The sequence below is a fragment of the Amborella trichopoda genome, chromosome 12, assembly GCF_054954075.1.
Source record: "Amborella trichopoda isolate Santa Cruz 75 chromosome 12, AtrichopodaSantaCruz75HAP2 v2.0, whole genome shotgun sequence".
Classification (NCBI taxonomy): Eukaryota; Viridiplantae; Streptophyta; class Magnoliopsida; order Amborellales; family Amborellaceae; genus Amborella; species Amborella trichopoda.
Window position 1 is genome coordinate 20,792,310 of NC_142347.1, and position 72,089 is coordinate 20,864,398.

The 72,089-nt window shown below is 37.4% G+C and overlaps 2 protein-coding genes across 5 annotated transcripts; both read right to left on the reverse strand.

Annotated features, from left to right (window-relative positions):
* Positions 1 to 2,973: 2,973 nt before the first annotated feature.
* On the reverse strand, positions 2,974 to 51,534 carry LOC18436980 (Pseudouridine synthase family protein). Of its 4 annotated transcripts, none has more exons than XR_002281413.2 (11): positions 50,987 to 51,533; positions 47,626 to 47,700; positions 47,348 to 47,485; positions 47,220 to 47,267; positions 47,050 to 47,130; positions 34,937 to 35,053; positions 34,713 to 34,814; positions 34,059 to 34,170; positions 12,294 to 12,404; positions 3,631 to 3,677; positions 2,974 to 3,527 (listed from the first exon to the last, which is right to left on the reverse strand). XR_002281413.2 is itself a non-coding variant. In XM_020668954.2 (10 exons), exons 1-10 carry the CDS (start codon positions 51,287 to 51,289, stop codon positions 3,177 to 3,179), a joined length of 1,374 nt encoding a protein of 457 aa, XP_020524613.1. In that variant the 5' UTR covers positions 51,290 to 51,534; the 3' UTR covers positions 2,974 to 3,176. The 4 variants fall into 4 exon arrangements, 2 of the variants coding, with proteins under 2 accessions (XP_020524613.1, XP_011624446.2); XR_016046445.1 differs by having other exon boundaries at positions 34,940 to 35,053; positions 50,987 to 51,489; XM_020668954.2 differs by lacking the exon at positions 12,294 to 12,404 and having other exon boundaries at positions 50,987 to 51,534.
* Positions 17,706 to 21,163, reverse strand: LOC148779484 (uncharacterized). Its single transcript, XM_088854451.1, has 3 exons — positions 18,534 to 21,163; positions 18,320 to 18,441; positions 17,706 to 18,229 (listed from the first exon to the last, which is right to left on the reverse strand). The coding sequence occupies exons 1-3, from the start codon at positions 19,060 to 19,062 to the stop codon at positions 18,074 to 18,076; spliced, it is 807 nt and encodes a 268-aa protein (XP_088710577.1). The 5' UTR covers positions 19,063 to 21,163; the 3' UTR covers positions 17,706 to 18,073.
* Positions 51,535 to 72,089: the final 20,555 nt, after the last annotated feature.

Sequence of the window (72,089 nt, forward strand, 5' to 3'; positions counted from 1 at the left end):
TGAAATTACCCTCAAACAATTTAAAAACTACATTTTTTACTTTGAAAATTTTCAAAAAATTCCCAAAAAATTTTCGAGTGATTCTTTACCATAAATACACAATTTCTCTTCATAATAAAATATGAGAATTGGTAAATTTGATCTCTAAGCTTAGATCTAGATATCACCGTACTCCACTAGGCTAGTCCAAAGTAATGGTCCATTTATCTGAAAATGACTCAACGAACTTATGTTCCGCAATCTATGGAAGAGACTCATAATCCGGCTTCATCAAAGTCACCCCAATCAAACTTCTCATCACCCGCTTCATAGTGGATTATAGGTGCACCCATGTAGGACATAAAAGTGCTCACATACTTGGGTCCTCTCAAGTTACATGTGTACTAGCTCGTCTTAGTAGGATCATACATTAAAAGAGTGTCTTTCCATGCAATTGCGAGTGCACTTTCCATAGGATAGTCTTGTGTTAGGGTACGGGACACAATTTCATAAGATAATTTCGTGTTAGGGTACGGACTCGTGTCCCATGAGTCATGACCATCCTATACAGGGTTGTTACTCATAAATTAGTCGAGTTCTATTGTACTCTTTTGGTTCTCCTAGCCCTAGCAATTCACACTAACAATGAGGCACACTCATAAATATAGACCTAACTCATATGTGACCCTTACACCTCCACAAGAGATTTGTCCCTTAAATCGAAAAATATACTCAAGGTATATGATTCTAAGCCCTAATGCACCAAGCATCCGAATCATCTTCTCTCAATCCCTCCCACTAAATGAGAGAATCTTAGTTTGAAACCTTGAAAGGCTATAATTCCAACATTCTCTCACTAGGCCTTTTGAGACCTTATATTCATGATGGGTTTCATACACACATACATACTCAATTCCCTCGTATTATCAAGCATACTCACATTTTCGATATAAATATCACACAAGCATCCTCATAATGATGACAATGATACTCAAGATAAACTATCACGTAAACTATATGTGGTCCACATTATGCACATGCACAATACTTGTAAATCAAACCACATGTAAACCACATGCCAACTTTCCATATCACACTCATGCCAATAATGCATATGATAGTCTTATAGATGCTAATGTAAAAGTAATCCCCATTTTAATGATCATGTTTCTCTAAGAGAGCAAGGGATACACTCAGAAGGAAAAAATATGGGAACTTATAGCTTCGCTGATAGTATAGCCGTTGAAAGGGCCGAATAGTGGACTACGATTTGAGCAGTTACCCTTAAATGGTTCGGAAAAAAGTTATGATGGGTATGATTTTCTCAAATTCAAGTTACACCTATACCCTTCAGACTTTCCATTCTCAATCTCATGCATATTCTCATATCTATATGAATATTCATGCTCATCTTCACGAACACACAAATTCTCATGTATAAGTATATATGCTTACTCAACACTTATGCATGCATTTGAATGCTCGCAACACTATGTTTATGCAAAATGTCAACCATCACATGTTTGTACTCATAAATGCTCATACAAATGTTCATTAAATTCTCATCAAACTCTTTTATTTGTGCATTGTTCTGAAACCTCCCTAAAGTCATGGACAGATACCTTGTCCATTTAAAACCAGTGTGTGGGAGTTGTGCTTGGGTTTCTATTTCGAACCATGCATTTTATTCATAATCCGATTCATTTAATTTCTCATGAATACCATACTCGGATTCGATGAGACGCAGATGCCATCATGGACCGATTGTATTTGTCATAACAGCATCATTAAAGACGTTCACCCGATGTAAACCTATAGAAAACCTAGTATCCAAGCCGATATTAGGTTTGGAACATTTAAGACAAGACCTCAAGAACACAATGAGGTTTAGGGGCTGGTTGGGTAAGAGAAGGGTTAGGCTTACAAAACTGTAGAGATGGATGGACATCCAAAAAGGCATGTCCATCTTCTTAAATGTCCGTTTTTTGTTTTATAACAATCCCCACTTTAGAAGAAATTACGTCAGAAGAAGAAATACGAGTTACAAAATTTAAGAATTGCTTTTGAATGCTGATAAATCGCCAAAATTAGGAAATTTATACTTGGCTTACCACCAATAACTTGAATAAATAAACAGCGTTAGAAATTTAAGGAGCTATAAAAATAACAAGAACGACTTAAATAAAATTAAAATAAAAAATCCTTTTTTAATTTCGTCTAATATCTCAAGAGGAGCACCTTATGTATTTATAGGAAAAAGATTGCATTAGCCTGTAAGGGTACAAATTTGCCTATCCTTCACTTTTTGTTTTAGATGTGTTTTCGTAGGGTCGTTATTTGACACCCACCTTATTCAACCTAGCATGTCCCCATGAAAGAGTATTAAAAAATCTTAAAATTAATGTTTTGAAGAGAGCAAATATGGTGCGTTACAAAATGTTTGTTTTAGTACATGGCAAAGTTCTCATTTTTGTTTACAAAATGCTTGATAAATTTCTGTTTGCGAGATGTTTGTTTTTGTCTGAGTTTTAGTTTACACATACACATATATTTCTTTTTACGTTTTTGTTGTCTGAAGTTCTAAATCATCGTTCATTTACTTGATGAACTATTCCTTAAAAAAATGATCTCTCAAGGTCTTAAAATCCCATTTCCCCTCAAATATACGGTTCCAGGTCAGTCTTTGGAAGATTTGAAGCATTTTTAAACTCTAAAATCAAATTTATTTCGGAATAAAGTGTTCTTTATATGGAATTGATATTGGGGGTATCTGAAAATTTTCAGGACACAAAATCCCCTACTTTAAGAAGGTTCTATGAGATGGAGGTGGTCCCGCTAACAACCTAATATAGGCCCTATAGAACGTTAAGTAGCATAATTGCCAGCACTATTTCATTGTTATTTGGGCATTACTATATTAGAAAGCTATCATGAAAATCTGAATTTATGCATTTTATTTTTTAAAAAAAAACGCAATACACGTGCAAAAAGATGGGCAACATGAGGAAGATGCTTTACCATTGGGGACTGTAGTTACAAATGGGAAGGATACCCGAGAAAGGATGACACGCACAAATCGAGAAATGATCCCTACTGATTTCCCAAAACAAAAGAGTTACAAATGGGAAGGCATAATATCCAAAATTACAAAATTATTGAAACACCATGACATATGGAACTCTAGGCAACTTTCACCCCTAGAACAATTCAGAATTTAATATATCCCAACTTCTCCGCATGTGCAGAGGTAGAGGAGCAACTAAGTCAAGTTTCTCCAACTTTGAGAGATCATCTACAGATTGTTCATGCAAGTGCTGAAATGCCAATGACATATTGGGAAGAGTCATCTGCCTGCAATGGAGATGCAACCGTGGCTTTTTGTCGGAGACGCTGCCTCCCTCCAAGTCAAGGCCAAATGGTGCCTTCCTGTTCAATCGCTCCTCAAACTTTAGTGTAGGGAAAGGCTTCCATTTCCTATGAGCATTCCAACCATACTTGTAGTCTCCTAAGATGGGTGTTCCCAAGACTTCGGCACAATGGACACGTAGCTGTGTTGAACAAATATACAAGAGAGCATAAATTAGAAATAAAAATAATCAAGGCCAGCTTATTTTTTACTCTTCCTTCTAACCCGTCGTCTACGTGTCTTACTTGATGCTTTCTACCGGTGCGTGGGTAGAGTTCCAGCCATGTAAAACCTATAGAAGCAACTCAAAAACAGCAATCAATACAAGTACACAAACAAATTATAATATTAGCTTAATATTTGAAAATAAGATTGTCTATATCAGATACATTTGCTAGGAAGTGACATTATAGATTAAAAACTGGAAGTACATGAATAGTAAACAGAAATAAATCACTCCAATCAGAGCACAAAGAAGAAATGGTGAATTCCTTTGGCAGCTCTGATACCTGTTTCCTGTCTAATAATAAAACACATCGTTCAATATATCTGTGGATGTGAAATCACACTAACAAAATATAGGAAAGGCTAAAGTAACAATTAATCATCTTCATGCAATTGAGTATCTTGCGATCTATGAGATTTGTTTGGATGTCTGATGAAGAGAATGAAAGAGATATGCTTACGTGATAGAAACAAACAAAAAATATATGAGATGTCAAAGCAACCTGCTTCTAAGCCAAGAAAGTGTTCATGTGAGCGATATCCTCCAAAGCTGTAACAAGAAGAAATATCGTTTCTAAAATACACCTATAGGATAGATGCACAAGAACTTTCAAGCCAAACAAGTGGACACGTTTAAAATGTTTGTGATTTAGTATACATTACTCTTTTATTAGGCTAGGCAAAAGTTTTTGAGCTAGTACAGGGTTCTGAAGCAGCCGTGAATAAAACATGCAACCTTTAGATGGCTCCAATAAGTGGTAGCATGACAAATAATGGAGTAATGCTGACAAAGGATGCAAATGACTCCTACAAGTCAGTAGTATACTCCAAAGGGATCTAAGAAGGGTGAAGACCTTAAACGTTCCCTTAACCCGTCCCAATCCTGGGTAGAGGAGTTGGGTTGTGCTAGCTAGGCAGCCAACGTAAAGCTTTACCAAAACTTTCTATGAATCCTAAATCTAAGCTATCTGCTTATGCTAAGGGGTTCCCTGCAAGCGACGCATTGTACTGGAACCCAGGAACCCAGGTTCAGTGAGCAATAAGTAAGGGTTAGATAGGGTGCTCCCCAAAAGCGCGCCTCAGCGCCGCCTAATTGCGATGAACAATATGCAAGACATTCTGAACGAGCGCGGGTAAAGAAGCTAGTCCAAGAGAAGTGGATTTCTCAAGCCATATGAAATATAGGAATGCTTATAGGTAAGAATATGGAACTAATAAATACAATGAGATGAAGACGAGTAACCATTGTCTGTCTACAGGAAACTAAGTGGAAAGGGAAAAAAGCTAAGTAAATAGATGGGTATAAACTTTAGCATATAAAAAAGGATAATAATAGAATGGCGTAGGTATAATTGCAGGAAAAGATTTAAAGGATAAAGTAATTAATGTCAAAAGAGTAGGTGATAGGCTCTTATTAATTAAACTCGTATTAGGGGATGAGATAATTAACGTAATTACTACTTACGCACCACAAGCATGACTAGCAGATAGAACTAAGAGACAATTGTGGGAGAACATGGATGGCCTGGTCTAAGACATACCAAATGGAGAGAGGACATTTTCAGGAGATCATATAGGGAAGGATAGTTGAGGATAAGAAGGGGTACATGGTGGATATGGGTTCGATGAAAGAAATAAGATGGGTGAGGCTATTCTAGATTTTGCTATGGCCTACGACCTAGCAATAGCAAACAATTACTTTAAAAAGTGAGATGAACATTCAATAACCTATAAAAGTGGATCATATAAAAGTCAGATAGCTGCATCTTAGTTAAGAAGGTAGATCGACCATCATGTAAAGATTGTAAGTTAGCACCAGAAAGAGTTTGACTGCACAGAATAAGCTCGTGGTTATGGACGTCTGCATAAAGAGTCTGAAGAAAGAGGTGGAATTTAGAAAAAATAAATAACCTTATTTAGGGAAAAATTAGTTAAAGGAAAATTGCTCACTGGGCGAAGTAGAGATGTGCAACCGAAGTGTTATGTAATCGCTTATAAAATCTATAGAACAAATATGAGACCAGCTTTGCTTTATGGGGCAGAATGTTGGGCGATCAAAGAAACAAAATACCATAGGATGAGTGTAGCTGAGATGAAGATGTTGAGATAGATGAGTGGCAGGACAAAGGATAGCATTCGAAATTAATACATTAGGGAGAACATAGATATGGCTCCAATAAGCAATAAGATCAGATAAAGTAGACCTAAGTTTGCTAGCCATGTGCAGCACAAACTCAGTGTAACACCTGTTAGGAGGTGCGAGTTGGTGCAAGTGGAAGGCCCAAAAAGGGCAAAAGGTAAACCCAAAAAGACATGGTTGGAAGTAGTGAGAAAAATATGGGGACTTATGGCCTCACTGAGAGTATGGTCCTTGATAGAGTAAAATGGCAAACTAGGATTCGTATAGCAGGCCCCAAATATTTGGGAAAAAACTATGATGACGATGATGACAATGAATGTTAAAGATACTCTTGGATTACAGTCCAATCTCTAAACAAAAATGATTCACTATCACTGTATATATTGTAGATCCTTGATCTCTCGTGATAATTGCTTACACTATGACACATACCCAATGGACATATATTGTGTGGAACCCGCTTCCACATTTGTATGCATATAGTAACACAAGTTTGTACAACAAATGTGCCCATGTATGCAAAATAAAATATTTGCGATGTTATCGTGATACACAAGTATACAAGTGAGACATGTACATGTTGAGAAACTCTCGTGTAACATGCAACCATGGCACGCGTACAACATAGAACAACACGTGTTCAACATGCAAGTGTCATGTATTGTGCTCACCAATAGGCTTACTCTATGGTTTTCTTGAATTCCATAAGTTGACGCATTTCTTTTTTTAGAAGGTTAACCATTGTACTGTTATAAGATCTACACTTACTAGGATTGCTTACTTTGGCAGGCGATCCGTTCTGGATGATCAATCCTAAGATCCCAAAAGGGATTTTCTAGGTATTCGATTTCTAGAATTTCGAATCTCAATCCCTAGAACACAGGGATTGAGTTCCTTGGATTTAATATTGTATGGACATCAAATCCAGCCCCCTAAATCAGTTTTTTCAGTTGATGAATCATCTGTAGATAGAAATTGTATTAGCATGCAACACCATGAGTGCAAGTGCTAGAGAACCATAGAAAGTGGAAGATATCATTAAGAACCTGTTAGGAACTCGTAGTCACTAGGCTGTGGTGCTATTTTTATCTAATTGGGGAACTCTATTGTATCTAATTGGGGAGCTCAATTCCTAAAACACGTGGATCGAGTTCCTTAGATTTAAATTTGTATGGACATCGATCCCTATCATGAGGAGCTTCAGGTAGACTCGATTCATTGATCCAGCCCCTGATCTCGAAACCATTCCCAATTCCATTCCCAACAACTATGATAAGGTCATATACATGTTTCTGTAAAAAAATAGCAACGAACAATTTGGGCACTCTATCATGTCAATTTGAGAGGGGGAGGTCCATCAAATGAAGGGTGAGAAACCGCATCTATACATAAAAGCATGAATAAAAAAATAATACAGCCATAAAGCAAACTCTCAAAAATGTGACAATCGCTTCATTGGCCCCTTCAGTACTCCCTCATGCAGCGCCTTCTTAAGCAAGTGGTAGCCATGGTGTTGGCCACCCGCTATGTTTGCTAAAATGAATATGAATAAGCCAATAAAGGTCCAAAATCTGGTCAAACAGGTGCTCAAGTTGCCAGGGGTAAAGGGAGGATTTAGTGACCCATGAGATGACATTACTGGAATTTTCGGAGACCACTAGAGAGGTGACATTGGGTTGAATCTCTTGATGTCCTCAAGGAGTGTTGTAGTGTCTGCAAGAGTGGAGTCAGCAAACCCAATAAAGCCAAAAAATGAGATGGGCATCTTTCATTGGCAGTATCTTAATAAGCCACCGAAATGAGCTGGACTATGACTCCTTGTTTGGTGCCCTCATATTAGAGGAGTGCGAGATGGTCAGTTGTCTATAGGATAAAAATGGTCTTCCAATTGTTAAGGAAATCAGCAATTGAATGGTTGTTGAAAGTTTTAGCATTTTCGCTCCAGAATATGACCAAGGCTTCCTTTCAAAAATTTGAGTGTTCTTCTCAGTCCAAACCACCCACAATGTTGCCATCACTTGGGCATGCCAAAGGAAGTCGACTGCTTTAGACCAAGGAGGGGAGCTAAACGCCTGAAATAGTTGGGGAATGGATTGCAGTAGGACAAATGACCACTCAAAAGTTTGTACCATGTGAGCCCATAGTTATGCCCTCAGGCCACCTTAAAGCTAAGAAAGAGGTGTTCATTGGTTTCTTCAGAAGATTTGCACATCTTCCACCAGTTCGATAATTTGAATGCCCCTACCTTGGAGTTGGTCTCCAAAGAAAGCCTGGATTTTAGGGGATTGGCTTGAGCCAAGTTTTGCTGGTTATAAAGGGGGTTAGGGGTGTTTTAGGGCATGGGAGCGACATGCAGCCCCACAAACTCAGGCATGGCATTCCCACAAAAGCTTGAAGGACATAAGAATTCCACTCAGATAATCAAATTTTCAAAAAACAACTCAAATTCAATTGGAGAACTATAAAGTGAACCTCATCGTACGTCTGTATCTGATAATCCAAGATCAGTGAAGCTCTTCATAGGAGAAAATAGACATCTGGATATACTAATGAATTCTTTCCAGGAATTGAAACCAATGCAAACTATGGAGAGTAGAACCCAAAAAAACTCTATTGTAGATGCTGAATTCTATTCTCAAGTCCTATATTTATAACTATTGACAAGGACTTACAGAGTCAAACCTCATGATGACCTCTAAGGAAGATGTCTTACTATCAGGCCATGTTTCATGTTTTTGTTGTGCACTCAATGCCCTTACATGTAATCTATTGCAGAAGATGAAACTGCCGATGAAGCATGTGGGATCCAGTTGCAGGTCCCAAGGATGATCATTATCAAAACCTTTTCCACACTAATTGGGGTCAGTGACACAAGTCTTAGCCTTCCATTATGCTCTATCAAGGGCCATACCCTCTTGGAGGCCATAAGTCCCCAAATCTTTTCTCACTACTTCCAATCATGTCCTTTTCGGCCTACCCCTTGCCCTTTTTGAGCCTTCCATTTGAACTAACTTGCACCTTCTAAAAGGTGTTGTACTGGGTCTGCACCACACACGGCCAGCCCACCTAAGTCTACTTTTTATCATCTTATCGTTTATTGGTGCCACACCTAAATTCTCTTGAATGCATTCATTTTGAATTTTATACATGCTTGACTTGCCACTTATCCATCTCAACTACTCATTCTATGGGTATACCGTTTCTTGAGCGCCCAACATTCTGCCCCATAAAGTAAAGCTCATCTCACAACTGTCCTATAGAACTTGCCCTTCAGCTTTGTTGGTATGTGGCAATCAAATAAAACTCCGGTTGCACATCTCCACTTCGTCCACCCAGCTCTAAATCTATGTGCTACATCTTCCTCAATCTCTCCATTTTCCTAAATTATAGACCGAAGATATCAAAAGTGCGCTCTTTTTGGTATTTCTTAGTCGTCAGTCTTAACTATTACTTCGTCTCTACTCCTATTATTTTTAAACTTGCATTCCATATGCTCTTAGTCCAACTAATTTTAAAGTCTTTAGATTTTAGAGTATCCCACCAAAGTTCTTTGTGTTGACGTCATTTCGGGTCTCATCGATCAATGTTATCTGCAAACAACATGCACTATAGTACCTCATCTTGTAGGTGCCTAGTTAAGTCCTCCATAACTAAGACAAACAGGTAAGGGCTCAATGCTAACCCTTGATGACCTATTGTTACTAAAAACTTACTCATCTCTCCAATAGTTGTTTGTACACTAGTTAGTGCTCCCTCATACATATCTTTCACTAAGTCGATATAGTGTCTAGAGACTCCTTTCTTTTCCAACACCCACAAAATCAAATCTCTAGGTAGTCTATCATAAAGCTTTCTCTAGATCAATAAAGACCATATGGAGGTCTTCTCCCTACGCCCTAAACTTCTCAGTTGTCTAAGTAGGAATAGCCTCGATTGTTGACCTCCCTAGTATAAAACTAAATTGATTTTCTAATTCACTCGTTTCATGTCTTAGTCATTACTCAATCACTCTCTCCTACATCTTCATAGTGTGGCTTATAAGTTTGATCCCTCGATAGTTCACAAGTCGCATATTTCGCAACGAACGTACTACTACTCTTCCTCAGTGATGAAATCAAGCCAAAAGCCATGATTGTCAGCCAATGTTTACCATCTACAGTGAATCAACCCCCTCTTATTGCTAGGAATGTTGATTGGTGAGGCTTTACCACCATTCAACACAACTAGAGAGAAGGGTAAAAGCAATTGATAATTCAACACCCAAGTTAAACGTATTGGGCAAGGATCATGGAAGTCCATATGCTCTTTAACAACAATTTTAGAGGTCCAAATCATACTGTGGTTAACATATCCTAACATGAAGACATGACCTCTCACATCAACAAGAATCCACACTAAAAGAAAATTGCTCTTCACACATTGGATACTATGTAACGACTTGTTGAATTCAAGAGGTCAATAGCGCTCTGAATCATGCCAACACTGGAACTAGCGGATTTTATTTAGTCAAACTAAGAGATATCTAGTAGCTCAGATGGCCAGTTCAATTGTAACTCTATCACTAGGTAAATTTGTTAGTTCTACAAAAATATCAAACCTAGAGTGCGATAGAGGCTAGAATAGAAATAAGTTTATCTACTTTGTTATGGAGTAAGTGCATGGGTCATGTCCTATTTGTTCAAGGACACACCTCATACTAAAACAAGGCAAAGCATGCTTGGTCTCTAGCAAACAATGCATTAAAAGTCGGCCTAGCTCGACACCTGAGAGCCAAGGCCTCACCTAGAGTTAGGCAAGTGGCTACGGTGTGCGACCTCTGGGTGCACACCTATGTGGCGAAGTTGTCGCTTAGGATGGCGCCTAGCTCGTTGGCCAAGACACTGGCTCAAGTCTCATATTGTGTTTTTCATTGTTGTTGTTGTCATTGTTATTGTAACATTTCATCTAGTATTTAGTGGTGGTCGTGGTGTTATTCATATATTTCATCAAGCATTTGGCCCTTTTCTCTTCATCAAATACCTGGAGTGCAACGCTCTCACACACATATTTTATATATATATATATATATATATATATACCCGAATCATGTATCGAGGTCGCAATTCCAGTTCAAAATCATGATTTCGTTGTTGCCCCCAGGAAACACGATTCTAGAAGATAGGAAGCATGTTTCCAAGTTTCTCGAAACGCATTTCAGATTATTATTTGAATCTCGATTCCTAGAAGCTAGGAATCTAGATTCCATATCGCAGAATTTGTGATTCATAGTTGCACAACAATGCGATTCAATGTGCACGAGACGTTGACTCTAATTTTTTAGGAATCGTGGATCCATTTTGTCTGGAAGCAAGATCCATAACATCAAAAGGCACGCTTTGTAGATGCATTGAGCAATGTTTTGATCAATGTCGAATCAAGTTCTAATGACACAGAATCAACATTCATATGCAAACGTTGAATGAACTACGTTCATAAATTGCATGTTGTCAAAAAAGCTCTAGGAACCCATTCTATGTTACCAAAGGAGTTCCAAGAACCCTTTTGTATCATATTACATTCGTACAAGATTAAATACCCATGATTTGGGTTTCGGGACTGTGATGTTCTGAGCCAAAAAGCCTTAATAAACTTTTGAGATGAATCCATGTAAAATAATCCTTATCAAGTTACCCAACAATACATATTATCAATCTATAAATCACATAGTGCGTGGCAGCCCCACCTCAAGGTAAGACATTTGGGTGGAGACCCAAACATATGGAATTGCTGACAGAGATGTCGCTCCGCATAATATGGTTGCCCTTAGTAATTGTACTAAAAATATGGACTCCAGATTCTAAGCTTGTAAAAAATGTACAAATTCAAATATTTTCTCGCAAAATACTTCTATTATATAGCAAAGGGGATTGGTGTGCGATTCTTGAATTGTGGGAATTTTGAATCCAAATATATGGGCACAACAATTCCAATAATGTAGGAATCAAGATTCCTATTTCATCGAATCACAATTCCAGAAGCCATTGAACGGTGTGGGGTCATGTGCGATACCTAAAAGGTAGGAATATTGATTCTAACATGATGGGATACCGATTCCTACAAATAGGAACCATGGTTCATATTTTATTGGATCACGATTCTGATTATTGGGAATCATGCCTCCAATGATTTTTATTGTACAAATGATGATTCCCAGATTAGGAATCATCTAGCACACGCAATTCCGCAATTCTGATTCCTAAAGCGAATCAGAATCACAGGCGTTTACAACTACAGTTTCAACCACCCACACACCCTTTTTAATGTTATCTAAAAGATGCCTCAACACAAGGCGCCACCTAGGCAGCCGGTTACACATTTTAAACAACTGATACATAAACATGCAAAATAAATGTCATTGAGAATTCTCCTGTACACCTTTTTTTTATAGTCCTGCACTATCAAGAAATGGGAAGAAATGAGATAACAACACCATGGTGATGGTCAGAGATGCATTATGAAGCAAATTAAAAAGCATCAAATGACAGCTAGGTGGTGAGAAGGGACCTGTGCAGCAGCCTGTAGTTCAACGATGTCACCAATAGGAAAGTTCAACCAATTAAGCACACATATCATACATTTGTGCTAGCTTTGATATTTTGGAGTTCAAGGTTGCCTCTGCATAGACCAAACCCCCATTTTAAGCTTGGGTCATTTCATATATTATTGAAAGCAAAAATTTTGGTTTTGGTTCTGCATTTCCAATATATGTTTTCAGAATTGTGCAAATTTAAGACCAGAACTTCAGGGTGTTTTGCCCAAAACACAGACATGAGACTAAAATAGCCTTAATCCATAAACATTTCTGCGATCAGGCAGGCCCTTGGCATCACATGCCTGCCTCTGCGGACTTATATGGACTGTTCTTGGTGGGCCACCTAGGCATGGGTGGTGAAACTTTCACTGCTACGTGTGGCATCCAGGCTCCCGCCCCTAGTGCTTTTTAATGCACTAACATTAAGGGGACATGGAAGAACAGGGATGAACAAAAGAAAAGATGGAAGTCAAAAGAGGAAGAGAAGGGAGAAAGAAAAATGAAACCACTGATTGATATTCATACTTATCTAAAAACATAAAAAATACCTTCAACATTAAGCATTCAATTTTGACTGCTATGATTTAGCTTGCCACTAAGCCACGCACATGTCAATTTAAAAGATTTCTATAAATGATATTATTGTACCTTGTTTTCCACAACAGTTTCATTTGAAGTTCATGATCCAAATGGATTTTGTCATACTTAGGAATCAAAATCCAGACTCAAATAATGGAACCATTGTTTCCTCAAGGCTTTAATGCCCAACCTTGTCTAAAGACTTGGCAAGGTTCCATGTGGAGCTGACTAAGGCTCAGGACTCAGGACTCAGGGCTCAAACTTAGTGAGTCCACACCCACGACCCGTCATACAAACTACACCCACTCTTCCCCACCTCCATGAAATCAACCCTCTCTTTCTCAAGCAAATAGTATTGAGCATTCTATCTCAGTGATCTTTGCTGGCTTCCCAACAAGAAACCCCCACTTAAAGCCATGATTCAAGACCAAAAGCCTAGAGTTGAGAGTAAAAGAAGGTATTTGGTGATTAGGCACACATCAATCACCGCAAAGTCATGACAAAAATAATTTTATCTAATGAGAATCAAAAGCGTTACTATCAAAAAATATTATCAAAGAGAAGACACTTTCTAATGAAAAATATCTTTTGAGCTTCTGGAATCATCTACAAATTTAAAAATATGAACAGAAAATTCAAGAAAATATAAAAAAATAGAAAAGGAAAAGTGATGGGGTTTAGAGAGAGAGAGATTTTCATGTAGAGATGGTTTAGAGAGATTTTTTCATGTAGAGATGGGGTTTGGAGAGAGATATTTTTGTGTAGAGATGGGGTTTGGAGAGAGATATTTTGTGTAGAGATGGTGTTTAGAGAGAGACAAGAAGAGATTTACCCAAAAAGAAGTGAATGGGAAGAAAGGGTGTCAATTTCCTTTTCAATAGAAAGAGGGGTAAAACAGTCCATCACCCCTCATATTATTCTTACGGAGTAAGGGCTAATTTCAAATTTTCAAATTTAAAAAGGCCTAAGTCTTAAAAATCACATTTTGAAGGTTTTTTTGCTTAAAAAGCCATAAGACCTAATAACAGTAATGCCAAATCAAAGCCAAAACTAAATTATTTATTAGAGGAAAATTGGCATAGGATTGTGTGCCGATTTTCATGTGTGTGAGAATGTTTGTGTGACAACATATATAAATGACTCCAAAAATTAAAGCAAGAACACGATAGAAAATAGGGAACACAAACTTTTCAATAAAGAAAATAAATGCTCACAAATTAGATTCAAGAATCTCCAAGACTCAGGTAAGCAAGCCCTCTTAGACCATCCGGCTCACATCATGCCAGAAGATGCCCCAATAGTTCGGCTCTCTCTCTCTCTCTCTCTCTCTCTCTCTCTCTCTCTCTCTCTCTCTCTCTCTCTCTCTCTCTCTTGAGTCAATTTAAGGCATGGTTTGCTAGGGTTTAGATGGGGTTGGAGTTTTCCCCTCTAGATTATAGAAACCTAGAGGTAAAGCTAGGATTTCTCTCCAGCTTGCTTTCTCTCTAAGGGAGCTTCTCTCAGACTTCTAGGTTAGAGCTTTTCTCTCTTGGGTTAATACATGGGTGGAAAATCAACATTTTATCCCATCATTTCTTGAAACTTGAAAGGGCATTTTTGTTAGGGTCAAAATGACAAAAATATCAACATATGCCCTTGAAAATCTTACTAACATTCATACCCATCAACTTAGGCCTTTATTATTTTATTTCAGGCCCGCAAACGGATGATTCAACACCACCAAATTGTAGAGAATTCCTTCACAATAGTTTTGCAACAAACTTCACTAAAAAACTCTAAGAGTTTGAGGCAGTTATGTGTCTTTTTTGAAAGAAGTGGTTACGTATAATTCAAGTCTATAAAATCAAAAACACTTCATTTATTAATTATTGAATCTGAATTCTACTTACAAATGCCTAATATAGGCTGAAAATAAAAATTAAAACCCTAAATACAAACTAGAACCTTTCCTTTTACTGCCAAGTTAAGTAGATACAATCCATGTAACCATTCTGGTTTGTATGGGTTTCTACCTCGGCTTTGTATTCTTTGAAATGGTCTAGGGCCTCTGATTTTTCCCACAACAGGTATTACATGGCCAAAATGGGGGTAGTCATCAATGACAGTGATAAAGTGTCTCTTGCAGCCCTTAGTAGCCACATTAATAGGTCCACAAATGTTATGGACAACTTGTAAAATCCCAGTAACTCTCTAAGCTTTCACAAAGGATTTCTCAACTAGCTTCCTTTAACACATGAGTCACAGACTCTGGTTAAGTCTCGAGTGAAATTTTTCAACATCCTTCTCTCTTTAATCTCTCCATTCTTTTATGATTTACATCCTCAATCTCATATGCCACATGTATGCATCATAATCATCATTATAACATGAGACATAACAAATGGCAACTGTGAAGAAACCATCTACAAGAAGACCAATCATGACCAATTCAACCCAAATTTCACCTCCTCCGTATTGCTTGTAAAAATGGTGGAATATCCAACCTTCAGCCAATCTAGCAACTAAAAATAAACCCTTCCTCATATGAAGAGCACGAAGAGTTTGCTTTGGAACCATGCTCTTGCCATTTTCTAACTAAATGACATAATCTCCAACACCTAAATTTTCAATTTTCTGGTTGCCACCCATAAACATAGGTTGATCCCTAAGGAGCAATAGGCATGAAAGTTCTGACGCTGTCCTTGGTGTTAGACAAATGGCAATGGATGCCGAGTCAAAACATCATAACCCTTCCTTAGGGTTCGCTAGCATAGTCTCAAAGACTACACAAGCATACTTCCTTTCGCCCTTCGGATTCACATTCTCCAGAGCTTTGCAGTATTTCGCAGTGTGCCTGAATTTCTTGCAATTATAGCACTGCATATTCTTTAAATCCTTCTGTTTCTTAGGCCCATTATCCCCCTTTTGATTCTCATTAGTCTTACTCTTATTCTTGCCCTTACCCTTCTTTTTCTTGAATGAACCAGAGTTGGGTTCAATTCACTAAGTTTATGGATTCATTCATAGCTGAAGTATCACGAGTCATCCTCCATTCTTTTTCGACTTTAAGCTTGGTGATGATTCCGTCCAGGTTCAGCATACTCTCTTTTTCAGCGAGGGCTGAAATGAAGGCTTCCCATGAGCTTGGCATAGCCATCCTTAAATCCGAGTATTGCTTCATAGCAAATGTCTTTCTTGTGAGGGAAGGAGTGGCATAATGGGCCTCAAGTTTCTCATGAATTTCTTTTGTAGTCTTCAAGGGCTTATGCTCGAAGGCACATCCATAAGGAGGTGCTTAGCTAGGGTGTTTTTGCACTCCTACTGAGCATAGGCATTTTGTATGGACTGCCTTTCATACACATTTGCTCTCGGTTGGGGGGGGGGGGGGGTTCTCGGTCGGTAATCATCTAGCTAAATCCCTCTTCGAAGAGGACACAACCAATCGTTCTCTTCCAACTAGCATAGTTCTTTCCATCGAATTTTTCAAACATAATAAGCTCAGCATAAAACTCTTGGCTACCATCTTTCTTGACTCAAAATAATAGAGAAAAAGCTCCTAGACTATAGCAGTAAAATATGGAAGCTCTGATACTATTGAAAGAAGTGGCTATTTGGAATTCAAGGCTATAAAATAAAATAAAAAAAATCTTTTTTTCTTTATTATTGAATTTGAATTCCACTTACAAGTACCACAACACACTGTAGTAAATGAAACTTAATACACCAAATACAATCTAGGAACTTTCCTTTTGCTGCCAAAATAAGTAGATACAATCTCGGAATAAAAACCAAGCTTCTGCTGTCAAATTGAGTACAAATAATATTCCTGGAAAACACAGTAAATATGGAACTGAAAAACAAAAATAAAAAGCCAAGGAGACTCGATTATGCTTAGGGTTACCCCTATAGGATTTAGTACACCCCACACCCAGTTTCCTGACCGAAGGCGCACTTCCTTACTGAATTTTCAGAGTTAGGCAATATCTCTTAACTAGGGTAGACTAAAGCATAGAAACACAATTAGGTAAAAAAAGGCACTTCCCTGTTTCTAGGGTTAGAGGACTACAATTAGGGCAAAAAAGGTGCTTCCCTTTTTATAGGGTTAGACTAGTCCTCTCTCTCTACAAAACCCTAATTAGGGTTAGGTGTGCCACTCTCCTTAATTTGTGGCGTGCCACTATTGGTGAGAGAGAGGAGAGATGGGAACTATTAGAGATAAGGGAGAGAGAGAGGTCTCAATACCCTCCCAAAGGAATGCCTATCCAATGACGAACCTTGGCCAATAGGAATTTAGTAAATTTGTAAGGTGATAGAAATAAATCGAAGCAATCCTGCCAAAAATCAGTCGTCATGATCTAGGAAGGAATACTGAGAACTTTATCCCCTTAATATTTGATCCATATCCACTTCTCGTCTAAATAGGATTAAACTAATTTAAATATTTTCCATCGTTTTAAAAAGTGCTAGGCGGGTCCTAAGCGGCCTGGGGGTTCACCCAGCGCCTAGGCGGGTGCCCAGAACCTGGGCAGCCTAGTTGAATCCAAATAAGGAATCTAGCATTCTACAGTTATGTCAATATCAGTTATATGTATTGCAGTACATAATTCAAATTATATTACATATTATTTAGCATTTAGCACACACTCCATAAGCATAACCATAATCCATAAGTCGGTTCATACTCCATATCCAATTAAAACTTAAAATTTTCCAACCAACCAAATTATCAAACCAAGTTATCATATAGTATCACACCAGTACTGCAGTACACCACCATGAGGAAGAAAACAAAATTGAATTATAAAACTATGAAAGTAATACTTGGAGACTCAAAAGAATCTTTAATAGTTCAATAATCAATACACAATACTTCAATCAAAGTTCAAACTTCAAACTTTAATAATTATTCAACAATCAACATTCATCAATCATCATTCATTCATCATCAGAAAAACTTAGGTCAGCTGCATTGGCATCATATTCATCGCAGTCGACGGAGCAGTCACTCTCCTCGACATATTGGTCGTCCCTGTCCTCCTCCGTCTCTTCTGAATCAGCCTCTTCTTAATCCTCTTCTTCCGTCCTTGTTCTCTATGCAGAAGATCTAGTGGCCCTAGGAGGGTCAGCTGATGCCCCTGAAGCATCCATGACCATGTCCCATGTCAAGCCTTCATGCCTCTCAACCTCATCATCATCAACTAACCACTCCATAGCATGGTCCATATTTTTTGATCTGATGGGGTCTCTTTTCTCTCTTAGCAAACCCGTCCTTCAAGAATCGATTGTACTTGACATAGACTAGGTCATTGAGCCTCTTTGATTCAAGCATGTTCCTTTTCTTTGTATGAATCTAACAAAATCAAATGAAACTAATTAAAATCTAATATCTATGGTTCATGTATTATTTATAAAATTATACAAATTACCCTTACGGCCTTACCCCTTCAAAAGTACTCCAATTGCGCTCATTACCGGATGAAGAAGAAGTGATTAGGTTTAAGATCCGAATGGCCAACTTTTGTAAATTTGGAAAACTACACCCATGTTGGCTCCACCAATGGGCTGCAAAGATATAGAAAAAAATTATAAATAAATAATAGAATTACTTGATTGCTTGAACTTGATAAAGATGAACTTAAGAATATTATTAATACCTGGTCCAGTTTTGGTCCTTTGCCTCATCACCATTGGAGTCCCAAAAGACTTTAATGAGCACTTGTAATTTATCAGCTCATCAACACATATAATATCCTGCATTTCAAGATCAGGAACTAGCACCTCTACACACTCATTAAATCCATTCATAATTGTGTCATTTGTTTGTATATCCTTGTCAAAATAAAACAAATCTGGGTTCAAAAAATAACCAGCTGCATGCAATGGCCGATGTAGCTGCCTATCCCACTGCTTATCAATAATCTCCCAAACAGGCTTGTAGTGGGTTTCTTTATCATTGAAATTTTGGGCTATCTCTCTTTTGCATTTCTCCATAGCATCATATATGTAGCCCATAGAAGGTTTGTCACTATCAACCATGCGAAGGACATTGACAAGAGGAAGAAATACCTTAAGAGCACCCTTCACCCCTCGCCAAAAAGCCATAGAAACGATAATATCTCTCACCTTCTTCCCAACCTGATCTTTAAACCATTTGCATGCTCTCCACTCATCCGAGATAAACATTTGCCTCAACTGCACTCTCTTCAAATGTATGCTATCTAGACATAAGTACCAGATCGCAAATCCTTCACAATCTCTTTCTTCTTTGTAAAGGTACGCATCTTGATGAGGGTGAGATGGTGGCTATAAATGAAATTTGTAACTAACTTGGCCTTTTTACTGCACCTGATATCTCGGTTAAACCGCCAAGAGCCTCAAGCATGAGGTCCATACAATGTGCTGCACATGGTGTCCAAAAGATTCTTGGATAAGCTATGCGCAACAAATTAGATGCAGCAACATTAGAAGCAGCATTGTCTGTGACAACCTGTACAACAAGATGCTGCCCAACCTCCTTGATTCCCTTCTCTATCACTTGAAATATGTAATGGGCATCATGGATATGATTAGACCTCAAAAAAACAGTCCCCACAGGGCAATTCACAAGCAAATTCATCTGACTTCTTATCTTCCTATCACTCCAAGTATCAATCATAAGAGAAACCCCATACTGAGCCCATGCATCCTTCTTAAGTTCTACAGCTTCCTTCGTGGCAGTCACTGCCTGTTTTAAAAAATGCTCTGAAGCTCATATGCGGTTGGGGGTTTCATCCCAGGGCCAAATTGGCCAACTGCCTCTATCGCAGCATAGAAGCTGCTTAAGCGAGCGGTATTGAAAGGAATGCCCACCTCAAAAAACCATGTAACCAGATAATACGCAGCTTTATCTCTCTCTTCCTTCTTCTATTTTCAATGGTGGTTTGCTTTTTTGTTTTCTCTCTTGCAACCTCAGGGTCAGGCCGAGGTAAAAAACTATCCATAGGGCCTCTAACCCGAGGCTTTTTAGTCCCAGAACCAGAAGCAATTACAACTCCCTTCCCCTTTCTCCTAATAATGGATTGCTCGACCTCTTGACATCCCTCCCCAATCCTTTCCTCATCACTATTATCATCATCAAAATCGACCCGAACTTTAGACCTAATCTCTGCTATAGATGCAATTCTCTCATCTTTTCTCATTTTCACCATGTTCAAAAAATTCTTTATTTACTCTTTAACAGCATCAGGAGTCTTTTTACATGGGGCAACATCCCCCTGATACCGGCAAGATGTTTCTTGAACCGGTTTATGCCCCCTTTTGTATCCTTTTCACAAAACTTGCACCTTATGCAATTTTTATCATTAGCATCTGGTTTATAGCCCTATTTCCAACCGAGATCACCACTCCTCTTAGATCCTGAAGAAGACATCTCAAAAATAATATAAATTACTAAAGCAATAAAAAAAAATCACTTACTTTGAGTTTGAATGCTCAATCTTCAAACTTCCACTGCAAAGATGCTTCTAAATACTCAAAATCTTCTAAAAAACCCCCTAATAACTTTGCAAAATATCAAAAAGTAAATATAATACCAATAGGTGATGTTTTGATCAATTTTTGTTAACTTTGAGTAACCCTTCGATCCTAAAAAATTCACTACAATCTAGTTTTTTGGAGGCTTTCTCTCTCTAAATTTGGCTCCAACAAGTTTTAGGTTTCAAATGAACCTAAAACCCTAATTTTTGGCCCTTAAAAACAAAAACAAAAACGATGAAAAATGCCCTCACCAAATGGTTTTTCCATCCCTGGGCAAGGCGCAGGCCCTGGGCGCTAAGCGCCCCCCTAGGCGGGTTTCGTACCGCCTAGGCAGCCGCCCAGGGATCGAACGTCCAGATTGGCCGCCTAGGCCTGGGCTATGAGCCCAGGCCTTCTGGACCGCCTAGGCGCTGGGCGGTCCGCTTTTTGAATCACTGATTACAGCTCCCTTCTTTAATAGCAAGCTAAGCACGTGTCACTACAGTGCAAAGGGGAACTCTCTCAATGGTCATGTACATGTATCCCTTTTTAAGGATGCTTTCAGTAATGTAGATGACATATGTACATGTAGTGCATAAGTTTTTGAGGATTTAGTCATCGCTCTCACAGGCCAACATCTATGCACAAGAGACTACATAGCTCTCCTGGCCTATAAACTATCCCAGGGTATCTCTCCGACGTCAATAAAGGATAATCCTCTATAAACCCTTTTCGATGGTGCCACATGAAGGGTTTGGACATGACCGGGGCCATAGATTGCCTAACCCTTGGTCAGTCAAACAATACACACTCCCACTAAAGTGTATAATACATTATAAATGTCTTTGACATGCTCGCACGGCCTTTAAATGCCACAAACCCCAACATTTTTGTGGGCTTAGATCCAAAAATAGCAAAATACATCATTCCATTCACATTTTCTATTTATTTCACCAGATTTTCGAAGGATTCGCTTTATCTCAGTGCCATAGAATTGTAGGAAACGATCCCACAAACGTTTTGCCTCGAGAATCACCAAAAAACCAATATATTGGATGAGTTACCGGTAATTTATTGTATCTAAAACATGATTTTCAGCAACATCAAAAAAATGGATCACAAATCAGACTCAAGATCTTCCCCCATCTTCAACTTGATCATGGATTATCATACATACGCGGAAAACCAAGTGTAGTGAATCTATAGGATCAGACATCATCCAAAAATTTCTTATGGAAAACCATTGTCAAGAGGAACATATCACCATATCTGAATCAAAACTCCATGGGGTTCCAACAAGATCGACTCCAAAAAATCACTCAAAGGGCCATTTTGCAATATTTTTTAACACAAAATGATTAGTATCACAAGTTAACATTTGAATAACATGTGATAAGTGGTAATCTAAAAATTTTAGTAAATTCCATTAAACGATGTCAGATTGACATCAAATTTAGATTTAAGGATTTTTAGGCATTTGCTAGCATTTTTAGGAGTTTCAAGCCGAACAGACAACATTTCAAATAGTAACTTTTGTAAATTTGTCCCTTTTGTCGTGCCCACAGCTATGTACCATAACATGTAGAATTGGACTTTATCATATCTCGGTCCTCAGGCATCGTATCAAGCTGATTTCTAGGGGATATTGATGCATTGGGTTTGTTCTATTTTACTATTTTTAGATTTTAAATTTGTATTGTACATTTTCTTCCTTGCAGAGATTTACGGGGCAAAATAGGAAGTTTTCATTGAGAGTAAGGATATATTTTGTTAAAGGTTGTAGACAATGGAATCCTCATTTTAGGGGATTTAGCTGCCTGAGAAATTTTGTAAGGGAGGAAACTTCGGGATTTTGTTAGGAAGATATTAACATGAGTTTAAGAGAAGTAAGGAGGTGTGAGATTAAAGCATAAAAAAAGAGAGGTAGAGCAAGAGGGAAAGTTGTGGGAGATTTATTTTGTGGCTTTTTCTAGCTTATTTTATTCTATCATTATTTTTAGTTGCATTTAAAGGGAAGATGTCCCTTCTTTATAAAGAACGGTGAATTCAATAAAGAAATAGGTTTTTAGGTGGACTCTCTTGCAGACCCTGAGAGAGGGTATAATCTCTTAGCCTCTTTTTTTTTTAATATTTTTTCTCTACATCAAGTGGTTACCAAACTCTAACATACCAAACGAAATCATGATTTTTGCTTCAGGCTCACAGTGTTGGATTTCATATATTACATCATGCATATCTTCTTCACAATTGATTTTCGAAATTTCTTGTGCTTTTGGGTTATTGGCATCGTCTTTTGCATTGAGATCTACCTCTTCATGTTTTTGTTTGTCGTGTTATAATCTACTAAGTCGATCTTGATGATATCGTTGTATTACTCCGCCAAGGTCTTCTATATGTCTCTCAAATTTTTGAGCCAATCGCTCCAATATTTGATCAAATCAATCCAAAGGCTCCATATGGTGTATGGATCTCTGATCTCAAAGCTCTACCAACTGATGCAGGGAAAAAATAATCCAGGAAAAATAAAAAGGCAAAATAAGGGATGAGTAAGGAGAAATTATATCCTATCTCAAAGTTTGCAAGAGAATCCACCCCAAAGATCTTTTCACACGACCCAAAACCAATTTCTTTACTCAATTCACCATCCTTCATCTTCCCTATAAATAAACTAAAGCGAATAATAAAGGAAAATAAAATAAAATAAACCATAAAATAAACTCTCCCCCATGTTTTTTCCTCTCTGTCTCTACCTCTCTTTCTCTACATGTTAATCTCTCACCTTCCTACTTCTATCAAAATCACATTTTTTTGAGGAAATGGTTAACTTCGGATTTGAAGTGTAAATGAATTACATCAAAACAAAGCTAAAGACGGCATCCCACATGTTGGGTACTCAGACTACCAAAATATAGTTGGAGGGGGGTGATTAGAATATAGAAAAGAAGGTAAAAAGAGAGTAAAAACACTGAAAACAAAGAGAGAGACGAGGGCTAAGAATACAAAAGTAAAAGTCAACGACCCAAAGGTGGGTGCTCAGATTATGAAGTAAACAATTGAAAAGGTACATACAATGGTTAAAAATTATACAAGGCTTGAGAAGAGAGACGAGAACCAGAGAGAAGCAAAACTAAAAATTCAACTTGTACTTGAGAAGGCTCTTGCCTCTTAGGATGGTGCCGCCTTGAGAAAGGGGCAGGGTTGTAGTGGCTTCACAATGTTGTAGCGGGTCTTCAAGTTCACATGTCCAATGTGTCAATGCCGCGATACGGAGGAGGGTGACAAGGGTAAGAGGGATGAGAGGTGGGGGAGAGATAAAGATTGAGATGGAGGAGATGGGGGAGAAGATGGGCTGAAGAGAAAGAATAGTGGGGGGGGTGTGGATTGAGTGAACAGAGAGGGGGAAGGAAAGAGATGAGGGTGTAGAGAGAGAAAAGGTTGTGAGTGATAGATAGCAAGAACAAACACGAGCAAAGGGGAGTAGAGAGGGGGAAGGAAAGAGATGAGGGTGTAGAGAGAGAAAAGGTTGTGAGCGATAGATAGCGTGAAAGAACACGAGCAAAGGGGAGATGAGGGGGGTAGGGGAGAATGGAAGAAAAGAAGAGAGATTAAGAGATGAATGAGAGGTGGGGGAGAGATACAGATTGAGAGGGAGGTGATGGGGGAGAAGAAGGGCTGAAGAGAAAGAAAATATTAGGGGGAAGGGGGGGGGGGGGGGGGGGAGATGATCAAAGAGGGAAAGAAGCAGAGGCGGAGAAGCGGCAAGAGGAGGAAGAGAGGAGAGGCAGAGGAAGAGGGAGAGAGCAAAGAAAAAGGAAAATGAAAGGTGTGTAATATCAGGGAAGTAGGGGTGCACCTGTGCCTTGAGTTGGTCCTTTTGCCAGCCTGTTGGCTTAAGTATTAGCCTCTCTAAGTATATGCCAGAAAACAACCTGTGGGAGGGAGCTGCCAAGGAAGTAAATGGGCTCAAATATAGAATGAAGGCGCCATGGTAGCTGGCCCAGAGAATGGTGTTCCTTGAGTCTGATTCGATGATCAATCCTTGAAAGTGTGGCCCAAATGGAGGCACTCGTTTGAGGCTGTCAAGGAGAGAACCATAGCCTCAGCAATGGTAGAGTCCATAGGCCCTGTGAACTCATAAAAGGTAAGGAGAAGGCCAAAAGCATCTTCCAAAGCACCGCCAATACTAGAGGTCCTATTTTTCCTAGGGATGACCCATCCCTGTTGAGTTTTAGGACACCAGGTGGGGGGGGGGGGGGGGGGTCCACACTAATCAAGTCTCCTAATAGGGGTAGATAAGTTTAAGAGGGATTCCCAATTCACTAGGAAGTGAGTGTTGGGGATAGAAGCAAATATTGGGATGAGCAAGGCCCAGAGGGAGATCAAAGCTGTAATGAAGTCAAAGATAGATCGTTGGCTCTTTGATGTACCTCTAAATGTTCTTGAATTCCTCTCAAGCCATATGTTCCAAAGTAAGGCAGAAACAGACAAATGCCAAAGTTTTCTTCCATTTTTAGAAAAAGGTGGGGCAAAGAAGGTTGAGAAGAGGTTGTTCAAAGAAGGCGGAGTAACCCACTGAAGGCCAAAGAGTTTGAGCATTGAAGACCAAAGACCTGAAGAGACCTCGCAGTAGATGAAGAGGCCACTGCGAGGTGGGGGTTATAGTCTCCTCCTCTTGGAGGCAAAGGATACAATGATTAGGGAAGGAGAGCCCTTTTCATTGAAGCCGGTCCAAGATGAGGGTTTTGCCTTGTAGGAGTGCCCAAATAAAAGCTTGGATTTTGTGAGGGATTGGCAAGGACCAAATTTTGTTCAGAAGAGGGTCAGAATTCAAATTAGAGAGTAAGGAGGAAACAGAGAAAGAACCTTGAGGGTTTGGAGACCAGATGATCGAATCTTGTCAAAGAAGAGGGCTGAAAATGGGGGTGAGCAATTAAAGTAGAGAGTTCAGGGAAGTGGATTTCTGGTCGGAAGGTTTCTCCAAGAGATGGGGGCCCAAACCAATGCCAACCCTCCAAATTTTACGTAGTAAGCAACCATATCTGCCTGGTTATTGGCTAGGAGAAACAGAGAGGGGAAAGCCTGTCCGAGAGGTAAATCTCCCTTCCAAAGGTCAAACCAGAATTTGATTTTGTGACCATTTGCTAACCTAAACCTAATGCAGTTGAAGAATGCTGATTTACTAGAGGTAATGCATTTCCAAGCTCCAGAAGATCTATGGGGGTGGGATCGCGGCAGCCAGTCCTCATTTCCTAAATCATACTTGGCCTGGATGACTTGTTTCGACTAGAGGGGGTGGGGAAAGTGAATTTCCACCACCATTTACCCAGTAATGCAAGATTCATGGTTCTAAGTTTCTTAATGCCCAGCCCCCTATTTTTCTTGGGGGTGCACACTTTATCCCAGGCAATAAGGTGGAATTTTTGGTTGTCCTCAGTACCAGACAGTGTTTTAAAATGCGGGATGCGGCCCTGATGCGGTGGGGGGCCGATGCGGCGATGCGGCCCGGATGCGAGTGCATCACGATGATGCGGTCAATAAATGTAAAAAAATTCTAAAAAATCTAAAAAAATAAGTTAATGCATAGAAAAAAATATGAAGGTGATATATGTGATAGTAGGTATTTTAGTTTAATGATTAACTTCAGAACTATTAGCTGTCGAATTTCTGAATCCAGTTATCCACTATCCCCTGATAGAAACTAGAAACTTGAAACCAGCTTCATAAAGCATTCAACAATCAACAACCGTAAGCACAAACTTGCACCATAAGCACAACCATCAACAACCATAAGTACAATCATAAGCACAAAATAGTGATATTACAAAATAAAAACCAAAAGTCAAGTTCAAGAAGAGTTAATAGTTAATAACTTAATACAATCATCCATTTTGAGAGTCAATTTTGAAATTTGAACTTCATTTTTTCAAATATCAATCAAACAAGTCATCTTGAGAGTCGTCATGCGCATCATCAATATCATCCTCGATGGCCTCCATGTATTCTTCTTCATCGGTCTCCTCTGAGTCAGCTTCTTCCTGGACCTCTAAAGCTAATGTGCTAGTGCGACTAGACCCAACAGCTCCTCTACTCCTTTGTGCTCTACTATAAGGTCGATCTTCTTCATTAACCCCTGTTGCTAGCTCGACATCAAGCCATATAAGATCCTCACCCTCAAACACACGCTCTTGTCTTGGATCCACGATCCACTCACTTATGGAATCACCATCAGCTTCATATAATTGAATAGGGATGAGCTTCATGCCATTTTCATACCTCTCCCTAAACCGCTTGTTATACCGCACATAAACCACATCATTCAACTTTTTCTGCTCCAACCTATTTCTTTTTATTCTATGGAGCTGTAGTAGAAATTTGAAATCAGATAATTAGATTTTAGATTAAAAAATTAAAATTCAAGAAGTAAGGATTAAGGAATAAGGAGTAAAGGACTTACATGCTCAAATGTACTCCAATTGCGAACTCAACCAGATGAACTACATGTGAGATGCAACACTCAAATAGCGAGACGTTGTAGATTTGGTGTCTCGCTTCTATATAATGCCCACCATGCAGCTGTATAATATTTTATAATTTAGAATATAGTTAAAAATTAAGGGTATAAAATTAACAATGGAACTATACATAAAGTAAGAGATAAGTAAGATTATTTTTGGGCTTTTTGCCTTTACATAGATCTGTAGTGTCCCTATTTCGAGTGGCAATATCTCTCCTAAAGTTTCCCAAGGCTAACTTGAACTTAATCAATTCATGGCTCTGGATCTCATCATGGATATCTTTGTCTGGCACCAACCTCTCCAGTACATCTAAGAACCCACCATTTATTACACGATCTGATTCAATGGATAGGTGCTTGTAGTGAAGAGATGGGTTTAGAAAATAACCGACTGAATGGAGGTGCCCGTGAAGCTGGGTATCCCATCTCCTATCAATAATTTCAAGCATAGCCTTGCACATATTTTCATCATCCTTTAAAACATCTTTTATTTCAGTTCTTGCCCTAGTCATTGCCTCATGTATGTAGCCCATGGCGGGCTTCGCAATGCAATAATTATTTGACTACAAAAAGATGTATTCAAAATAACGTTTTCAGCCTTTCTCCCATCCTTATGCTTTGACCATTTGCTTTGACTTCATTGCTCTGAAGCAAACATTGCCGTCAAGGCACTTTTTTGCTTGGCTAGGCTTCGAAGAGTGAGAAATGAAGTGGAAAATCTAGTGACAGCCGGTCTCACTAATTCTCTCTTCTTTGTAAAAGACCTCATCATGCTTAGGACTATGGTGTGAATGTAAATAAATCCAACAACAAACATAGCTCTTGAAATCACCCCACTAAATAAAGATGTTGTACCCATTTCCTTAAGCATAAGATTAACACAATGAGCTACACAAGACGTCCAAAACATATGCTTCCTTTTCTAAGTCAAGAAATGCCCAGCTGCAGCATAGTTGGCACCATTTGTCAGTGATAATTTGTACCACATTTTGCTCCCCAACAAAATCAACAATCTCATCCATCAAGGCAGATAAGTATATACCATCATGTGACTTGTCTAATGCATCCATAGACTTAATAAAACAAGTACATGTTGGGCAGTTAACCAAAAAATTAATAAATGCCCTAGATTTCCCATCGGACCAACCATCACACATAATAGTGGCCCCATATTTCTCCCACCCTTCTCTCTGAGAAATCAAAATTTTATTCACATCAAATACAGCATCCTTCAACAAGGGCTCCCAAACCTCGTGTAGTGAAGGAAGAATAAGTCCTGGGCCATATTGCCCAATTGCCTGAACCATACATGCAAAACTATTCAGAGTTATAGTATTAAAAGGAATGTCGGCCATGTAAATCCACTTTGCAATCCACTTATATACTGACTTTCTCCGTTCTTTCTTATATTTATTGTCAATTGTGGTTTGCTTTGTTTTTTTCTTTCTCTCCTGAACCACAATTTCGGGGCTAGGGGTGAAAAAAGAATCCATTGGCCCCTCAAAGAGAGGTGTTCTTCTGTCAGCACTACCACCAATATTTATAACCCTCTCTCTTGAGGTTGGAGTATGAGTACCCCTTTGCCTCATAGTAACTTCAAACATATCATCATCATCATCATCAACATCAACATCATCAAATAATTGTATATCATCAAGTAATTCCTTTCTTTTCTTTTCTTTTTTCTCTTTATCTTTTTTCAATCTATCCAAATATTCTCTAATCTCCTTTTTTATATCATCTGTAGCTTGTGGGCATGCTCTTACATTCCCAAAAATTTCGGCTAAATGCTCTTTTTGTCGAAAAATACCACCCATATAAGTATTTCCACAGAGCAAGCATATCACACAATTTCTATCTTTCGGATTTTTTAGTTTAGCATACTTCCATGCCGGATCCTTGTTACTAGAAGATTGGGAAGAAGACACTGTCCCAAAAATAAGTATAACAGTATTATTGTACAAGAAGGAATAAAAAGTTACCGACTCTGTGAAGTAGTGCTCGATTTCTTCACGGCCTCTGAAATCCCCAATTTCTTATCATAAATTCACCTTAACATCCCCAAATAAACAATAAAAGGAATCAAATGAACCTCCAAGTATCAAACAATTGCCAAATCGAAGATTTGGATGAAAAAAAAAATTTTGCCAAATTTTTTTTTCCTTCGATTTGATGCAAAAAAAGCCACAAAAGTGGCTGGAAATCTTTGATTAGGGGGTATAGTAACCCCCCAAACAGTTTCCCTAAACATTGGAACAAAAAAAAGACCATTTTGCCCCTCCCTGAGGGGCAAAATCGAAAAAAATTTCATGGAAACCGATGCGGGCGAGATGCGGTCTGATGCGGCCATGATGGGGATGCGGCCATGATGCGGCCATGATGTGGCCTAATGTGGCCATGATGCGGCCTGATGCGGCGCATATGCGGCCGCATATGTCAAAAGCGCATATGCGCCTGAACGGGATGCGGAAGCGAGCGCATCCCGCATGATGTGGCCGCATATGCGGCGATGCAACCGTATTTTAAAACACTGGTACCAGACCATAAGAAATCACGCATATGCTTCTCAAGGCGATGAATAACAGAGATGGGAATTTGAAAGAGGGACATATGGTAAATTGGGATGTTGGCGAGAGTGGCTTTGACAAGGGTGAGTCTTCCCCTAAACTCACATTAATCTCTTCCTAAGAAAATTCCTAAGTTTCTTTCCTAATAAAATTTTGAAGACAGCTAAATCCCCTAAAATTAGGATTCTCTTATCTACAACCTCAAACAAAGTATATCCTAACTCTCATAAAAAACTTCCTATTTTGCCCCTTAAATCTCTACAAGGAAGAAAAGACAAAAATAACCCAACACATAAAATCTGAAAGGGAAAATTTCATATAGAACCCTAATTCTTCATATTATTTCATGATAGACCCTCCTTCCATTTTTCTTTCAAGCGGCATAAAGAAACCCCTAAAGATCACCCCCTCATCTCTTATCTCCCTCTTTTATTGACTTTTAACAATAAAAATTAACCCCAACAAATCTTTTTATACCATTTCAACCTAATAACTTTTTTAACCCTCTTTTTCCCTTTCCACTCATTAAAAAAAAATTTGAGTTGAAATGGTATAAAAAGATTTTTTGGAGTTAATTTTTACGATCAAACGTCAATAAAAGAATACGATAAGAGATGAGGGGGTATGGTGAAATCTTTTGGGGTTTCGTTGTGCCGCTTGAAAGAAAAACGGAATGAGGGTCTACCATGAAATAATATGATGAATTAAGGTTCTATTCGAAATTTTCCCGATCTTAAAATAGCAAACTAAACGAACAAACAAAACCCACAGCATCAGATTCTTGGGAGTTATCTTGGATTAACTTTAGGCCTGTTTGTGTCCATTTTGACCTGCTTTAATCATGCTCTTTTAGTTTTTTGTAACTGACCCTAGAGCTCATGGCTTTTATTTGAGAGGTCCACTATCACCCAATTTGAGGAAGCTCCATGTTTGGGCCCAAAGTATGTTTGTTTGAAGGCCCTTCTACCACTTTCCCTATTTCCAGCAGTTCCCGACATACATGTTACCGAATTCCTAGGGCAGACAACCTCGTATATTTGCAATTTGTGAGCTATCTTTGGTCAAGAACCATCATCTACCCCACCTTTTAAGGGTTTTTATTAGGGAAGACGAGGCCCGAATGCCACCCCCCAGGTTTTAAGTATGTTATCAGGTGAGTTGCTCTATATGATCCAGTTTGTACTCCATGCTTGATGAAACTTGTGTTGGGGTGCTCTGATGCAAAAATTCCCCCAAACAAGGACCACTAGTTGAGGTACTGAAAAGGGGTAACTTAAATATTTAACATGAAATAGATAAGACAAAAACCTCACTCCAAACAAATTAATTGTTCCAGTCAAAATTGATTTGGGGGTGATACAAAATGCGAAGTCAACTGGCATAGCCTAAGCCAGAAAGCATGTTGGACCAAAAACATTGATGTCAATTTCTAATGGCCAAAACTGCATTCTAAAATTCATGGAGTTGTCAAATCTTTTGAGATGCGTGGAGCCACATTAAGGACATTTGTTGATGGTTGAGTCACTTGTTAGACTAGGAGTGTCATAGGAGAGACTCGCTCAGCAAGTGGCATGGCAGGAGGATAGACATACAAATCCACCACAAGAACATTTTCTGTGCAAAGCCAAAATATGTCTCCCAGATAATAGGAAACACACTTCCAAGCGAAGTGGAATGCATTACCCATTTGAATCCTTGCAGAAAACATCGGCTTGCGTTTCCGAAACAAAAATATCTACATACATAGGTGTTTACCGCAACAACAAAACTATCTAACACAAATTATCAGTTACCTCCACTGAAACTCTTTAATGATATTGGCCTGCAAGAGAGCTCAAGAAAATGAAATCAGTATACTCTCCACCAGTGATTTAAAAATCGACGAGTCGCAACGGACTCACCCGAGTCGGCACGGGAATCGGTAGCCCCGTGCCGATTACTTTGTAAAACAGGGAATCGCCCAGTTCTAGAACAAAACTGCTGGTTCTGAACAAAAAACAATCAGTATGACGTCATACACCGGTGAGAACTGGCCCCGTATAACGTCACATATCGCCGATTCTCAATAATATGTGGCGACCCATGGCAAAATTTCATCCATGTTGGCGACACGTGGCAGCAAACTTTCAACCCGCCCGCGATGCCCCCCTCGCTTTCACTCATGCGCTTAGATGTATGTGACAAAGCCATTTATATGTATAAATGTAACTCTCATTCTTCGATGTGGGATAATTCCCAAAAACAATTGAATAAGTATTATTAATATGGAAACTTTATACATATGCCGCGACGTGGCTTTATGGTTATCACTCCTACTTACCTCTTAGACATTTGAGGTTCGAATCCTAACCAGCGTGTAATTTTATTTAATTTTTGTTGTAAAAAGCAGAAAATAAAGTCGTTAAAAAAAAAAAAAAAATTATTCCATTTGAAATCTCTCTCTTTCTACTAACAATCTCTTTTACTAAATTTATTCTAGAAATCTAAAAAATTACAATTTTGAAAATTTAAAGTGTTATTTCGAAAATTGGTAGACATTCTAATAATTTCTATATTGATAATCAAATCTTTTATTTTATTTATTAATTTTTGCATTATAAATTATGTAATGTACTATTTTTCTTACAGTTATCAATAATACATTTTAAATTTCATGTTATAAAATATTTTAGATTTGTTATTATTTGAATAATAAAATAACTATAAAATATAAACAAAAAATTTTAATTTCAGTATATAATATTATAGTTAGTTAGGTCGTAATAATTTTGGATTATAGTTAGTTAGGTTGTAATAATTTGGGTTTTCCTCCAATTCGAGATTTTAGTGGCCATTTTTTCATCGATTTAATCTACTCTTTATTGTAGTTCATGTATGATTATATACTTTGCCTCTGATAATTCTATGATTTTTCTTTTGTGTGATGTAAATTTAATAGTTAGCATAAGTTTATACAGGGAAAGAACATCTCGATATTCACAAATTGATGAAAAAAATGAAAGTTAACAATGTAGTACCCTCATTTCTTATTGGATTCCTAAAAGACAACATTTATAATGAATTTTAATAATTTTTTTGGATTTTTTTTAAAGCTTAATCTGACCAAGTCGGCCAATTCTCGATCCGGATGGGTTTTTGAAGTGTCCGATCCGGGGCACCGATCCATTTTTTAAACCACTGCTCTCCACATTAGATGTCCCAGCATAAATTCTCTGGGAAATGACAGGATGATAGTAGAAATCCTCTAGGTAACGACAAGATTATATAAGTATGATTAATTGAATAGAACCTTAAACAACAACAATTACAAAATTCTGGAACAAAACCTTGCATGAAAACCATGCACCTGGTTAATATCAAGTCAACGAGGTAACATTTTCCCAAGTTTCATATGGCACTTGAGATTTAGAGCCAACATGAATTCGTAAAAAGTGAGATGCAAGTTAATTCAAGCGGAAGGTTCAAAAGGGCAAGGGATAGGATCAAAAGGACATGGTTGAAAGTAGTGAGAAAAGATACGGGGACTTATTGCCTCACTGAAGATATGACATTTGACAGAGCAGAATGGTGGATCAAGATTCGTGTAGCCGACCCCAAATAGTTGGGAAAAGACTCTGATGATGAATTCGTAAAAAGTCATAGCTATCAACACATGCAAACACTTGAGATTTGATTAAAGAGAAGAAAATATGACAAACAACGGTAAACAAAGCACTAAGCACCACATTAAAATGATTCAAATTACCTAAAGCAGAGGACAATTCTGTAGGGATAATCCTAGTAATGGAATACTAGAGTGGCAGGGGCCAAAACGGGGGTTTTATGACCAAAAGCAAAAAGGAAGAAACCAAGATCTATGGGTTGTAACAATTTGGGTTGTCCTCTTCATAGGAGATCTCAATAAGTGGAAACATTGAATAAAATTCCCAGGTCATTTAACTGTGTCAAAATCTTGAGGAACTTGAAGGAGAAAAAGCTATTTTCTTATATTCCTCACTTCATCGTTGACACCTCAACTGTGTAATACTTAGCTATGATTAACCTATTGAAAATAGCAATAGAATAGAAATCATGTCAGTGAGCAATGATGCAACCACACCTAAAGGCCCCCATGATGTTTACAATACCAGTCACTCTCAAGACTAAAAATATTTACATACCACTGCAGTTAAAGCCTCTAAAGGCATACAATAAAAGTTTCTACATTGCACAATATACAGAACTTCTTGATGGCCAGACAGTTCATTCCACATTATTGCTCACAAGTGATAAAAGCATTACATCAGCAGTAACTTACTGATAAGACAAAAAAATGGTCAACAATAAGTTCACCATTTCACATTACAGCTAGTGATAAAAGTTCTATGTCAACAGTAAATAACTAGTATTACATATCAATGACTAAAATATTGTTTAAAAATGGTCGCAATGATGTTAAGAAATGAGACTTGGCAAATCAAAGGAGATTAACAATTTTTCAAGCATAACGCAAGATAAAACTTCAATCTAATTACTGAAAAAAAGTATGACAATTACCATCACCTTGTAAAAGATTTAGAGTACTGCAATGAAAAAGCTAATCAATTAATCTAAATTCCACTGACCATGTCCCGAGCTTCTAAGCACTCGATATTCTGTAATAGCATGCCGTGCTGACTTGTTTTTGGAATCTTCAGAGACAGTAATTCTTTCAGATTTTCCATCGTCCAGAAGCAACTGACGCATTCGAAATGGAAATTCTAAATTAGTCAAACGCTGAGTACGTTGTGAGTAAAATGCCAAATGAGGAACTCTAAAAATCTAAAAATAAGATCACTAAACAGCCTATATATGAGACCCCAAAAGAATGGGAGTTCAATAGTGTGATATGGATTGAAAGGAAAAGAATTAACCCATGTTAAATTTCATATGGACAGGCAACGACTGCAAATTAGTGAAAGTACATTCAAAACACCCAGAGTAACCACCATTTTCCAATAGTTTCAATATTCTTCAAATTTTTGGGAATGCCAATTTGTTTTTGAGAATTGTTAACATATTATTACTAAAAAGTGTACGTCCATGAAATTTCAATGCTGCAAAATGCCATTTAATTCCAAAAACACTAAATGTTGCAAAAATTATCTGTATGTCCATGAAATTTCAATGTTGGCATAGCTCCAGAATATGTTATATCTTAAAATGGACCAGTTGCACCTGAGGACAAGAACCAAAAAGTTGAGGAAACAATTTCCATGTAGAGCAACAAATAAAGGTACCTTCGATAATGGAGCAGAAATCAAGCCCTCGCTAGGTTGTGGATTCCCAATAACCAGTGCCCAGTACTTCCTTTTCAAGATTATTTTGGAATTTTTGATATCCTGAAGGTTTTCAGCATGGAATTCCAGGTCGGCATTCATAAGGGCAAAGCTAAGTAACATTGTATCTCTAGATAATAAACAAGTACGCATCTCTGAGCTCTATGATCAGAATACGATCTTACTACATTGAAGGATGCTCCACAAGTTTTATCACGGAAGATGGAATGCAAAAGAGTAGTGCTTTCCTGTGTCCTTCCCATGACTAAAATGCCACTACTGTCTTGGTCCAGTCTGTGCACCTAGTATAACATTCAAAGAAATCGAATGTCAAATTTGAAATCTCAAAAAACTACAGAACCAAGGCAAACAATTATGGATCTCCAGTTTCTCATCCAAAGCACAATTTCAAATGAATTGAGAATGTATCACGAGGAAAATTCATAAATGAGAATCTTTACAGAATATCAAAATATCAGAAAAACAAAAGAATAAAGGAATTAATGGAAAAGAATGCTCCAAAGTTAATGGGTAAAAATAGGAACCTAGCTAATACTACATCAGAAGTCCTGACACATACACCTTGTTGAAGGCTCAACACAATCTCTTCTAGATTCTTTTTTTCAAATAACAGGTAATTTATGAATACTAAAGATAAAACAGTGCGCAACAAGAGGAAAGTCTTGTTTCTGGACAATGCCACGAAATATTCTAGAGAGAGAGAGTTTCACGCTAGTAATCTACAAATAATAAAGATAAATTAATGTGCAACAAAGGGCAAGTCTCATGTGTCAAGACAACGCAACTTTTATAGAGGGGGACAAACAGTAATTCATTATAAGTAGTGGAGAGGGGGCAGAAAGACCACACAGGAGTCTATATTGAAGAGGTTCATGTGGATCCTCCCATTAAATCATAGTATATTTCCATCATGGGAAAGAAAATTCATGTTAGCAAGACTGTCAGTTGCTTGTTATTGTTCTTGATGGATGTTTGAGCCATGCTGTTGAAAACTCTAACTAGTATCGGAAGGTGTTCATCATAAGAATTTGCAGACTCCATGGGGGTTTTACGACGCCATAAAAATTTCAATGCCTACCTTGAGTTTCCTAACTTCACAGCCCTATCGGAAGGTGTTCATCATAAGAACTAGATTTGATTTTAAAACAAGCAATAATTCTTCCTCCAATAATAATTTTGAATTTTGGGGTCTGCACCATGTGAGGTTAAATGTGAAGTTTATTTGGAGTGTCGAATTCATAGGTTGAGCTTACCTTCTAGGAAAACAACAATTGTATATCTAAGGTGTCCAACAACTTGTGATTCATAGTTTATTTAAGGACGAGGCTTGTATCTTGTTGAAAGACTCTCTTGCAACATATCCATATGTGCCAAAAAAACCTATGGATCAGCAACCACTTGAACTCCCTCCTAAAAGAATAGGGAAGTGTGTCTTGTAACTTCTTTTGCTCAATATTCTTGGTGTTGGCCAATTAAGGTTGTTACGCTAATAACTTTCATGCTAATGGAAAACCTAGTGTTCTAGATGTATGTTTTACCAATTGCCTCTTGATGTGTTTTTACCAATTGTCTCTTGATGTGTTTTTGTACATAATGTGAATAGATGAACTACTTTGATGCTAATATATGGTATGGGCCATAGGAATTGGCTGGTCCACACTGGAATTTGTTCAATAACTCAATTTGAGGATGTTGTGGTTGTCGATTTCCTCACATGTTATCGTTCCCATAATGAGCCAGTAACTGGTGATTGAGTCTCAAATTTGCTTAATCGCACAACACGTACACATCAGACTGGCGCGCTTGGCTCAATAAAACCTGAGCCCATGCCCCTAAACCTGGGTCAGTAGACTAAGCATGAAATATAGGCCAAAATGTTCAGGCTAAGGCCTAGGACATGGTCAATGGCCAGGTTTTTATTTAAAGTGCAGTTTAAAAAAATGTCCAAAAATTTCAAAGAACGACTTCAATGGGATTGGAACCTAATTAATGACTAGCACGCATGCATAACCACCAATAAAGCCTCAACCCACTAGTTGTAAGCTATTTTACATCTAACTTATAAAAATAGATACATTCTCAAAAAAAAATAAAAAATAAAAAATTATAAAAATAGATATAATGTTCATACACACACACAAACACATATTACATAGACTAGCAAAAAAGTAATGTATATAAAAGTCTCTCTCTCTCTCTCTCACATATCAAATCCAATCTTTCTTTCCTAGCCACAAACGTAGGCCTCTCTCGCTTGCTCGCACATGTCCCCTAACACACCAAACTAGCCCTCTCTCTCGCAACACAGAGCCAAATCCTATTAGTCTCTCTCCACATAGCCAATACTACGAGTCGCTCTCTCCTAACCACAAATAGGGCTCGCATTGGGCCTACCGCTGCTGTGTAGATAGAGAGAAGAGCTTTTAGGGGGGCCGGGGGGAGAGACAGAAACAATTAGGATTTGTGTAGACTAAGAGAGCGAGAGAGAGAGAGGACTCGCTTTGTATAGAGAGAAACTGGTGGAGTTGGCTCTATGTAGAGTGAGAGAGAGATATATTGGAGAGAGTGAGATAGAGAGAGCTACGTATATGTGCTAGAGAGATATCTAATTTTGTAATTTTGAAAAAGAGAGAGCTAGGTTAATGGGTTAGAAAGGGAGACAAATGGTTTTGTAGTTCGTTAAGAGAGATTGGTTTTATGTGTAAAAGAGAGGACAGGTTTTATATAAGAGAGAATCAAATATCGGGTTATTTAAGAATCAAATATCGGGTTATATACATATATCAAAAGAACAATAGCTTACCATTAGCAGGTTGGAGCTTTAATATTTAGTGTGCACGCATGCTAGTCACTATTACTTCCCATCCAACCCACTTCTAACTTATGCATTTTCTAAATTCCATTAAAGAAAACCTCAGGAATCGAGATCATTAGCCAAGGCTAAGCGTGGTGTATGTACATGTCTTGTGATTGAGCAAATTTGTAACTCAGAGTCACGAGTGACTCTTGACCCATATCATATAGTAGCATTCGAACTATTATCAGCTCTATTCACACTTTTTATGAGAACACATGAAGAGATAATGGGAAAACATACATCTCAAGAAAATTAGGATTTCTAAAAACATGAATATCATAAGCATAATGGCCTAATCAGCCCAAACCAAGCATACAAAGCTAAAAAAAATGCATTCGTAAGACACAATGTTCTTATCCTTTAGCAAAGAAACCTTAAGTGGAAGTAGGTCCATAAGTTTTTCTTGACACAACAAACAAGCATGTCCTAAATTAAAATGTGATTCATAAGATTTTGGGATATAACTGTTGATTTCCTAGAGCGTAGATTCAGCCCATGAATTTAACACCCCATATAAGCTTACATCCAACATCTCTATGGTACAAACCCCAAAATACTGAATGTTACATAGAGGTAAAACTGTTGGCGGTTTTGAATCTCTGCTTTGATGAGGCTGCAACTAATAGTAAAATTGCAAGTAGATGCATCTAAGAGCAAGTGTTGAGAAACCATTTGTTGCAAATTAAGAGGCTCATGTGACTGCACATGCAATATGGTTAAGATATATACACAGCTTGAAGGAATAGTTTAACATAAATCTGGACATACAAATACTATAAAATCAATGAAACTCGAGGTATGGATTGAAATTGTTATCGCATCTTAAAACCACCATAGAATCCGCACACTCTTGTAACAAACACCTTTCAGTATTACCAGAGTTTTGCAAAGCGTGCCCAATTGACAATCTAGCTATCATAGATCTTGTTTCCTCCATTAGCAATATACTCTGATTTAGTGATGTGAGTGTTGTAGGGTATTTTTTCGACACTTATATCCCCGGTGCGAATAAGAAGAAAGCTAGTTGAGACCTAGGCCTACAGGTACCAAAATACATATTCACTACGGAAGCACTAATAGAATAAACCCTGATCTTGATTGAATTTTGAAAGGTGTCAGATTGGTCCCACAAGGCATGGCGGGGTGGCATTTGACTCTCTAAGAACACCTGCCTAGTTTTGTCGTAATCAGACGAAGTTAAAGCAGATCAGACAGAAAATCAATTTTCAAATTCGGCTCCTAGCATGATCAAAAAGTACCTCATAATTACAGCCCTATTATCGGGGTCTCAGATATGTACCAGACTGCATCAGAAGGTCCGAAAACCCCCAGATACCAAACGTCAGCTCATTCGGATACTTCTTGACCATTCAAGTGGTTGTATCATGAAGCCCCGGCCTCAGATCGTCTCGAAAATAGGTTTGTTGCGACCGTGACATCGAGGGCTTCGATTTGAGGTAAACATCACATGTGATGAAAGACCAAAGATGTCGTATTTTGAGGTTGCAACAAGGAATATTTTCCGGTGACCGAAATCCCATAGTCCAGCAACTTCCCCAATTCGGAAAGTGATGATCCAGCAACCAAATCGACCCATTTTTATCACAAAATGATCACGACGGCTTCCCCATCATACTATGATGAAAAGATCGACCCAAACAATCAAGAAACGAACAAGATCAAGCATTCAAGATTGCCAGGATTTCAAGAAGGGTTCGAAACCTCGATTCAATGATCAAATCATATACCAAAATGATCGTCTCGCCAAGACCATCACTTTTACGATATTATTTTTGCCAAAAGTTTGGTCAAGAGCCTGAAATAGGCCCCGAATGATCACCATAGCCTATGGTGCCTTTTTGGGGGACCATCTAGTCGTTTCCAAGATTCTGAGTGGGGGCAAAGTGGTCATTTTGTCCCAAAAAGGTTTTAATTCACAAAAATTATAATTTTTTGACAATTTGGCTTTCTTTTGATCACCCACCCTTGTTTCAAGGGAATGATATATAAGCACCTTATGCTTATTTGTAGCCCTAAGTTTTTAGAAGCTTGAGAAAGTTGAATGTAAGTTCAAAAAGTTAATGAAATACATTGAGCGTGTGATTTTTTACTCTATCTCTTCACGTCAAAGAGAGGAGAGAGAAAACTTTCACTCATTGAGGACTACCCCTAGAATCTCTCACTTCCAACTTAGAACTTCCCACTCCCAACCTAGAACCCTTTACCTCCATCTCTCTTAATCCCTATTCCCATACACCCTAGTCACATCTCCCATAGTTCCTAACCCATACACCCTAGACGTACCTTCCATAGTCCCTAGTTCGTAAGCCTTAACCCTACACCCTTACTTCAACATCAAAGCACCCAACCCACCTTCAAAGATACACCAAGAAGGCTAGGACCAACCTAGTCCCCCGGTACGGACCCAAGGGCCACATTAGGTAACCACCCTTATTTTCTTTCTCTATCTCTTCTCTCTCTATCTCTTTCTCTTCTCTCTCTCTTGGTCTTGTACCGGGTCTAAGCCCTCGGACCCCTCCCTTTCCCTCTTTTCTTTCTCTCTCCACTCTCTCTCTCCTCTCTTCTCTCACTCTCTATTCTTTTTTCTTTTCTCTCTTTTTTCTTTTCTCTCTTTTTTCTTTTCTCTCTTTTTTCTTTTTCTCTTTTTCTCTATTTCTATCTTTCTCTTTCCTCTCTCTCTTTTCTCTCTTTCTCTCTCTCTACTCACTCCTCTCTCGTCTAAAAACCACAGACCTGCGTCTAGGAGCGGGCCTGGCTTCCTCCCCTCTTTCTTCCCTCTCATCTCACCCTCACCCTCCTCCATCAGGTGATGGGCCCGCGCCTTAGGCGGGGCCATCCAACTCTCTACCAGCACCTCCCACACTCCAGCCACGCCCAACACTCTCACACTCACACCCACACCCAACACTGTCCTACATTTTCACTCAACCACGCTCTCCTGCCCGCACTTATCACTTCCTACACTCCTGCTCGTGCCTATCATTGATTCACCTCCTATCCGCCCTTACACCCCTTGCCAACTCTTGCCTGCAGCCATCCCTCATAACCTCCATCCGCCCCTACCTTCTCATTGCCTCTAACTGCCCCTACCCCATTACACTTGCACCTATATTCTTCATCCTCTTCTCTCTAAACCTTACCCCTTTCACCCTTCATTTATATTTTTATTTTATTTCTTCAATCTTTTACCCCCCTCTCTTCATTGGTTGCTTCTCTTATTGCCTAAACATTCGACTCAGGGTCATCTTGACATAGTGTAATAGGGTTCCAGTTATGGAATTGCTACTCTAACTACCTTCCTGTACAATGAATCCGGGTCATAAGAGATGTTGATTTTCTTGCACTCGATCACTCGGGTTGGGGTCATCCTGAGTCAGTTTTCTTCAGAACTCGAACCCTTTCGCTACTCTAACTGCCAGGTCACACAATGTGCGGGTTGTGAGGGGTTTCCTTCTCTCCCATTCTCCCTCTTTCTTCTCTCTCATTCTCTCTCTTCTCTCTCCCCCCCTTTCTCTTCTATCCCACTCGATCTTGGACCCGAGCCAAAGCCCCTAATCTCCCCCTCTTTTTCTCTTCTTCTCCCTCTCCCTTTTCTCTTTCTCTTCTTCTCCTCTCTCTTCTATCTCCCTCTCTTTCCCTTCACCCCCACTCGGTCTTGGACTGGGCGCTTAGACCCCGGTCCCCCTCTCTTTCTCTCTTCTTCTCTCTCTCCTTTTGCTCTCCCTTCTTTTCTCTCTTCCTTTCTCTCTCCTCTCTCTCTCTTTCTCTCTTGCTCGGACTCAGGGCGGGTCTGAGCACCCCACCCCTTCTTTCCTTCTCTCTCTTCTCTCTCTCCTGCTCGGACTCAGAGCGGGTCCAAGCACCCTTCCTCTCCTTTCTTTTTCCTCTCGATTTCTCTCACTCTCACTCTCAATCTCTCTCTTTCCCGACTTCTCTCTATCTCTCACCCTGAATCTCTCTCCTTCTCGATCTTATTCCCCCTGAATCTCTCTCTCCTTCTCGGTCTTATTCCCTCTCACACTTTCAATCTCTCTCTTTCCCGATTTCTCTCTCGGGGTCTTACTCCCTCTCTCTCACTCTCTTTAACTCCCTCTCTCACTCTCTCTAACTCCCTCACTCTCAATCTCTCTCTCCTTCTCAATCTTCCTCTCTCGCTCTTGGTTTTACTCTCTCTCCCTCGGTCTTACCCTCTCTCTCGACCTTACTCCCTCTGTGTCTCTCTCGATTTCTCTCTTCCACATCCTCTTTAATCTCCCACTCTCTTCCTCTCTTTCATCTTTTCTTCCTCTCATCTCATCTCTTCTTCTCTCATCCCTATCTCTCATCTTCTACCTCTCTTCTACTCCCATTTTCCCCCCTTTCATTACTTTATCCTTCTTTTGCTTATGCATGTCCCTTTCTCCCCCTTTTACTCCATCCATGAGATGTTTCATTTATTATTATTATTATCAATATTAATAACGTTATTATTTCCACTACTATGAGGCCATCTGTTAAGATGACGCCGAAAGGCTATCAGAATGATAAGTGGTCCTTTATTCTTCATCTCCCCTTTCTCTTAAACCGCCTTCATTCTTCACTCATCTTACTCTTAATAAATCACCCATCTAAGGACAAGTCAAGGTCTTTCGATCCACTTGTCTAGCCATCTTACGCATGTGTGTTCATAAGTCGTAGAGTGCAACAAAGGAGCCAAAGTCGAACCAACCTCAAGCTAGGGGAGCTTTCCGTCGTGATCTAAGAGGGCATCTCCGCACACCCGAGTGTATCACGAACCCATCATGAGATAGGTTCCACCGCACGAGCACCACACGCACTGCGGTTTTCGATAGAGAGATCTCGGGCCGGACCCCATATCCGGGTCCCCGCTCACGGTCCTTAACCCAACAAGATTGACGCCCAACTAGTGAGGACTCACATGAACCTCCTCAATACATAATATTGTCATCTTTGTACTCTCTCTCTCTCTCTCTCTCTCTCTCTCTCTCTCTGGATCGTGCCTAGGCCACGTAGCCACTATCTGGTCAAGCTCAGACCAGGGGTCTTGAGCTGGCCAAGGCCTAGGATGGGCCCAGGCAAACAGTAACCCTGCCCAATGCTAGGCCAACACACAAACACACACAGAGGCAGATAGATGTAATATTGAAATTTGAGACCACGCATGTAAGGCAACCCTTTTTAGTGCAAAGGGAGTGTACACCATTGATGCTAAATGTCATCAATACTAAAGTTATTAAAATTGGAATAGCCATCAAATCAGTGGTGGCACTGGTCGGGTGGGACTGATCATTAATGCTAAATGTCATCAATACTAAAGCTACTAAAATTGGAAAAGCCATCAAATCAGTGGTAGCATTCATAGGGTGGGGCTGATCAAATTCTAAAAATACCTAAAAAAATAAAAAAAATATAAGGAAAAAAATGAGAAAACACAATAAAAATTCTAAAAAATAAGAAAATTTTATGAAAAAGCCAACCAATTGTAAATAAAGCATTAACACATCAAGCATTGATGGACATTAGTAAGTAAATCTCATTACTAACAATTGTCAAGGACTAAGTTTTTGTCACAAAGCTCAAATCACATTTCTTTTTCTCACAGATGGTTAAGCCCCATGCTGTAATTGTTCCACAACGCACAAAATACATTTCATAACATGGTCATTATATATATTGACAAGTATTCCAATCAAACATCAAATTCTAAAAATTGCACCCCAAATGTAATCATCATCTTCATGTCCTCCTTCATTTGTGTCATTATCATGATCCTCATCATTGCGATCACCATCATCAAAAATCACTAGATCCTTATCTCCATTAGCCATAAGAAAGATGATAGGTCATTAATAACCTAAGTGTATCTCAATGGCTAGGATCCTAGGAGTATTGAAAATGACCCCCAAAAAAAAAAAATTACCTCCTTGATCAGTCTTTAGATTGTGGCACTGGGTAACAAAATGTCCAAATTTTCACAGGGATCTACAAGATGCTGATGAGTCAAATATTCCCAAAAAACAATAATATTTAAGATGGTGCGATGGGAGAGTTAGATTCTTGTCAAAGTTCAAATTCGAAGACGTTTATGTGCTAACACAAAGGCTGCATGGGTAGGTGTGCAGTTGGGATGGTCAAGGACGTTCTACTGCTGGATCCTTTTACAAGGAATAAGCCCGTAAGAGAGTAAGAAAAAGAGGGAGGGGGTCTTTTGGGCCCCCCGGGGCAGTGGTGTCCGGGGGAGGGGAGGGGGGGGGGCGAAGGAAGGAGAGGTGTAGGTCGTGAAGAGTTGGTGTATATTCTTTCGCGTGACTCACAAGTACCCTTGGAAGGATTGGAGAAGGCATCCCCATAAGGTGTTGGCAAAAGGCACATAAGGAAAAGATGGTTGTGGTTTTCAATGTCTCTTTAGCAGTAGGTCAACAGTAAGGGTTCAGTTGGACAGAACCAGCCAGTTAAGAGACTTTCAGGGGAATGGGTGGCAGCAAGACTTTGTTGTGGATGAATGGGGTTTAGGACGAAGGTTATGGTGAGGTAAAAAAAGGAGGCAGAGAAGTTACTACAAGTAAGTTTGTCTTGTTGTATGCCAGGTTGGATGACTGGTTGTAGGGACCGCAGCAAATCAAAGAATGGTAGGGCTTCCTGGTCAGTGGACAGCCTAAAAATGGGACACCAGAATAGGCCATTACTGGTATGTTCGAAGCAGTATTTGCCAAGAAAGGCAACATAGGTTCCTTCGAGGCTTATAAATTCCTTCCCCCCCCTTTTTTTTTCTTTTCGAGGTTTTTCAGGGGTAGAGGAGTGCATCAAACTTTGTTTATCAGGTCACAAGATGGATCATTTTTGTAATGTTGGACCTTGAACAAAGGAATTCCTTCATAAGTCTCTCCAATTTTTTGGTTTGCACTGGCGGGCATGTGGAAGAGAGGAAGAAAATGGGAATGTTTTTTAATGTGGACTTCATAAGGCTAATGTGTCCTCCCAGTGTAAGATAACTTTCCAAGCCCTCAATGTCATTGAAATTGCTCTATAAAAGGGTCCCTTCCATATGCATAGGGAGCCCCAGATATTTGGATGGGAGAAAGTTTCAGTACAACCGATTCACTTGGCTAGGTTTCTTAAGGTTTGAAGGGATAACCATCATCTTTGATTTGAATATCCAGCTAATGCGTCGAAAAGCTCTTGGGGAGATGCACCCAACCTTCAGAAGTTCACCATCCGCATCTAACCAAAGTTGCAATATGAGTAGTCATAAGAGGAATTGAAGCATGTTTGAACACATCTATATGGATAAGAGGAATAGGTCAGAGCAAAAGAGGTTCAATGACAAGGTGTTTCATGCAACAAAATTTGAGATTGAGGCACATATAATGAATAAGAAACTACAAGATTAAGCTTATTTATTTATGATAAGCTACACTATTTTTCTATTATGGTATAACCAAAGTACTATGCTAAATTAATGTAAAATGTTGGATCATTGAAAGGCCTACATGCTCAGATCCATTAACTTGGGAAAATTTGATGTCGTGGAAGAATGGGTCACGTATAACAAGCCACTAGAACTCAAAGGCATTGAAGAAATATATATAATCAAGTGGAAATGAAAGGAAAGGAAAAAGGTAACTTTTAAATAATCGTCTTAGAACTTTTGGTTATTTTCAAGCGCTTTCAGCTCCTAACCTCTAGGACATACTATGGTTTATAGCATAATATCTTTCTCATAAGTGGTGGGAATGAGGAACTAATGGGGGTCAAAGATAAGGGTGGTCATGAGACCATGATTAAATAAAGTATATGGAAGAGGAGATGAAAAAGAAGTTGATTACAAATAGGTTGCAATTTTCAGAATATGGCGTTCCAAATTCGATCATAAAAAACTTATGAATTTATGTACCATCATGTTATGGAGAATTGAGGCCATGTTATATAGTATATGCACAATGTAATACATAAAAATTGTGGTGTGAAGCATTGTGAACGAAGTGCACTTTCCTACGAATGAAGAAGGACCAACGACGATCTTTGAGGATTAGGAGGAGAAGGAGCAATCAAAAAATTCATAACCGGAAGTTAAGTCAGCCTTATCATGCTACAAAGCTTTTTTAGTCATTTTTAGGCCTACATGCTCAAATCATTAACTTGGGAAAATTTGATGTTGTGGAAGAATGGGTCATGGAGAACAAGCCACTAGAACTCAAAGGCATTGAAGAAATATATATAATCAAATGGAAATGAAAAGAAAGGAAAAAGTTAACTTTTAAATGATCGTCTTAGAAGTTTTGGTTATTTTCAAGACCTTTCAGCTCCTAACCTCTAGGACATACTATGGTTTATAGCATAATATCTTTCTCATAAGTGATGGAAATGAGGAACTAATGAGGGTCAAAGATTAGGATGGTCATGAGATCATGATTAAATACAGTATATGGAAGAGGAGATGAAAAAGAAGTTGACTACAAATGGGTTGCAATTTTCAGAATATAGAGTTCTAAATTTGACCATAAAAAACTTGTGAATTTATGTATCATCATGTTATGGAGAATTGGGGCCATGTTATGTGTAGCATATGCACAAAGTACTACATTAAAATTGTGGTGTGAAGCGTTATGAGTAAAACTTTGTCATTGACAGTTGACACTATCTAGGATTTCTTGCTTAATGCTATGTAATACTTATATAATTCGTGGCATCATGGATTCAAATTTTGTTCATTTGTGATTTGGTAATTTTCTTGTCGTTGCTAAAAATTCTCACATTTTAGAAATTTTCTCACTTCTTAGAAATTTTCTCACTTTCATTTTTTCTGTTTTTCCAATTATTCTTAATATTTGATTTGTTAGATCGGTGAAGAATCTTCAACATCCAACCTCATGCGTAATTGTGAAATAAACGATCCTTCTAAAGCATTTCATGAAGCAGTTCATGGTTGACCTCACACTCATTTCATCTTCTTCCCCATCAATACACACAGTCCACTTTCTTTTGACAATGGAATCTTAATTCCCCTAATGTAGATAACCCATAGTTTCCAACCCTATATCACCTATAGTCCTGAAGCAAATCCATGAAGAAAATTACAAAGTGGTTCCTACTCATTCTCTTTCCAGGTATGGCATCATTTCACATGGATTTAATTGCAGAATCTAATAAATAATTGATAAATTTCACCATTTCTTTATCCAAGATAAAAGTTTTCAATCCTCAAGTCTTACTACTGGAAGATCCCATAAGAACCAACATGATTGTTTCAAGTAAGTATTAGCAACAATTAGCACATATCATTTCAAAGACAATACACTGACAATATCGAAAGATTATCCACACAAACAATTTGGACCCTTTCAATGAAGAATAGAACAGATATAGAGTACTGTAGATTTGCTAATTACTTTAGCTTACCAATCGCGGGACTTCTGAATAATCATATTTCAATGATGATGCAACCAAAACATCCAAACTTAACTTGACACCAGTGCCACCCTATGTCAAAAGGAGCACTATTCAGAAACAAGACAACCCGTGATAACTTATTGACTATTACAAACAACTAAAAAATATGGAAATATTACCTGAACAGGCAGGCCAGGAGGCTTATTCACTACCACAATGGCTGCATCCTAAGTTTCCATTAATTAGTATGCAGGGATCATGAGTGAAGAATGGATACAAATAAAGAAACAAAATCTATGTTCAGAACCTTATACACTTCAAGACTGCGGATGTACTCCATCTCTTCTTTGTTGCAGATATAGTCATCCTCTACTTCAACAGCAGGATTCACAGTGATAGGAAGAAAGATTCTATCCCCTGAATTTAATGTATCTTTTGCAAAAACCTTCCAAGTAATAATTAAATAAGTTAAGAGACACAATGATACCAGGACACTATAACTAAAAAAATAGTAAAACAAGATTAATTAGTGATCAAGAAAAATATATAGACAGAATAAGACGGATTCGTAATGGACAATCATACCCTTTTAATTTGCTGATATTGAGCTTGCTTATGTAAACAAGAAGCAATAGCAGGGTTCAGAGATTCTTTACGAACCTATCATGGAGTAAAATGCATCAAATCAGACAAGATATTACAAGAAGCATCTCAAAATTTCAAGCACACTTTAACTATTGTATGCACAAAAGCAGCTGGAAAAGGCATATTTCACAGTAAAAGTGGCAACCATTGAAGGTGAAGAGAACTTCTAATAGGTTTTTTTAATGCTTGCTTTGTTCTCAACACTCAAATGCATTTGAGAACATCACTTTAAACAATCTGCAAAATCAGGTCCTGCTTATATAAAGAAATCCTTAAGCATATATGGAAATGTACATCCTGTCATCGCAATCAACATGTAATATGTAATAATCACAAAAAGTGATCCAAAATCAAAAGGTAAAAGTAAAACTCTTGCTCAAAGAGCAAAGAGTTGAATGACAGTTTAGGCAGGGGAAACTTGCAAACTATAAATCTGACATGGGCCACAAGGATCGTGAGAGTCTTATATAAGGGGAAACATGCTGCAGAGTGTAGCAACCACCTGTTGGGAAAGGAATGGCAGGCGAGGATGCTATTAGTGGGGATGGACATGCTAGAACCAAGTAGAGTTGTGTAAAAAAAAAGTTTCATAAATCCCCAATGATTAGTCCCTTTTACATGGGTTCATAGTCAAATTGCCCAAAATAGCCCTCATAAGCATTCCAAAAATATAATATAAACAAATAACAAAATTAGTCCCCCTCCTACATATATGCAGGACATACACGAACTTCAATAGTCTTCCCACAAACTAGAGCACCACTAGATACAGATATATCATCATCATCAGAGTATTTTCCCAACTATATAGGGGCTACATGCATCTTGATCCGCCATTCTAGTAAAAGTTTTGGCAAAGTGTTACATTGGCTGCCTACCTAACACAACCCATCTCCTTTAACCGAGCTTGGGATGGGTTAAGGGAAAGTTTAAGGTCATCAGCCTTCTTAGACCACCACTAGATACAAATATACAAAACTTAAAATAGTTTTCCCACAAACTGGAGCACCACTAGATACAATTATACGTTCCAGCATCTTGCATAATGAACTTGAATACATTAGACCAAGTATCAACATGTACAATATTGATAGCATATACTTTAATGACAATTTTACATAGAGAGATAGATGACAATTTAAAGCATCCAAAGTGATGGACCTATATAGTAAATATGTAAGCCAAAAGATATTCTACTAATGTCCATTTACTCCCTTCAGTAAAACCCCACTTAGAATTAATTTTAGAATAATTTTTGGGGATACAACCTCTTCAACCCATAGATTAACTTCAATAAAAAAATACCTAATTGTACCCTTTATGCACTTGAAAAAACTAATGTCTCAAGATTAATAGAGACCATCCAATTTTTAGATGGTGAGACCTAAGTGTTTGAAAACTCAAATTTCATTTTTTTTTTTTTTGAAGAATAATAATCTAGTAATTCTTAAGTGGTTCCCAAAATTTCAGATTGACAAAATCCTCACATGTAGGTCTTCTGACCGAGGGGGTAGAAGCAAACTATACTCCTGAGGGAGCTATATGAAAGACTCCCATTGATGTTCTCCCCACTATTTGACACTTACCCTCTTATGGCCAGCAAGAATACAAAGGTATATGTAAGCATTAATAGAGAGATTTGGAAGAGCACGAATGACTTCAAAAGAATGAAATATCCATTAACAAACAGGGTTTCGTTGTGACAATGCAAGGAATACCACAGCAGCTTAGCAGCTCCATTGAACATCAAATCCTCGACTCAAATGAGAAATGTTCAACTACCTGTACAGTTCCTTAGCTATAGATAAGAAAGAACAAGAGGGACAATTGGGAGAGAAGAGATGCAAGGAAACCTAACAACACAAGGACAAGGTACGATACTTTTGATCAAATACAACTTTGAAAAGAAACAGGAGGCAATGGCCACAATCCCCATAGACATCTCCATAATCTCTGTTATGTTGAAATGATTCTCAGAAGTGAAGACAGTGCAGGAATGTTAATATGCATTTTAGGCATGTGTCAATGTTACATTCTGTAAACTGATGCAGCAGCCTTGAGTTCCAATATACATCAGTTACTTCCTTGGAGAGCGAACCTAATATGATAAGGCTCCTAATCATGAACTTTGGGGGAATTTAAAAAAAAAAAATTGCATTTCTTTGTCACTACATTGGTATAATCCAAAATATGGTGCGATCTACTTGTTTGAGGCAATAGCTTATGCAATTCATTATAGGCTGGTAGGGCAGCCCCTACCCTGGGCAACCTGTGATGACCTTTAATGACATTCTGGAATCTGGAAATAGGCTCCTCTAGACCTCTCTCATTTCAGAATGTTTTCATGGAAGCTAATGAGGCTCTAGTAAAACGTGGTGCATCCTATGATGCTCTTCTAGTAATGCCTGATTTTATGGATCATCAAGATGTAGCTTTGAGAAATCCTTGACGCAAATGTGCCGAGCCTCTTGAACACATCCATTTTTAACAAAATTTACAGTGTATTTACCAAGAATACCATACATGCATATATATGGGACTAAAACTTCATCCGTGTCCAACTCTAATGCAATGTTAGACCAGAAAGTTTGCCACCATAAAAAGAACAAAGAATCCATTTAATGAGTTTTTCCCTTTGGAATTAGCATGGTATATATTCCCCAATGGAATCAGTAATATGCCCCAGATAAGAATACATCTATCAGGGACAAAGAAAATATAAAACCCTGCAACACTTCACCTTAATTTGAAAACAATGCCCGCTTGGATGTCGACAGTGCAAGATAACCATATACAATATGAAGAAAGATATTACTCTCATTTTACCTCTCAAACAAGATTAATAGAATGCTAGACCATACAGTATGCATTAGCTCTTAAATTTATAGTCAGTACTTCTGTTCATTTAAGGAATTGAAAAGTTGTTTTTAGCTCAATAAGTTTCAACAACAATGATCCTAACAGAACCAAACTTGCTCTTCATCTTGGTGCTCACAAACTTAATCGCTCATTAAGTTGGGTCCCGCACCAGGTATATTTAAACTGTGTAAAATCCTGAGTATCATTTTTTTCAGCTGCGTTATACATAAGAAGAATGACACAACGAAAACCATTTATTATCTTATAGACTCACTCCGATCACCACACCATCTCCTCATTTGGGCCAGCGTTAGAGCTCACAAGCCACCATAACTAATTATTATTCCATACTCAAAATAAATTTGAATTTAAATGACTGAGATGAGTTCCATTGAAACTATTTTGTGAGGCACTGCGCAAGATTTATCAGAGAGAGAGAGACCTGTCGCAGTCGAAAGAGCTTTTGGATGAGGGATCTCGGCACTTGTGGACAACAACGAAGGACCCATTTGAGAGCTGTGGTGGAGGGGGCTTTCGCAGTCTTTGCAGTCGAGATAGAAGGCGAAAGAGAAGCGCCAGGAAAAGAAGGTAAAGTAAACCATTTGCATTGGCGCCTCACCTCCTTGTCTTCCTCCAAAGAAGCAGTGGTGGAAAGAGAGGCGGATAGCGTGAAATGGGTTAGAGAGAGAAGCAGCCTGTGCGACTTTGCCCTGTAGCAACTGATCATTAAAACGCCTCTATTCATTGAAGCAAGTATCCCTTCGCCTGAACTCGTGTTTAAAAGTATGAGATAACCAAAAGCGAATTTGAGACAAAAACGTCCCCTCCCAGCGAAACAAGATCCGAGGTTCCTTTCATAAAACAAACGCTATGACCCGGGGGAGTATATACGTCCATCGAGTGATTTAAAAGTGGCGGAGTCCGCACTCGCTCCTGCTTGTAGATACGGGAATCGGTCACTTGTGTTGATTTTATAGAAAACCCGACGCCAGAGTCTACAGTAAACCGCTCGAGTGAATATGTATAATCAGTAAATGATTCACCGGTGAGTCTCTAGCCCGAGTCAATATACATAATCGGTAGATGAGATCATCGGTATTTTTATGATGTCATAAATCTACATTTGTTTTCAATTTTTTTGTGCAAAGGTATCGATATTTTGTTTTCTATCATCAAAATAAGGGGTCTCTATCATGGTGACATATTTTTTTACAATACATTTGTTTTCAATTTTTTTTACAAGGGTAATTGGGATGTTTTTTTTTCTATCATCAAAATAAGGGAACTCTTTTAAGGTGACATATTTTTTTGCCAGGGTAATTAGGATATGTTTTTTCAAAATAAGAGGACTATGTCATGGCGAGTTGAAATCACCACACTAACCATCACGAGACCCCATGTTGCATTCATTCATGACCAATATGCTAGTGAAATGTCTTTGAAGCTTTCGATGGGGGACAATTCCCACTGTAGCAGCTTGATAACAGAGTTTGTAACCATTAACGTGCACTTGAGCAAACCATAGCATGCAATTAAACTATACGTTTAATTAAACCATTAGTTCTTATGGAATTTAGTTTATTACAAAAAATATTTATTAAATTAATAAAACAAGTCTTTTAATCATTATGTTTATTATTAAAAATATTTATTTAATAGATTGAGCCTTTTATAATAAATTACATTTATTATTAAAAATATACATACAAGAGCCATCTTGTTTTTTGAATCACGTTTAATAAATATTATAATTAATAATTATACTAATTACATTGATAACCAAAAGATTATTTATTAATATATTTGTATTATAACTTATATACTTTAGTATCTTTTGTTATAGTTGTAACTTAGATTTTAAAATTAGATACTATTACAAGACAAATTTCAAATTTATTCTTATTTGAATAGTAAAATTATTATAAAGTATAAACCAATAATTTCAATTTCAATGTATAATATTATTGTTAATTAGGTTGTGATAATTGTGAATGAGTAAAGATAATTAATAAATGTTTGATCTTATACTAATTTCACTTTATATAGGATAATATTATTTTTAATCTTATAAAAAAATGAAAGTTTTTAATGTAGTACCCCTATTTCTTATTGGATTCCTAAAAAACAACATTTAATAATGATTTTTAATCATTTTTTTGGATTTTTTTTTAGGCCAAATCCGGCCGATTCTGCCAATTCCCGATCTGAAATGTCGATTCACCAATCCGGATGGGTTTTTGGGGTACCCAATCCGGGGCACCAATCCATATTTTAAACCATTGTGTCCATCTACCCTCTCCCTAGTAGCCAAACAGTGGGACAAATCATCCACTCCTACTCCGAATCGACTGAATTAATTCGTTAATGTCTTGAACATTGATTGGCAACCTTGGCCTCCTCAAAAATTGTATCAGTTCGAAAGATCGGCGATTTAGATCAGCAGGATTTAAAACAACATATTTACAAAAGAAAAACTAAAAATGTCTAAAAATAGTGCTTTTTTTTTTTTCTAAAATTAAGAGCAGTGTTCGCAAAATCGAACCGGAACGGTTAACCAGTTTTGGGCCTGGGAGTGGTTTGAACCGGAACTGGACTAACCGGGGCTGTTAACCGGACTAATCGGTCAAGTAGATTATTTAAAAACAAAAAGGGTAAAAAAACATCCAAAAAAATTTAAAAATAGAAAAACTCATATTAAGTGTATACTATTATATTACATACATTTATCTTATAAAAAAAATTGAAACAACTTTTATATAATTTAATATTTGAATACTATGAAATATGCAACACAATTTATAATTTCACATTTATTCAATTAATGAAATTACAAAGTCTAACTAACAATGGCTAGTAGTAATGAGAGTAGTGAGGGGGATCATGGTACTGTTGTGTGTCACTATCAGGGTTTACAGGGCGAAAAATCTGAGTAAGGCTTGGAGGAGTCTGTAATGCCGCAGTTGTGCCCCCTCGCCAATCAGGAACATTTCCCGTGGTACCCCCTTGGCCAAAGTCTCATAGACTTGTCCAACCTTCATACTCTCCCCCACCTTGTTCTGTGTTACCCCTACCCTGTTTTGTGTTATGGCCCTCAACAGCTTCAATATTATTATCATCATGAATAACGAGGTTATGGTGACTGCTACAGCTTCGTCTCTCCCTTGTCGAGTAACTTTTCAGGCCTCGAAGCCGCGACTTCCTCACGAGCCAATCTCATTAAATCTTCATGTTCATTAGACACCGCATGATGTTGCGCCCCTTTACATTCCTGGATGACTGGTTCTCGCCAGTTGTTTTCCATTGTCTCATCTGTCTCTTCATCATCATGTGCCTCATTTTCATCCTGTGTAGAATCGTCATCCATGTCCATTGTCATGTCTCCTTCATTAGATGCTGCAACATCCACATTATCATCCACATCGACAACTGCCCCACTAAGAAAATCTTAATCTAGTAGTGGGGTCCTTAGTGATACCCACTCATCGGCGAGGTCCCTCCAAAAGATGTAATCAAAGTTGATCAGCATGTAGTCTGTGGGGATCCTCCTTATATGTCTCTCTCTCAATTTCAAATTGTAATGAGTGTACACCAAGTTGTGCAGCGTCTGAGTCTTTAACCTATTTCGCCTTGGGGCGTGTATCCACTGAAATGTACTCCAGTTTCTCTCACAGCCCGAGGCAGCACATGTTTGACTCAAAATTCTAACTGCAATATTTTGCAATTGCTTTGTTCGAATTCCGTGTATCGTCCACCACTGTGCTAACACAGATAAATATAGAAATACTTAATAATAGAAATTAAATTTATTTTAAAAAAAACCACAAATAATATTGTACTAAAAAATTGCAAGTTTTAACTTAAAACTAACCTAGGTGCAATTTTCCAGCTGCTTTTTTGGTATTGTTGTATGAAAATTCCCCATTTTTTACCATGTACATGATAAGCTAGAAATAACAACATGCGTATACAATAAATTAGTACTACATAGAAATGTAATTCATTATTCTAAATTGAAATTTTATTACATACATGTTTTGAGTAAGGTGTACCTGCTGCATACATTCCATCTAAGTTTCAATATTAGGATCAAGCCTATAGATGCAGTTTCTTACCCCCTCCATGATATCTGCATCATCTAAAATGACATTGGAGTACACATTTTGTTGATTAAAAAAGAACCTTGCACATGGTTTATTATATTATTAACTACGGTAACTTTACTCGGAGTTGAAAAAGAATCATGAATTGCGGTAATGAATCATAAATTACCTGTTGCATGGATATCCCGGTGCAGTTGGTCTCTGCACCTACGATCAACGATCTCCAATATCTCTTCAGTCCATATGTTATTCTCTAATATAGCTTCCCTTACGCATCTCATTGCATCAAACAAAAACCCCATTGCGGGTTTATCATCAGAGTCACTTAACCTTAACACTCGTACTAGAGGTTCAGTTACAGAAACAACATTATTACATTGAGCCCAGAACCTCCGATCGAGAAGGGTGGTCTCAACCTGCCTTCCAAGTTGACTCATTGCTGCCCTATCAGTCTGCCATTCATTAGAGCGTATCATTGACCTCAATCCTACCTTGTTGACCAACAACGATTGTATCGTAAGGAACGTTGTAGCGAACCTAGTAGTGGACTCCTTGACAATCTCTCGCATGCAATGCTCCCTCATCAAAGCATGGAGGAACGTGTAATTATATAAAAACCTTGTAATCAACTTGCTCTTCAAAACATACATTTTAACCCTCCTCAACTTCCCTATTTCCTTGAGCATCAAATTAATACAATGGGCAGCACAAGGAGTCCAATAAAGATTGAGTGTTCTCTCCATTAGCAACAAGTCTGCTTTTCTGTAGTTCGCAGCATTATTAGTCACTACTTTGAACACATTTTTAGGCCCAACCTCATCTATAATTTTGTCCAGGTGTGTACATATCAGTCTCCCAGTATGTCTCTTTCTTGATAAATCAATGCTAAAGTGGTAAACAATGCCCCTAAGGCAACCTATTAAAAAGTTGACAAGATACCTATGGGACTTGTCCTTCCAACCGTCAGTTATGATGGTCACTCATGTACTTTGCCAACAGACTTTGAATTGTGCAATATGCTTATCGACATCATGAACAACAGCTTCTAAACATGACCTTACAAGCTCCTTCGCAGTTGGACCTCTAACACCTGACCCTACCTCAACTATAAAAGTTATCATCTGTGGATAGAAGTCTGAGTTCGCAGAATTAAATGGTAGTGCAATAGCATACCAGAACATGCTAATCATCTTTTTCACCGTTTCTATTAATACACTTGCTGACGGAAATTTTTTTTTTTTTTATGATATTGTGGCCTGTGGGGATCAAGTCCAGAGGGTTCGTGGGTCATTGTTGGCACATCTATGGGTTCATGTCGTTGAGTAGTAGATGGGCGACTATAAGAGGGCGGGCGATTAGAGAAACTACATCTCAATCTACTAGATGTGGATCTAAGCAATGAAGGCCCACATCCTCCCCTACCTGGTACTACACGTTCCTGAAGTTGACGGCTACTGGATGCACCATCCCTTCTCCCATACATCTATTGAATTTCTATTTATCTATAATTGTGCTCTTGGAGACTAACAATCTTAGCTCGTTCCATTTGTGCCTTAAATTCTACTTCTTGGTCATCTTCCTCATCTAGTGGACTTTCGTGCCCCCTCCCTATGTCCTCTGCATCCCTTTCTCTCTGCACCTTTTTTCTTTTTCCTTTTGTAATTAATTTTAATATTTGTTGTTTTACTTCTACTGGCACTTCTTTACAACCGGTGACATTACCCTTTACCTAAGCAAGATGTTCTCTTAGACGATAAATACCACCACTCATTTCCTTGCCACAAAAATTACATCGAACTCTTCCTTTGTCATTTACTTTTGTGCCATACGTCACATCTCCCCTCCTCATCTTATTATTTTCTTGTAAATTGTCCTGAACATAAAAGTTTATTAGAAAATATTTATTTGGAATATCACTCTACCAAGGGACCTTGTAAGCATGGTGATATCACAACAAAGATTAATTTACATGTATATAAATCAAGAAAAAAACAGAAAGTGCTTACACATTTGCGCACTAAAAAATAATGACTGCATTCCCAACATTATATGATAAAGACTAGTATTGATGCTCGCCAAAGTAACTCGAGGCCAAAAAAAAAGTGCCATTAATGTTTAGTACTAGGACAACAAGGAAACTTTGGTCATCTTAAAAAATTTACTGTGAAAAAAATCACAAAAGATTAACAGTGAGAAATGACCATCAAAACTATGCTACCAAAGCATTATAAATGGGTTCAAACATTGAGACCGATTTTTAGAAGTATGTGATTGAACTGAATGATCGAGGTGTTGATTATTAGAATCATTGTACCTTTATTAATTTTGTGAAGAGAACTAACACAAATTTCAGTGTCAAATTGGGCGGTCCAGAGTGTGCCTTTGACTAGGTTCAAAATTTTAAAAAGTAAAAACAATTACTAAAAATGATTGTGACATCTTTGTGCGGTGGGGTGAATATTCTGGACTTTGTATTTATTTTTTTCGTGTTTTTAAAAGGTTGTTCACCAAGTCTTGATTGATAAAGTCAATTTCTTTCAATTCAAAAGGCAGGTCAGGAGAAGGATCATATGAACAAGCCTAACTCCATTTCTCTTACTCTCAACTCCAAGATTTCCTCCTCTTTGTTTTTTCTAAATCTTCCAAATTTATGTTGCTGCCTTTGCATTATTTCAACTCTCACGTGACGTTGCTAGCTTTTCTATTCCCTTCAAACAACTCGTTCTCTCATGATAAAGATGTGCATTGGAGAGCAAAACTCCTCAGGCATTTCTGCAGTTACAAATAATGTTGCAGTTACAATCCACCAAGGTTCTAGGCCTTTTTAGTAGACTTTTATGGTGAAAAAAGATTCTTACTACCAATGGACCACGCCATAGATAACTATGTAAAAGATGGAAAATAGTTGTATTGAGGTCAACATATTGAGACTTCCCTCAGTCTGTGATTCTCAACTTATCATAAGCAGTCTAGCACAAGGTTACCGAATAGAAAAACAAAAACACTTAGCAGTCTATGATTCTGCAACTGTGATGGCAATGCCTTTGTATAGTAGTTGGTAATAGGTTCCTTTCATGAAAACTCCAAGAAAAAATTAAAATTAAAATTATATGCGGACAACATAATCCATCAATTGAATATGATTTTTTTCTCAGAAGATCAGCAAATACATATACTGACAGCATAATATGATGCCATCAAACAACAAGAATAGAAGAACATTTTCATCAATAATACACAAAAAACCATCAAATGCAATCACAAGCTCTAGAACCAGGTAAACACTATTGATTCAATTAAAAAAAAAAGATTCACGAAACTCATAACTTATATCTCAGATAAAACAAAGAAAATTAAGAAAAAAAAGGCTAAATAATCCTAAAAAAAGGCTGAATAATCCTAAAACAAAGAAAAATTAAGAAAAAAACTCTCACAAAATATGCATTTCTTCAATTTTTATTCAAGAAACCCTAAATTCCTAAAATCGAGCTCCAAATCTTTTTTTTTGTTCTCAAATCCGTTCTTTTATTGAATACAATAAATAATATCAGTCAAATATTGTCTGAATAATCCTAAAAAGGCTGCAAAAATGGTGGATCATGGGTTCTGCTTAAATAACGGGCTCTACTGCAAATAACGACCATTATTTTCATTGTACCGTTATATCACCATATCGCCTGTTATAGCGCCGAACTGGACCGGTTATTAAAAAACCAGTCGGTTTTGGTTAAAAATCGCCGGTTCGATAGGTTTTTGAGCATATTTTTTTCTGGAGTATGTATTTTGCAACTTGTACCGTAAAATCGGCCAAAATTAATACAATTTATTAATAACATATAATAACAATTTATTAATAACATAATTAAAACTTAACTATATGTACTTTTATTTTGTAAATTATACAAAAATAAATAAATATTATTAATCTAAAAATGAAAATGAAAATTTTATTTCATAGACTATTTTTTTTTGTAGACAAACTTGCTTGTGTATAAGCAAAAGAGAGAGAGAGAGAGAGAGAGAGAGAGAGAGAGAGAGAGAGGGAGAGAGATCTTACTGGAAATGTAGAAGCAAGAGAGAGTTAATGAAAACGTAGACATATAAATGTCTAAATTTGGAGATATCCCATATCGGAAGATTGTGGGAGAAAATCCCACCGTAAAAGGTGTTAACCCCACATCACAAATAAAAAGTTGTTTATCATGAGGTAAGCATGATGATAGGTGTAAAAACCAATTACTCATAAGGTAAGCATGATGATAGGGCCTTAGCAGTAGTATTGTCGAGCCCCATGATGAGGTATTTGACTAAATTCTCTCCAAAGGGTAGGCGCCTAAATCCCCACTGACTTACCACTTTTAGGAAAGGGGCTGGAGTCGTGGAGGTGGTATCTTCACATCTATTTACCACATCGTAGTATCCATTCCTATCGCTGACACCCCCAATTTAACACCTTCAAAATGTAACTCCTCAATCTATTGAAAAACATGTGTAGGGGACTATCTTCTCCACTAATTACCAAAAAAAAAAAAAAAAAAAGTTGGAGGGCCCCACCATAATATACTTTTTATCTTGAAAAAATGTAGTTCATTAGCAACTAACCAATTCCCTCCGGGGTTCACTGATAAAGAACCGGACCGACTCGAACTGGCCGATTCCAGGGGGACACAGTCAAATCTCGATATATTGAGGGATCCGAAAACGGTGAACAACAATATGATTTTGATCTGGATTAACGATTTTAAAACCTTGGATGACATGGATTGTTCTTAGATAGTCATCAAAAAATACCAAAAATAACATAAAAATGAAAGTAAAAGTTTGTGGTGGGGATTTAAGGGGAAATAACTGCAATATTATATAAGCTTAAAGAAAAAACCAAAATAAAAAATAAAAAATAAAAAATAAAAAATGAAGGGGGTTTTTAGGGGGAATAGGTTTGGAATTCTATTCTAGAATCGGTTCAGTCCTGACTGATTCCATATCCAATTGATCTGGATCGAAAATCATCGGGTTTTAAAACACTATTAATAACAAATTGCAATCTCTCCTCTCTTACTGGCGAATTTCCCAAGTCCGACACTTTTTCTCACAAAGCATTACCCTAGTGCAAAAAGCAACGAACTTATCATTGACAAAAAGCTCATTGCCTACTCTTTTAATGTTAAAACCCGATGATTTTTGAAAGGGATTATTGATTTAGAAGGGAATCAGTTAGGGCCAAATCTTTTATGGTGGTATGAGTCCCACCCCGGCGAGCCCTAAAAACCCCCTTCAATATTTTTGCTTTTTTTAAGCTTATTTAATGTTTTCTTAAGTCCCTGCTATATTCCACCTTAAGAACCCCTATTTGAATTTTTATTTTATTTTGTTTTTTTAATATTTTTTGGATTACCAATTTGGACTAATCCAGACCTACCTGATTCAGATTTCTGATCCGATGATTTTACATAGATCTGTGGGTGAACAATCCACCCCACAGATCCAGGTGTTGGGTGTATTTTTAGTCACATATAGGACTAGGTACATTTTGATTAACACTCGATAAAGATTCAAGTGATTATAAGACAAGGATTTGATGAACGTTGAGTAAATGCTTTCATGGCATATATGCTTAAGACCTTAAAGATTTGTCTTGGTTGGTTATGTTTCAAATCATCATATAAGACCAAGTATATTTTAACCAATGCTTGATAAAGATATCAATATAAAATCACGAGTCTTTGATGAATGCTGGATAGAGTCTTAACATACGCTGGATAAAATATGAAGTTGGATAAGCTTAGCCCTTGAAGATATGCCTGAGATGTTGAACGAAATCTTAGTCGCCATATGCAAGACTAAGTATGTCATAACCGACATTTGAAGTAATAAAGGTATTAATATATAGCGAAGTATTTTGAAGCACACTTAATAAATGTCTTAACAGATGGTGGATGAGATATGAGCATCATAACACCTACTCAAATATGCCTCAGATATGATACGAAGATATGAAAGATATATGATACCAATAGCTCTTTAGTTAAGCATGTTCAAGTTTGATCAATGGTTCATGATAGAATACATTAAAACCATCTCATTGTGAAATAGGCTCTAGGATTCCTATACTCTTAAGGCCCCAATACACTTATCCATGTGATATGTGGAGGAACCTGATGTGGTTTGATATACATATTTTCTTGAATTCATCACCAGTGATATATGTGCATTGTGACTTACAATCTATAATAAGAAATCATCAAGACGTTTAAATTTGAGACGAAGCTCTAGGATACATATACTCCCATAGCCCATATGTGCCTCTGCACTGGATATTGGAGGAGTTTTCGATAAGATGTGATACGACACTTTTACTATATTGCCCATTAAAGATATGGGGCTTAACAGACGAGTTATAAGGATAACCTTGCCATATGATGATATAATAAGGTCAATCCTTGAACATAATGTGTGTGACTTTGACTCTGACTTTGATTCGCTACCACTAGCTCGACAGCTTTTTAATATCAATATCAATAATACAAATATGAATAAAGAAAAAATTCCTATGGATATTGTCTCATCTTCACCTGGCTCTCCCATAGCCAGTTACCCACCTTTATCCCCAGTTAGATCGTTAAATTACCCAGAATATTCCAGTCAAAACCCAATACATGTATCATCTCCCCTCCCAAATAAATCATCTAGCTCTAGTAAATCTCAATTTGAGGAAACTGCTTTCATCATTGATATCATCATTGATGATAAGCATATCACAATAGACCCAAATAGATTGGCCACCCTTTACTTGATGAATCATATTATTTCTTCTAATGGGAACAAAACCTGTGAATGGTATGAAGCCATTCTGTTGGAAACGGGTTCTATCTCTTTGATACATGTTCATCACAATAATAATACAAAATTGATTGCATATTCAAAGATGCAAATCAAAAGAATATTATCATATGAAGATTGGGGTTTTGACCCTACTCAAGGAAAAAAGTTCCAGGCTCAAGAGTTTTCTAATAAATATTATAAATATTCTGAGTACGTTGACGCCTGGCATAAAATATTTTATTACCTAAATATGAATAATTCCCATACTTGGTATGTTCAATTCAAAATGCCTGTTGTTGAATTATTCCCAAGCTGGTTTTGATATTGGTTCCTCATATGGGGATCAGGATCGCAGATCCTACCTCAATCCCTGCAAATATCCCAGAATAAATTTGCTGAGCGCAATAGCAGAGATGAAAACAGTAATGCTAATGCAGATTTTCGTTTATATTTAATGGCAATCTATCAGATTCCATGGATTATAAAATGGGAATATGGCATTTCTGAGAATATTAATAATAATTGTGAATATATTCCCAAGTTAGGGAAAAGAATATTTGTGAAATGGTGGGATGTTTTTGAAACAAAACACCTGGAACCTGAGTCAATAAAATTAAAGAGAATTCCAGGACCATCCCCATCTTCAGAGCAATATACGACTGAAAATCCAAATCATTTTGCTGAATATATCTGACAAATGAGGAAGAAAAATTCCAAGGCAACCAGAGAAGAGCTAGAAAAGCAACTCCTCCAGATGATCCGAAGATGCTTCTGACTCTCAGACTAAGAGTGAAGACCCCGAAGCCTTTAGCCAAAAGACATTTTGACCCGAAGATTCAAAGATGATCCGAAGAGCCAAAAGAATATTGCAGCTGTAAAGAAGCCACCTGTAGAAAGTCACATCAAGCCTCATCACTGTACAAAAGAATCCACCACCTGCACAAAAGTTAAAAAAGTTATTGTACAAAAAGAAAGAAGAATCTGATAGAGGTGCATCCACCGACATCTGTCCAATCTTGCCGATGCTACACGACAAGATGAGTCCTCATCCGCCAGCTATTCCTGCTCAGCCGTCTCCAATCAATCTTCAAGGAATCTTTAAAAGCCACTTTTCTTCTGCCTTCCACTATCTTAAGTCTCCCACTATCTCCACCGACAGGCGATCGAACCGTCCACCTGCTCAAAAGACAGCCGTCCGATAAATAGGAAGATTCTCTTCTCAGCTATATAAGGAGCAAGCCCCTCATTTAGCGAGGCAGGTCTTGAATCATCCCTGAAGAAGCTAGCTCTGAGTCTTCTGCCACTCTCTTCTCTCTCTCTCTCTGAAAGGCCTCCTTTCTTCTCGCTCTCTTCTGAAAAGGCCTCCTGTGCATATGTATATATCCGGTGTGGATTTCTCTCTGTAATATATCTAGTGTGGATTTCACTCTGATAACAATTTCTACCTTTCTTATGTCTTTATAATATGTGTGACTGCAACTTTAACTCCCTTCTGAGATACTGTCCTTAGGAATGGAGGATGTTTTTCAGTTATTGTATATGTACACAGTAAGCATTGAATAATAAAAGTTTGTGTTTATCTTTCTATCTATAATGCAAGTTAAGCTCTTATTTAGCATTAAAATTAGAGATACTGTTTATACTAGTTGGATTGTTTTAGACATATCTATAATTCCTGTTCTTGCTATAATTGGAATATTTTTATATTATCTAGGATTGTTAAAAATAATAGTTAATTACAACTTAGGATATTTGTTATTATAAATTGTTGCAAAAGTTGTGAAAATAGGTCCTGGCTTGAAATGGTATCAGAGCCATAGAAGTAAAAAATATCTTCAAGAATTTTTTAACAATAGACTATTGTTAGTCGGTTATAATATCTTATAAGATAAAGAGATAATAAAAGTTACCATTAGGAAGGTAGTCTGAGTGTTAAGACTACTTGACGCCTAGTCAGAAAGACCGTTAAGGCCAGGAGGAGCCGCTGAGGTCATAAAGGACTTAAGAGGTTATCTATAGTCATTATCCGTACTTTCAATGGAAAACTTTATTAGAACTTTATCTAATAAGACATTATCACCTTCTAAAAACACTCTAAGGTTAAAAAACAAAGAAGAAATTGTTATTGATAATGTTGAACAACAAGTACAAAACTGGAACATTCCCAAAGTTCCAATAACAGATATTTATAAAAGAGGGCCATTCCAATTAAAAATAGGCTATGCTATAAAAACCATAGAACAAAGTCTAGCGGTTCACAATGAACAAGAAAATTTTCAGTTACTATCTAATAAAGTAATACAAGCTCATAAAACTAAATAATATAATTATTTACATATAGGATTAGTTCAAATAGCAATAAAACCCCTTACAAGACTAGGTTTAAATAATTCCATATTATTATGCCTAAGGGATGAAAGACATAATAAATTTTCAGACTCGTTATTAGGAATAGTAGAATCAAGTCTATGTAATGGCCCTGTGTATTTTAATTGCTTTCCCAATTATTCAGTATCTTTAAGTGATCCTAATATTCTTGATGTTTTAACTCTTAATATAAAAACCCAAGGGTTTAATATGAACCAAGGTTCACAAAATATAGCGTTAGTTTATCGAATATACTATAAAGTAATGACCACATTAAGTCCTAATATAGTACCCATAGATACTAAAGGATATACTACTTTTTTCCAAACAAATTCAGAAAAATCGAATACAATGGTTCCCAAAACCATTCAATGGTCTCAAATTACACTTCCTAAAGAATGGACTATACAAACAGATAGTCACAAAAATAAAATTCCTACTAATAAAAATCCAGAAACTATAATAGAACACCCTGACGGAGAAATAGAAATCCAATTTAACAGTGAACGAAAATCTAGAATAAATATTATAGATGATAATTTTATCAGACGTTCTCAAAGGATAGCCATCTCCCCCAGAAAATCTACATCTTCGATATATTTCGAACCTGAAATACAAGGAGTAGTTAGAACTAGAAATAATATTATTAAACCAGAATATAGATCAATAAACATAAGTACTTCTCACAGTGAGAACGTGGACTCTGAAATAGATTTTCAAATATTAACTATTAAGAAGAAACAAAAAGTAGATCTAGAATATATAAAAAATGACTATCTCTCTATTGAAAATACAAATATAAAAAACTAGTATTTAAATACTTTTCCACAGGAATTAATAGAAAAAATCCATAAAAACTATAATAAATTTCTAAAAAGAAATAAATGTATCATAGGTTTATTTGAATGGTTAAAACCAATCATTATAAATAAAGGAGTCGAAATTCCAAAATTCATCAATATTAAACAATATCAAACATTTACCACAACAGAAGGAGACCCTATTCAAAGTATATATCCTCCAGAGAAAAGTCTTCAAAAGATAAAACAGATACTAAGATAGTATCTGAAACCCGAGCAACCCCATATACAATGGCTTCCTCTGATTTTATCCATAAAGTAGACCTACTGCCTCATATGATAGAACAAAATAATTATACTAATTTGTATTTAAAAACAATAGGCCAACAAACCACAAGAATTGAAAATATAATTTGAAAACCACAAGAAAAAATAGAAAAAAAGAAACAGGCAGTCCCGTTTAAACCACCTCCACAAATAAATAAAGACAGATTTTCTGTCAAAGAAAAGGAAGAAAATACTGAATGAATACAACAGCTAGTAAATAAATTATCTCAATTAGATATCAAAGATAAAGAAATTAAAGACAAGGGTAAAATGGAAATAGTAGAATCTGGAGCAATGGTACTCCAAGAAGAAGCAATGGTACTTCAAGAAGAACCAATCATAGCCAATTCAGTCACTAATATCGAAAATGCTTTTAAACAAGCTTCTCAGCATGCTGATATTAATAAAATTGATTATGGTCATAAATGGAGACCTGTAGCTCTTCAACGGATGTATTATCCACGACCAACCCCAGTCAATATTCAATTTGAAGAAGACCTTATATCAAATACAGTGTCCTATTCAGGAAGAACGATTGTTAGTTAGAACATAGAAGGGATGTCCGACCATCAAATTCTCGATACTATGAAACATATGACAATGTATGCAACTGCATGCAAAATAGCTGGTAGCCATGACCAAGATGTTGCAAAAGCCATAATCTGTGGCTTTACTGGCTGGCTTAGAGGTTGGTGAGACTTCCATATGGATGCTCCTACAAAAAATCAAATCCTTACTGCTACAAAAAATTGGATAGTAGAAAATGAATTTCAATCAAGATGTACCTCACAGCGAAAGTGACGCTGTTAATACTCTAATCTATATTATCACTCTTCATTTTATCGGTAGCACTTCCCTTCTTGAAGCAAGATCTGAATATTTACTTATCAATCTTAAATGTCCTACATTATCTCATTATAAATGGTATAAAGACGTTTTCTTCTCAAGACTACTCCTACACGAGAATAGTAACCTTGATCACTGGAAGGAGAAATTTATTTCTGAACTTCCCCATCTCTTTGTTGAAAAAGTCCGTACCCGTCTTAAAAATAAAAATGGCGGAGTAATCCCTTATTCCTCTTACACTTTAGGAGAATTTCGGTTGAAATTTGTGCCGAAGGATTAGCCCTTTGCACTGATCTAAAATTAAAAAAGCAATTAGAAAAACAAAAAATGACTGGAAATAAAGAACTAGGTGATTTCTGTGAACAATTTGGCTATAGCATAAATCTTCATCCAAATAAAATATATAAGAGAAAGCAGAAAGGTAAAAACTATAAATATTATAAAAAGACAAAAAAATCAATGGATAAAAAAGATAAGAAAGAAAAATTTATGAAAAGATTTGTTCCAAAACATAAAAAAAGAAAAGAAAAACTTCATGTATGTTATAAATGTGGAAAAATTGGTCATTATAAAAGTAGTTGTCGGGTAAAGAAAAAGATAAATTCAATCATACTTGACGAAAATATTAGAAATCAATTATATGAAGTAATCCAAATATATGATGATGAAAATTCTTCTGATAATATATCAGACACTTTAAGTTCTGATGATTCAGAGATAGAAAATATTAATGACGAAGATTTAATATATGATACTTCGAAAATTCAAGATTGTAATTGTAATACATTAACAAAAGAAGAAAGTCTAATCTTAGACTTAATAGACAAAATTTTTAATCCTAATGAAAAAAGAGAAGTATTAGAACAATATATAAAAATAGCTAAATAAAAAATTAAACCAGTTTCGTTAACAAAACCTCCTGAAGAATATAGTTTCTCTGAAATTCTTAAAAGAATAAATAAAAAGAATAATCTAAGAGAACCTACTATATCTGATTTAAAACAAGAAATAAATGAGGTTAAACATGAAATTCAACAACTTAAAAATAGAACAAAAATACTTGAATTACATATTGAATTTTCTCAACATTCAGACAATATATTCGAAGATGATGAATTAGAATTTAATAATTTAATCAATCAACTAGAGTCATCAGGAACTAAAATATATGATATTCCATAAAATAATCATTTAAATGTTATAAATAGAGTAATGACACAAAAATGGTATACCTTAATAAAAATTATAGTTCAAAATGAATATAGCTTCCAATCTCTAGCATTGATAGACTCAAGTGCTGATTTAAACTGTATCAACGAAGGACTAGTTCCTACAAAATATTTTGATAAAACAACTCAAATATTAAATACTACTGATGGAAGTCGAATGATCATTAATTATAAATTATCCAATGCTGCTATCTGTAATAATGGTAACTGTTTTGAACTACCATTCATTATGGTCAAAGGATTAAATCAAGCCGTTATATTAGGAACACCTTTCTTAAATATATTATATCCATTAAAAATCGATCATACTGGCATTGAATCTAATATTGATGGACACATAGTTAAATTCGAATTCATAGATAAACCAAAAATAAAAGAAATTAACAATGTAAAACAACTAATTGAAAACAAAGAAAATTTCTTATGTCAACTTAAAATAGAAGTAAAATATAAAACTATTGAAGAAAGTTTAGTATTACCTAAAATCATAAATAAAATAAAAGAAATAAAAAAGCAAATCGAATAAGAGATCTGCAGTGACATTCCCAATGCTTTTTGGAACAGACGAAAACATGTTGTTAATCTTCCATATGAAACAGGATTTAGTGAAGAACATATACCCACCAAGGCAAGACCTATCCAAATGAAGTCTACATTATTAGAATTTTGTAAAAAAGAAATAGCAGAATTATTAAAAAAGAATTTAATTAGAAAACGCTCTTCTCCTTGGAGTTGTGTTGCTTTTTATGTTGAAAATAATGCTGAAAAGGAGAGAGGTGTCCCAAGATTAGTAATCAATTATAAACATTTAAATAAAGCCTTAAAGTGGATAAGATATCTTTTACCTAATAAAAAAGATTTATTAGATCGATTAATTAATGCTTGCATTTTTTCCAAATTTGATCTCAAATCAGGTTATTGGCAAATACAAATAGATAAAAAAGATAAGTATAAAACAACCTTTAATGTCCCCTTTGGACAATATGAATGGAATGTAATGCTATTTGGCTTAAAAAATGCTCCTTCAGAATTTCAAAAAATTATGAATGAAATATTTAATCCTTATACAAAATTTATGATAGTTTACATTGATGATGTTTTAATTTTCTTAGAAAATATACAACAACATTTTAAACATATTAATGTCTTCATAAATGCTGTAAAAAATGCTAGCCTTGTCGTCTCGATAAAAAAGATAAATCTGTGTCAAACTAAAATTAGATTTTTAGGACATAATATATATCAAGGTACTATTACTCCAATAGATAGAGCTATTGAATTTGCAATTAAGTTTTCAGACATAATCCTTAATAAAACCGAATTACAAAGATTCTTAGAATGTCTTAATTATATAGCAGCTTTTATAAAGATCTCGCCATTACATCAAAACCCCTTTACGATCGCTTAAAGTAAAATCCGCCAAAATGGACCCATATACATACTCAGGCTGTAAAAACCTTAAAAAGTACAACTAAAGAATTACCCTGCTTAGCATTAGCAGATCCAAATGCATTTAAAATTATTGAATGTGATGCATCAGAATTCGGTTTAGGAGGAATTCTTAAACAAAAAATTGATAATCAACCTGAACAATTAATTAGTAAGATATACTTCTAAAGCTTGGAACTCTACGCAACAAAATTATTCTACTATTAAAAAAGAAATCCTTGCAATCCTCCATTGTGTCACTAAATTCCAAGCCAATGTCCTTAAGACTACTTTTTTGATAAGAACTTATTGTAAAGCTACTAAAGATGTTTTATTAAAAGATGTACAAAATTTAGTCGCTAAACAAATATTTGCTCGTTGGCAAGCTATTTTATCTGCTTTTGATTTTTCCATTGAACATTTACCTTATACAAATAATTCCCTTCCTGATTTTTTCACTCGTGAATTTTTGCAGGGTGGCAGGGCCCTAGAGTCTGACTTTGACTCTGACTTTGATTCGCTACCACTAGCTCTGCAGCTTTTTAATATATATATATATATATATATATATATATATATATATGATGCCTCATATGCCTCTGAGTCTAAGAATGATTTAAAATTGGGCAATGATTGGAATTCGTGTAACCTAGTGTTTGTATCCACCGTCATCCAAAAACTTTGTGTTTTGGGATTGAGCCAGACTCTTAGGAAATCATATTTGGGGCATGATATCACTCACCTTGAAGTTTCATATCATTCAAAGATGAATTATCCCATCATCCATATACCTTGACAGTCAAGGCTTAAAACTTTATGCGCCGCGTGTTAGAACCAGAATGACCCCTGGTCGTCAAATTAGAATTTCTCTCTCGATGTGAGCAATTTTGTCATGGGACTAGGATCATTGGATTCCTGATTTGATGCTCTATCACCCTTAAAAGGTGTGGCATTGTTTGATTCATGTGTTGGAAGTGGTTGCATATGCAATTCACTGGTTTTGCTGATGCTAAATCCAGGAGAAACATAGTAACTTGAACGAATGATATCTCTCTCATCTATGATCTATTTAAAGTGAGACTTGAACCATTGTGTTCTCTTTGAGTCTTCTTCCATCTCTCCAAGTTTCGTGACCAAAGGACTTGCCATCAAAGAGCGACTGAAGAAATACAAAGATGTGTCAAATTGTAGTTGTAAAAGCTTAATTGTCGAGTGATGAAAAGCAACAAAATCCTAATTTTTCTCACACGGTGACCTCGTTGAATCTTGAATCTCTGAATTCAAATTTGAATGTTTTGAAGATGAGTATCGATTGAAGTATGTGATTATCATTATAAGACACATAGGCAGTGTGATTATCCGCGTGAGGTTTAACACATAAGATTATTATCAATATGAAGACCAACGCATGACAATAAAGACAAAGATGATCATCAGTTGAAGATGAAGGATGCAGATTGAAGATCATAATTTTGTAGTTATTAGATAAAGAGTTTGTGATTATCAATTAAAGCCTGATCATTATCAGCTGATGAAGGATATATAAACATGTATCTCGATTAGAGAGGGTTTGCACTTTTGGGGATTCGCATTTTTAGTTTGGCTTGCTTCTTTGGAATTGGCATCATTTTGCTTAAACCATTGTGTTTAGTAAGAGATAAAGAGTGATTATTGTTGTATGCCATTTATGATGTGCTTCCATAAACCCATGCGAATAAGGAGAGAGCCGGCGATAGTCTGGTCTTGCAGGTTAACGAAACAACTGCAGACCAAGATTGTGCTGAAAATGAAGCCTTCAGCCTAGTGACTTGGGTGCGGTGCCCTCGCACCAAGAAAGGACTCTCAACTGTAGTCATATGCTAAGGGCTACAGCAGGGCACCCGACCACCGCTATTGTTCTCAAAACGTCGAAAAACCCTCGAGGATCAAATCTAGGCTCAATCGGACCTCCCTAGAGGGGTCTACGCTCATACGGCCTCTCAACTTATGGGTTTTACCATAGCGCGGTGCGGCTTCACCAAACCAGTCCCAGAAATGGGGACTGTGACAATGTTTTCTGGCAGTAACTTTGCCAACCGACGACCCCTTCCTCTGAAGCCAGATGGAGCTCAAACGTTGACATGTTCCTGGTCATGCCAGCCCCGTAATTTTGACCTATGGCACACACTGTGGCGTGACTGAGTACCCCCATTGCTCTGAAGAGGAAGGTGATCAGAGAAAACAAGGAAAAAATAGGGTTCAACAGCTCCGGATTCAGTGAAGCATAGCTCAATGTCTAAGCCATGGATCAACGTGGGAAGGGGTTCAATAGAACCACCTCGCGCAGAGCTATATTTTGGTACAACTCTTGCATTCAATCTGTGGTTCTATGAATGCAAGTCCCCAAGTTGCCAAACAAACAAATCCAACCAGTTGCCGGAATCTCTTTCTCTGGCAACCTTCCAAATTAAGAAAATGTGCAAATCGACACCCAATTAGCCCCAACTTGGTGAAAAACTATTGCAACAACCTCCTCCCTGACTTGCAAGTAGAGTCAGGAGCTAAAACAACGTAGCTTGAAGAAGCATTAGCAAACAAAGTTCACAAAACTAGTCGAACTTTCACCCCGGGGGAAAGGCCACTACAACATGATTAAAGGGCATCAAAATGCTCACAATCGAGAGAAGAACGAAGATATGTTGTTGAAACAACTGAACAATTTTCGCAAGTTACAGGACTAGCTTCCAAGGTCTTCTTCCCATGGCGGAGCAACTTGCATGCAGGGATCGTCTCGTCATTCGAGCAAAAGATCACAAGGATATTTTGGTCATTTGTACCTAATTTTTGGATTTGTTTTGAATTTCTTTAATTGTAATTAAGCTTGACTTTTGAGCATTCACCCTAGTTTGGTGAATCCTCTATACAAGCAAGCTTAACTCACTTGTACGAGGAGACCAGATGACACCCCAAAAAAACCCTCTTTTTCAAGCTCCAATACTCCTGAAGGCTGAAAAGAATCGAGGCTAGATTTCACTTTTTACCTTGTCTTTCTTTGTGATCCCCTTGTCTCCGCGGGAGAGGAGAGAGAGAGAGAGAGAGAGAGAGAGAAAACTTTGAGAGAGAAAGGATACCCCTGAGTGCGTGGTCACGCGGGTGATGCCTTTCGTTGCAAAGGGCCTCATTAGCCGAAATTGGTTTTACCCTTTACTAGACACGGAGGAGCCAGGAGACGACAACGTTGCACACTCCATGTTGTCGGGGCACAAGAAGGCGACCCTACTTCTCCAAACCTTCGGCTCCAAGGCCGTTAAGAGTCGACTGACGAGGAAGGGCCCCAAGGCCTTCAAGCATCAAGGTTGACAACAGCCCGACCTCAAGGTCGCCCCAATCCCGTACTCACTCGAGCCCTCAAATAAGCTCGAGCTCATACGGGGCAAGTCCTGCCCCTGTGCTCCGAGGTTCCTGACCGGAGCAGGAAGAGGACCAGGGTCACCCCTCCCTCTGAGATGCCTGACTCAAGTCGACCTGTCGAGGTCATGATGGTAAGCCAAGATGGAGAAGAGCCCGAAAACTCGATGGCTCGCTTTGAGAATCTCCTGAACAACATCTTGGAGAGGCTCAAAGGGGTCGAGGACGCATTACCAATG

Bases quoted from the DNA above. Each gene is read 5' to 3' on its own strand.
- LOC148779484 (XM_088854451.1), bottom strand. From the start codon at position 19,062: ATGTTTATCTCGGATGAGTGGAGAGCATGCAAATGGTTTAAAGATCAG. The intron at 18,442-18,533 runs GTATTAATAATA...ATATCTTTGCAG, and splicing joins AAGGACCAAAACTGGACCAG to CCCATTGGTGGAGCCAACAT. The intron at 18,230-18,319 runs GTAAGGCCGTAA...TGATTTTGTTAG, and splicing joins ATTGGAGTACTTTTGAAGGG to ATTCATACAAAGAAAAGGAA.
- LOC18436980 (XM_020668954.2), bottom strand. From the start codon at position 51,289: ATGAATAGAGGCGTTTTAATGATCAGTTGCTACAGGGCAAAGTCGCAC. The intron at 47,131-47,219 runs GTAATATTTCCA...CTTTTGACATAG, and splicing joins CTCCTGGCCTGCCTGTTCAG to GGTGGCACTGGTGTCAAGTT. The intron at 34,815-34,936 runs GTAAGATCGTAT...GAAAACCTTCAG, and splicing joins GTGGAGCATCCTTCAATGTA to GATATCAAAAATTCCAAAAT.